Raw genomic sequence first — 72,089 nt, forward strand, 5'->3', positions numbered from 1 at the left:
GACGGGTTAGGTCGCAAGACCACCTTATCCAAATGAACCACCAAATACGGAGAACTGCAAGACAAAGCTGCCAGCTCCGACACTCTGCGAGCCGAAGTGATCGCCACCAAAAAAGCGACCTTCTTGGACAACATAGACAACGAGATCTCCCTGATCCTTTCAAAAGGAGCATGTTGCAACACGGACAGAACAAGGTTCAAGTCCCATGGAGGCAAAGGCTCCCTCCTAGGAGGGACCAGATGTCGCACCCCTTGAACAAAAGTGCTAACCAAGGAATTAGACGCCACAGGGCGTTGAAAGAGAACGGCCAGCGCAGAAATCTGACCCTTAATCGTGGCCAACGCCAAACGCTGGTCCACACCCGTTTGAAGGAAAGCCAACACTCTTGATACCGAATACGAGCGAGGGGAATACCCCCTGGACTCACACCAGGCAAAATAGGCCTTCCAAGTACGGTAGTAAACCTTCCCCGAAAGAGGTCTTTCTAGCCTTGATCAAAGTGTGAATGACCTCAGGGGAGAGACCCCTATCCTTCAGGACCTCGCTTTCAACAGCCAGGCCGTCAAAGCCAGCGACTGTAAAGCAGGATGGAATATCGGCCCTTGAGACAGGAGATCTTCTCGAAGAGGCAGACGCCACAGAGCGTCGATCGCCAGATTCACGAGATCTGCGTACCAAGACCGGCGAGGCCAGTCTGGCGCCACCAGAATCACCGTGTGCGGTTCCGAGGCTAACCTGCGAAGGAACCTGGACAGCAGCTGAATCGGCGGAAAGGCATACTTCAGACGATACTGATGCCAGGGAGCCACTAACGCGTCTGCTCGAGGATCGCGCGTCCTTGCCACGAACCTTTCCAACTTGTAGTTTAGACGAGACGCGAACAGGTCCACATCTGGTGAACCCCACTTCGCGCACAACATCTGGAAGACATCCGGGTGAAGGGACCATTCCCCCTGGTCCAGGGTCTGGCGACTCAGATAATCCGCCTGCCAGTTCTCCACCCCCGGAATGTGAACTGCCGTTATCGCCGGGACGTGTGTCTCGGCCCAAGACAGAATGTCGGCCACTTCCCGAGCCGCGCGGGCACTCCTGGTGCCCCCTTGGTGGTTGATGTAGGCCACCGCAGTGGCATTGTCTGTCTGCACCCAAACCGGACAGCCCTGCAGTCTGTCCGTCCAATGCCGAAGGCAGAGATTTATCGCTCGCAATTCCAGAATGTTGATCGGAAGGGAGGATTCCTCCTCCGACCAAGTTCCCTGGGCGGACAGAACGCCCAGAACACCACCCCAGCCCAGCCCGACAGGCTGGCATCCGTGGTGATCACCGTCCACGAGAAAGGGCGAAAAGACTTGCCCCCCGACACCGCCGGGGACTGCAGCCACCACAGAAGATCCCTTCTGGTGCGATGGCTCAATGAAACCTGGAGATCCAGAGATTGCGGTCGCCCGTCCCAGCTGGACAGAATCTCCGCTTGGAGACCCCGCGTGTGAAACTGGGCGAAGGGAATCGCCTCGAAAGCCGAGACCATCAACCCCAGACACCTCATACACGTCCGGAGGGACGAGCACTGACGGTCCCTGAGGGACCTGACTTCTTCCTGAAGCGTCCTGAGCTTGTCTTCCGGCAGGAAGACCTTCACCTGAACAGAGTCCAGGATCATTCCCAGGTAGGGAAGACGAACCGACGGACACAGCATCGACTTCGGAAAATTTATCGTCCAACCAAACTCCTGTAGAGTCTGCATCGTGACGGACAGGTCGTTCACCAGACCCTGACTGGTCGCAGACCGAACCAGAATGTCATCCAGATACCCCAGGACAGAGATGCCCTGAGCTCTCAACAAAGCCAGAACCGGCGCAAGCACCTTGGTAAACACCCGCGGAGCCGAAGCAAGACCAAAGGGTAACGCCACGAACTGGTAGTGATCCTCCGCAATGGCGAATCGAAGGTACCTCTGGTGACCCTCGAAAATGAGGATATGAAGATACACATCCTTCAGATCGATGGACGCCATGAATTCCCCCGGAACCAGGGCAGCCACCACCGAGCGCAGGGATTCCATGCGGAACTTGCGAACCCGCACAAAGCGGTTCAGAGCTTTCAAGTCCAGAATTGGACGTACCTTGCCCTCCTTTCTGGGCACAGTGAACAGATTTGAATAAAACCCCCGGAACCTGTCCCGAAGAGGCACCGGAACCACCACTCCCTGGGCCCGCAAGTCCCGCACCGCCAGGTGCAGATCCTGCAAGCGCTCCGGAGATAGCTGAAGATTCGAGGGAAAAAATCTGCTCGCCGGCCGAGAGAGAAACTCGATCTTGTATCCAGATCGAACGATTTCCTGAACCCACCTGTCCCGAACACGGGCCAGCCAGGGTTGAAGAAAACCGAGCAAACGTCCCCCCACCCCAGAACTGGGTGAGGGCGCCCCTTCAGGCCGCATTGTTATGGGCAGTGGACCCGGACTGGCCCGACTTCTGCTTACCTGCCCACGGCTTCTTCTGGGAGCCTTGGCCTTTGAAGGGCTTGCCCTTATAGTACGACCGAAAGGCACGAAAGGACCCCTGAGAGGGTCTAAATGAGGTAGTCTTCTTACCACGAACAACTTTAGACTTGCGAGTCTGGGGTAAGAGCGTGCTCTTACCCCCGGTAATTCCCTTTATCAGAGTATCCAAAGAATCGCCAAAAAGGCGAGATCCCGCATAGGGCAAATTAGCTAAAGTCTTGCGAGAAGCTTGGTCAACAGACCAACACTTTAGCCATATCAGACGGCGTGTCAACACCACCACACTTTAGACGCATGCAGCCAAAGCGACTAAATCCAAGTCCGCATCACACAAATACATGACACCCTGATGAATTTGATCCACCATAGCCAAAGTTGTCGGCGGGGCAGAGTCAGCCACCAGGATGCGCCTGAGCACCTGCATCCAATCCGCGACAGCCTGGGCTGCCATAAGGGAAGCAAAAATAGGTTTCAGCATGGAACCAGTAACCGTACAAGTATGACGGGCAAGAGATTCTAATCTCCTGTCCGTGGGGTCCCGGAACACCGGGGTATCCTCCGCCGGAATAGCAGTAGACTTATTCAAAATAGCCACCGCGTGATCCACCTGAGGTGGTACACACCAACGCTCATCAGTAGCGGGCGTAAAGGGGTAACGCAGCTTGAACCTACTCGGCACAGCAAAAGGCTTCTTTAAATTGCGCCATTGCTCATCAACAGCGCGCTGAAATTCCGCAGAGCAAGGAAAAAACCTGCAATGTTTTACGTTTCCTCTGCGTCCCATAAGAGGACAGCAAAGCAGGAGGACATGGTTCCTCCTCCAAATGCAGCGTGTGCTTGATAGAAGCAACCAACTCATCCATGAGTGCAAGCTCTTCAGACGAGCCAGGGGGGGAATTATCAACCCTTTCTACCTCAGCCTCCCCCTCAGACCCCACAAGGTCTAGAGATGAACGGGACCCTGAGAAGGGTCCACCAGCCATAGCAGCCCCATCGCCCTCTGAATCAGAGGAAATTGACACTCTGGGCCGTTTTGTGGATCGATCAGCCACAAGCATCTGCACCTGAGCAGCTAGGTTTGCCACAATAGCAGCCAAATCAGCCCCCTCGGGGGAAGCAGCAGCCCCTTGGCCCCCCACCAGGGTGGGAGGAAACTTGCTTTCCTGAGAATCCATGCCCCAGTGTTTTAGGAAAAAAAGGAGTACTGCCCCTTTAAGATCGCGGCGAGCGTAGCCCACCGCACCCACCGAACACACTGACCCCCACAGGGAGAAGAATACTAGGCAAGGAATACAGGAATATGGAAAGGTAAAACCTGGAGAGATCACACAGGCTGCAGCACCGATCGCTGTCCCAGAGCAAAAGGAAGTGATGCAAGACTGACCGCCCCTATAAAGCCTATGTAAGGCTACACAAACATGGCCGCCGGCAGGGGACTTCACAGGTAGATAGAGAACAGCGCTGACATGTGGCCTGAGCGATCGCCGCGCTTACCACACAGGACCGGCCACCTAAGCTTGCTGCAAAAAAATGGCGGACCGCAGCAGCGGTCGCCGCACAGTATGCCCAAAACATGTCTCACAAGCATGTCCCACACAGCATACCGCATGTCTCACAGATAACACAGCCTGTCACACAGAGCAGAGCAGGAGAGCCCCCCCTTGCAGCCCACAGAAAGGCAGCTATACCTGACAGGGAGCTCAACATATTACACAGACATGCAGGGTCCCACAGTCCCAGACTGACACCCAAAATAGACAGGTCCCCACACAGAATACACTTACCATCCGGATGACGTGGGGAGCACTAAGGACAGGGAGAGTAGCAGCCAGGACGCAGTGGAACTGCGGTGCGAAACCGCAAATGGCGTCCGGTGAGGTAGCCACCTCACCGCAGCATCCCTGCAGCAAACAGGGATGGGTCGTTCAATATGCCAGGGAAACCTGAGCTGAACGCTCGATGGCAGGCTGGGAAGCCACTGGCCCTGAGAACCCTGAGGATCCTGGAAAGCCAGCCCGAGACCCAGCACCGCACGATCATCTTCATCCGAAGAACTAACTAATGCTGAAAAATAACAGCTAAGTAAAAGAAAGAGAGAAATACTTGAAATAAAATCAAAAAAAAGGATAGAAGGCTGAGACTGAAAAGCCCCAGCACAGGAACCCAGCTAACTCCTAAGCTAGGCAAATTGAAACTGAGGTAGGAATGCAGGAAGCAGGAGGGTATTGACTGAGGGGACCACCCCCTAGGGGTGGGATATGCTAAAAGCTTTGATATTAACATATTCTGTTGCCTAGCTACTCCTACGGAGCAAAGGTCAATAACCCCAATAGTGACGAATATGAAGAGGCAGTGACTGTCGGAGGACGTAAGAGAAAATAGTTTTTTTTCCCCCAGAATTATCGCTCTTTTTTTGTTTATAGCGCAAAAAAAAAAAAAAAATCGCACAGGTGATCAAATACCACCAAAAGAAATCTCTATTTGTGGGAAAAATAGGACATTGATTTTATTAAGGTACGCGCAATTGTCCGGTAAAATAACGCAGTGGTGAATTACAGAAAATGGCCTGGTCATTAAGGGGGAAATCCTTTCCGATCCAAAAGTGGTTAAAGCCTTACCAATGCATAATAAAAGCCTGCTATACAGTCTGCTGTGCTGTCTGGCAGAGGTGTATGAACCCCAACTGTTAAAAATCATTTAGGAGAAGTAATGAGAACATTTGATACTTGATAGTTACTTTCTTTTTTTTTTCAAATTTCTTTTATTGATCAAATGTAATATAACCATCATACAAAGTATGCATTAGAACACAAGTCCAATATGTAGGTTACATGAAGGATCAGAGGTTAACATCAACAACCACATCATCAAAACACACATACATAAGTAGAGCTCCATAACAATGACTTGGTGTAAACTGGTATAACTATAAGTCCCATGATGGCCAACCACAAGGTAAGTGACACATAAAAAGAAAAAAGGAGTAATGCACACTTATGCAATAGGGCTAACCACTTCATAAGTACCAGACAGAGACGCTTAAGTAAAACCCAGGTCAGATAGGGGAGGCGGGTGGGACAAGGGGGGGGGGGGGAGACAGGAGGGAGGGGGCTCACGAAGGGGTGGGAGGAGACAGAGGAGCAGAGGAGAGAATGGAGTAGTAAACAGATGTAGTAGAGGGTGGTGGTAAAGGAGGAGGAGGAAGCGCGGCCTGTAGGAAACGGGTAGAGTCGTCCCGCGCAGGTGACCACCGCACCGGTCAGTCCGCGGGCGGACCTGCATCCCCGCCCAGGGCCATGCCCTCCGCAGACATGATAAAAGAATTCCAGCAAGCCCAGGTTTTGGAGTATTGCTCCTTCCTGCCCTGAGCCGTAAGGACCAGATCCTCTAATTCATTAAGCCATTTGACTCTACGCAGCCAGAGAGGGATCGTAGGAGGGGACGTGCTCTTCCAGCAGAGGGCTACACAGGATTTAGCCGCATCCGCCAGGTGTCTAAGTACTGAGCGCTTATAGCGCTTAGGGGCAATGCCAGTGCAGTGCAGCAGGAAAAAGGCCGGATCATCTGGGATGGTGCGTTCCGTCATCAGCTGGGAGATCCTACGGACCTCCGACCAGAAACCCCGTATCAGGGGGCAGTTCCAGAAAACGTGGTATAGGGTGCCCCTGTCCTGTAGACAACGCCAACACCTATCCGTCGCCTCCGGGAAGATGCGGTACAGTTTGTCTGGAGTATAGTACCAGTGCATGAGAACTTTGTAGTTGCATTCCTGGATGCGGGTGCAGATTGATGACTTGAGAGAAAACCTGATAATGTTGCGCCTCTCCGATTCAGTAAATGTCTTCTGAAGCTCTCTTTCCCATTTGGAAATGCCCGGGAGGACAAAGCCCTCCGGCGGCACGGAGAGAAGTTCATACATCTGGGAGAGGGCATGGGGCAGAGCTCCCGCAGTTACCAGTAGATGTTCCAACGAGGTAAGGTCCCCCCCCGAACCGCGTCGGGGGCCCCAGTTCCCGCAGAAAGTGCAGAAGTTGTAACGCCTGCCACCGAGTCAAGCGATAGCGTCCCGTCATCTACGTCAGCTGGGAGAGAGACATCCACTCGCCCTCCCTGAAGTGGGAGACCTGGAAGACTCCCTCCGCCAGTAGTGCAGCAAATCTATCCCCTGCGCAGCCCGGGGGGAACCGCGGGTTTCCCAACACCGGGAACAGCTGGGAGTGACTGTTCACCAGACCCCTGGAGGCCACCACCACGGCACACGACCGAAGAGTCGGGCCCAAGGTGGGATGTCGTCTAACTTCGGCCGGGAGGTCCTTCAGAATCAGGGGAGCCCTGGACAGACATAATGGAAACAAGGAGGCCTCCAGACTCACCCACTGTTTCAGGTCGGCGTGTCTTGCCCAGTCCAACCACCGTGCCAGATGTGCCGCCTGATAATAGCGGCGGACATCGGGGAGGGCAACACCGCCGTGCCTCTTGGGAAGGACCAGGAGTCTGCGGGCCAATCGGGGCCTCTTACCGGCCCAGACAAAACGCGTGAAGGCGGAGTCGACCTTGCCGAAGAAGGACGCCGGGATGTGAACCGGGAGTGTCTGAAATAAGTAGAGGAGTTTCGGTAGGACTGACATTTTCAAGACGTTGCACCGGCCAAACCACGAATGGAGACCCTTAGACCATGTGTCGAGCAGAGAGCGAATCATCGAAAGGAGAGGCGGGAAGTTCAATCTGAACAAATCCGCCGGATCCGGGGAGAGCCAGGTGCCCAAGTACCGGAGTCCCTCCGAGGCCCAGCGGAATGGAAAGTCTTTGGCTAACAAATCCCGTAGATCCGGTGGCAGGGCCACCCCCATGATCTCTGACTTGGAAAAATTGATTTTCAAGTTGGACAAGGCCCCGTACGTCTCAAATTCCTTCAGGAGACAGGGCAACGAAATCAAGGGTTGGGTGAGAGAGAAGAGGAGGTCATCCGCGTAGGCGGATACCTTGCAAGTGGAGGTTCCAACCCATATCCCGGAGATGTTCGGGTTTGCGCGCACCCGAGCCAGGAAGGGCTCAAGGGAGAGGGCAAATAGCAAGGGTGAAAGGGGACAACCCTGACGGGTACCGTTGAAGATGCGGATCGGATCCGAAAGGATCCCGTTCGCCTTTACCCTCGCCCCCGGATTGGTATAGACCCCCCGAATCCAGGCCATCATCTGCTGACCAATGCCGAAACGGCGCAGGACCTCGAACATGTAGGGCCAACTAACCCTATCGAACGCCTTCTCGGCGTCGGTACTTAGAAAAATAGAAGGCGTGTGGCTAACACGGGCTCGATGGATCAGGTCAATGACCTTGGTCGTGTTGTCCCTCGCCTCACGGGTGGGAACAAAGCCCACTTGGTCCCAGTGAATCAGGCTCGGCAAAAAGGACTGGAGGCGGAGGGCAAGAAGTTTTGTGAAAAACTTCAAGTCCGCATTGAGCAGCGAGATCGGGCGGTAGCTGCCGCACGCCGAGGGGTCCTTCCCTTCTTTGGGAATGACCGAGATGTGAGCACTCAACGTTTCCTCACGGAACGCACAGGTGCGTCCCACCGCGTTAAAAAGCCGTAACAGGTGGGGCGCCAACAAGGGATGAAGTGTCTGGTAGTAGGCGACTGTAAAGCCGTCCGGTCCAGGCGCCTTGCCCTTTTTCGCCGAGGATATGACCGCCACCAGTTCTTCTTGAGTGAAAGGGGAGTCCAGTGCCTCTCTGTCCGAAGAGGAGAGTTGCGGCAGGGAAATCTCATCCAAATAGGAGGAGAGCGGGATCAGGCGGGACGGCTGCTGAGGTAAGCCATAAAGAGTAGCGTAGAAAGTCCCGAAGCACTGTGCTATGTCTGCAGGCAGGTGCACCCTAGAGCCAGTAGCATCAATCAGATGGGGGACGTACGACACAGCCTGTCGCTCTCGGAGGGACCGAGCCAGCACCTTGCCGCACTTGTCCCCAGATTCATAGCTAATCTTTCCACCGCGCTGGATCGCCGCCTTGGCCCGATAGCGCAGAAGGTCAGCAATCTGATCCCTGAGGCGCGTCAGTTCCGTTCCCAGCACAGGGTCAAGATCCCTCTTGTGACGAGCCTCCAGACTCGCCACCTTCGCCAATAGGTCTGTCAGTGTGGCTTCCCTCTCCCTCTTGAGGCGCGCTCCATGGCGGATGAGGACCCCCCGGATCACCGCCTTATGCGCTTCCCACAGCACACTTGGGTCGCTGTCCGGTTCCACGTTCGTCTGAAAATACATTCGCAGAGTTTGAGTGACATCAGCAAGCACCTCCGGCACTTGCAGAAGGCTCTCGTTTAGTCTCCAGTGCCAGTCTGAAACCCTGTTCGTGCCACTGAGGTTGACCGTCAGGGTCACCGGGGCATGGTCCGACCAGGTAATAGTGCCCAGCTCCACCCCCACGACCGACTGAAGCAGTCTGTGCGGAAGGAGGAATAGGTCAATGCGTGAGTAAACCTGGTGTGGCGCGGAGAAATACGAGTAATCTCTCTCACCAGCGTGAAGAATCCGCCACACGTCGACTAGTTGAAGGTCGTGCAGTAGGGTATGGATCTGTCTGCGCGTACCCCTAGGGACCGACGAGAGGCCCGTTGAGGTGTCTAAGCGAGGATCCAGCGGGATATTGCAATCTCCGCCCAGGATGAGTTTGCCCTCCGCGAAATCCAACAAGGACTTCAGCGACCTGCGGAAGAAAACCTCCTGATGAACATTAGGGGCGTAAATCGTGGCAAGTGTGACCTTGACGATAGTTACTTTCTATATATCTCTATATTGAAACTACCAACATCCAGGCGCTAAGAGGATGTAATTGAGGGTGTGAAGCCGAAGAAAGGTCACTAACCCAGCTGCTCAGACTATTCCACATGAAGTTGTGGAATGACAATCCAAAAGAAACACACAACTCAGAGCGCTATATGAAAAATGACCACAAGATGGTGCTATAATGTATCGCTATGACAGTTCTCTGTGGTAAGAGCTCATAAATAAATCATATGTTCAAATAATTCAAAAATAAATAAAATGTTAATTTCAAATTCAAAGACGACATCATGAGCCTTGTAGGGTAAAATATTTTACAACGGTAAGCTTGTGTAAGCCTGTATGATGTGGGAAGAGCATAAGATGTTGCATACCAGCCCATGGAGGTGGAGGAAACCCAGGAGGACTGTTGTATGATTCAATCGATGATATGCCCAGGGGAACTTAAGGGGGGCTCCAGGGGGGGTTCCCACCAATGGATGGATAAGGGGAGCAGTGGCCTACAAAGCGCTGGAGATGTCACAGCGGGCTTGAAGCGACCAATTAGGAACTGCTGGAGAGTTGGGAGGATGCCACACCCACTGGACCAAAACAAGGCTTGGATGGCATGCTACCAGGTTACCCTCATAGGTGGGGTTTCCTCCACCTCCATGGGCTGGTATGCAATTTCTTATGCTCTTCCCGCATCATACAGGCTTACACAAGCTTACAGTTTTAAATGATTTTACCCTACAAGGCTTATGATGCCGTCTTAGAATTCTAATAAACATTTAATTTAATCTTGGATTATTTGAACATATGATTGATTTGTGAGATCTTACCACAGACAACTGTCATATCGATACATTACAGCACCATCTTGTGGTCATTTTCCATATAGCGCTCTGGTTTGTGTTTCTTTTAGATATCTCTATTTTGCCCAACTATAAGAGAGAATGATGAATGACTACAATGGGATCATTTGAGAAAAAATATCCATGTGTGGCTGTCTTCCAGCTTGCTATACACATACTGGCTGGGCAGAAATACAAATACTGTGGCAGGTGAACCCATTCATGTTTTTGTATTTTACAAGTGTATTTAGCTGGTTGAGAAAAAAATTAAACTAGTGCGCTCAGTAATTAAATGGAATAGAAATCAACACATCCAATAAAAATTGTTGAAAAAAAACAAAAAATATACAGGTGAAAAATAAATGTGCAACACCTCAAAAGTAAAGGGTGATGACATGCATTATACTAAAATATAATATAAGGTGAATAATTCCAAAAATAATTAAATGTGACACGTGAATCTTCACTGAAGTGTTCCATATATTATATATATCCTTTCTTAAAGGTCAGCAGGTTCAGATATCCCATGTAGCACAACGTGACCCAAACAATGCAGTGTGATGGCTCCTTACCGACTTTCCAGCGAAAATTAGCATATAAGTCTATATCAAATCACTGGAAAAAGGTCCACGAGCCACAGTGTCGTCCCAACACTCAATGTGACACCACGTGTTAACAAAATAAACGTGCCTCTTACCAAATAACCATAAAGGAAAGCTTGGAATAAAGGGACCACAGTGGGACCGCAGAGATGGATGAAGGTGGGTTAAGCTGTTACTATCCACACAGGCGGCCTCGCAGGGGCTCTCTCATATAAACAGATGCTGCTCCCATACAGTAAACCTCATAGGCGCTGGGTAATAGACTACAGCACTGTGCCATTAACAGCTAAACCCACCTTCATCCATCTCTGCGGTCCCACTGTGGTTCCTTTATGGGAATCATTATTCCAAGCTTTTGTTTATAAATAGATATATACATATATAAAACTCCAAAGTGACTGTGCACTGTGTGCAAAACTGCAAATTAACTATATCAGTCCTTCATGCATATATCGTGACTAATCACAAGTGAGTCAATAATGTTCAATTGACTTAAAAAGTGTTCTTATGCTTGATAGGTGACAATACTTGGTGTAAACTTCTGTGGGATAATCCAAAAAAGTGCTCTTTGTGCTTGAAGAGGTTGTAAACCCATACAACTTTTTTTTTTTGCAACCTGAAAGAGAAACACATAATGAGCTAGTATGCACAGCATACTAGCCTATTATGAAATACTTACCTTAGAATGAGCCCCGCCGTGCCGCCCGCTTACCTGTATGACGGGCGACATGTCCAGTATCTGATTGGCCAGATGCCGCGGTGACGTCACTCCCACGCACGTGCGTGGGAGCCGACAGTCACGGCACCAGCGGCCGTTCCTTCAGAGCGCATGCGCCAGTGATGTCACTGGCTGCATGTAAGGTAAATATCTCCTAAACGGTACATGTTTTGGAGATATTTACAGTACCTATAGGTATTCCTTAATATAGGCTTACCTATAGGTAAAAGTGTCAGAGGAGGGTTTACTTCCTCTTTAATAAAGTGACCATGAACAACACTTGATATAAGCTCCAGTGGGATTAGTGCATCTATGTTGCCTCCACCGCAATCACAGCCCACTTACCAGATGACCCCTTGAGTACCAGATGACATACTGAAGTATGTACTGTGACATACTGAAACAGAGCATGATCCCCTCCTATCGGAGACTGGGCCGCAGGGCAGTATTCCAACATGATAATGACCCCAAACACACCTCCAAGATGACCACTGCCTTGCTAAAGAAGCTGAGGGTAAAAGTGATGGACTGGCCAAGCATTTCTCTAGACCTAAACCCTATTGAGCATCTGTGGGACATCCTCAACTCGAAGGTGGAGGAGCACAAGGTCTCTAACATCCACCACCTCCGTGATGTCATCATACAGGAGTGGAAAAGGACTCCAGTGGCAACCTGTGAAGTTCTAGTGAACTCCCATGCCCAAAAGGGTTAAGGCAGTGCTTGAAAATATTGGTGGCTACACAAAATATTGACACTTTGGGCCCAAGTTGGATATTTTGACTTAGGGGTGTACTCCCTTTTGTTGCCAGCGGTTTAGACATTAATGGCTGTGTGTTGAGTTATTTTGAGGGGACAGCAAATTTACACTGTTATACAAGCTGTACACTCAATACTTTGCTACAATGTAAAGTGTTATTTCTTCAGTGTTGTCACATAAAAAGATATAATAAAATATTAAAAAAAATGTGAGGGGTGTACTCACTTTGTGAGATACTTAATATATTAATATACACACACACAGGGCAAAAACAAAAAAACAGAAAATTGAATTGGAATGACGTGTGATGACGAAACCAGGACATGTGTAGGTGTATACCTGATACGCATTGGGAAGGACAAAGGACAAAATTGTTCACCAGATCAAGTATGCTATAGATGACGGTTATGATTGGTGATTTATCCTTGACCACTTACGGACCGCCCACTGTGTATTTACGAAGCTACTTTGATGTTAATTACCGGGGTTATGGCAATGTACATGGTAATCTCTGTACATTGCAAGGATTTTAACAAACATTGTTGCAGATTTCTAACGTTTATTGTTCTGAAGAAATCATTGTTTGTTCTTCTGTGCCTCTGTGATGAGTGGATCAAATGGGAGTGGTTTCATAATTATCTGTCAGCTGTGGCAGCTGCAGGGCTCTAATGAGGAAATCCGCTGGACCTGCATCCCTTTAGACGTGTTCCTATTGGGAGTATCTCACCAAAAATGAAATTTTGTTGCAGGGGATGCCAGAAATCTGACTTGTATCTTATGCATACTTCTGGGAAAATTGGTGAGCCAATCATACAAGCAGGACATTTTTTTTGGGGGTGTGGTCAGTACACAATCTGTGTACAAAACAGCTTCAGGTAGCCATATTGCATTGCATTTTCAGAAGATTGCAGATTGAAAAGGAAAGGTCATTTTTAATAACATTCAATTACAATATGAATGTGTCACAGTTGTATACGCTATATTGTTTTTTCTTTATTTGCTATTTTATTCCCCCCACGAAAGTGCAGTTACCCTTTAAGGGAGGGCTCCTTTCTCGACCAGCCCTGCCAAAAGGGGGCTACAAGGGCAAGAAAGGAGTTTAAAAAAAAAAATACGTCAAGTTCTTCCACCTCCGATTCGCTCACCCTGGTCTTTATGGACCTTGCTTTGTGCACTGATGCTCAGTCATGTTGGAACAGGAAGGGGCCATCCCCAAACTGTTCCCACAAATTTGGAAGCATGAAATTGTCCAAAATGTCTTGGTATGCTGACGTCTTGAGTTCCATTCACTTGAACTAAAAGACCAAACTTACCCCTAAAAACAACCCCACACCATAATCCCCCCCCCCCCCCCTCCACCAAATTATTTAGACCAGTGCACAATCAAGGTCCATAAAGGCATGGATGAGAGAGTTTGGGGTGGAGGAACTTGACTGGTGTACACAGAGTCCTGGTCTCAACCCAAAGGGACACCTTTGGGATGAATTAGAGACTGTAAGGCAGGCCTTCTTGTCCAACATCAGTGCCTGACCTCACAAATGCGCTTCTGGAAGAATGGTCAAACATTCCCATAGACACACTGGGACTACTAAACCTTGTGGACAGTCTTCCCAGAAGAGTTGAAACTGTTATAGCTGCAAAGGGTGGGCCAACTCCATATTGAACCCTACTTACTAAGATTGGGATGACATTAAAGTTCATGTGCGTGTAAAGGATGTGCATGTAAAGGCAGGCGTCCCAATACTTTGGTGATATAGTGTATGTCAACAATGACTGTCTGACAGGACTGGACTCACCTTAGCAACACTGTTATTCATATAATCTCTACCCTGGTCTTCTATCATTTTCTTTGCAAGGTAGACATGAATACCCTAAGACAGAAGGTAGAGTGTTAGAGTTACAGTACTGTGCAAAAGTTATAGGCAAGTGTGACGAAATGCTGTATTAAGTAAGAACGCTTTAAAAAAATATACAGTATATTTTCAAATCTTTCTTTTTATCAATTTACAAAATTAAAACGTAAGAGAACAGAAGAAAAATCTAAATCAAATCAATATTTGATGTGACTACCTTTTGGTGTCAAACCAGCATTAACCACTTTACCACCGGAGGATTTTGCTGTCTTACGTCCTGGCCACTTTTTGCGATTCGGCTCCGTGCGACTTTAACGGACAATTGCGCGGTCGTGCGACGCCGTACCCAAACAAAATTTACGTCTTTTTTTCCCCACAAACAGAGCTTTCTTTTGGTGGAATTTGATCACCTCTGCGATTTTTACTTTTTGCGCTATAAACAAAAAAAGAGCGTAAATTTTGAAAAAAACAATACTTTTCACATTTTTTTCATATGAAATCCCCCCCCCCCCCCCCCCCAAAAAATGTAAAAATCAAAATTGTTTTAAATTTTTGGCCAATTTGTTTTCTGCTACCTATGTTTGGTAAAAAAATAAAAAATCACAATAAGTGTATTTTGATTGGTTTGCGCAAAAGTTATTGCGTTTACTAACTAAGGGAAAGATTTCTGTCATTTTTGGTGTTTTTTTTTTTTTTTTAACGAGTAATGGCGGCGATCTGCGATTTTTTTTGCGGGACTGCGATATTGCGGCGGACAGATCAGACCCTTGACTGACATTTTTGACACTTTTGGGGGTACCAGTGACATTACTACAGTAATCAGTGCTATACATATGCACTGTTACTGTAAAAATGACACTGGCAGGGAAGGGGTTGACACTGAGGGTGATCAAAGGAGTTAATGTATGCCTAAAAGTGATTGACTGGGGGGGGGGGGGGAAGGGAAGGGCTCTGTGATAGGCACAGAGAGATCGGGGTTTCAGCTTAGCTGAAACTCCTGATCTCTCCCTGCCTGTCTGACAGAAGACTCGCCTGCTTAGTTTACATAAGCAGGCGGGTCTTCTATCAGTTTCTCAGACGACTGTGGGAGGCCAGCGGTAATTGCCGCCGCTCCTCCCATGGCCCACCTTCCGCTGTGTCTAAACACCTCATGCCTCGGCCTCGTGCACAAAATCACATAGACCTATGTGATTTTGCGCAGCCGAGCCGCCCTGCCCCAGTAATACTGCCGCAGTAATACTGCAGTTGCTGGTCAGCAAGAGGTTAAAGACCCCCCAGCATTGGTGTCAGTGGATGAAATAAAGACCCCCAGCATTGGTGTCAGTGGACTCATTAAAACCCGCAGCACGGATGACATTGAACGCATTAAAACTCCCAGCATTGATGTCAGTGGACGCATTAAAACCCCCAGCATTGATGTCAGTGGACGCAATAAAAACCCCGAGCATTGATGTCAGTGGACGCAATAAAATCCCCCCCATCATTAATGTCAGTGGACGCAAACCCCCCCCCCCCATCATTGATGTTAGTGGACGCAATAAAACCCCCCAGCATTGATGTCAGTGGACGCATTAAAACCCCCAGCATTGATGTCAGTGGACGCAATAAAAACCCCGAGCATTGATGTCAGTGGACGCAATAAAAACCCCGAGCATTGATGTCAGTGGACGCAATAAAATCCCCCCCATCATTGATGTCAGTGGACGCAAACCCCCCCCCCCCCCCATCATTGATGTTAGTGGACGCAATAAAACCCCCCAGCATTGATGTCAGTGGACACATTAAAGATGCCCAGCATTAATGTCAGTGGATGCATTTATAGACCCCCAGCATTGATGTTAGTGGACGCATAACATCACCCCCCCATCATTGATGTCAGTGGACGTATTTATAGACCCCCCAGCATTGGTGTCAGTGGACGCAAAAAAGATCCCCACCATTGATCATCAGTGCACACATTAAAACTCCCCGGTATCGGTGCCGGCGGACGCATTAAAAACCTGGTCAAGAAGCCATATAAGGTCATATGTATAGCTTATACCTTTCTGATGTAAGGCTTGAGGAATGCAGGATGACCAAGCCCACCCTTCCCCTTAAAAGGTGAAATCACTGTCCAAACAATGGATAAGCGAGCCCTTTCTCCTCAGGAATGTGAATGTCATATTGTTGCTTACATGGGTGTTGGCCAGGGGTGTTTTTTTTCCATTTACAAGTCTAAATACCACTGCCCAAACTGGTAAGACTTTAGTCTCACCCAGAACAGCCATGAGGCAAGTGTCTGGTCCTGATTACCTGTGCCATGTTGCATAATAGCAAATGGGACTCCATGGAAGGAAACGTCTTTAGTTAAGTATTCTTGTTAGATTTTCTTTATCTTTATCTGTCATTACTTTTAATAAATGTTATACTTTTAAGTATGTGTGTGATCTCTCTTTGCACATTTTGAACACAACCCCAAAAACATGACAAAACAAACCCCCAGCATTGATGTCAGTGGACGCATTAAAGACCCCCAGGATTGATGTCAGTGGACATAATGACCCCCCAGCATTAATGTCAGTGGACGCATTAACCACTTAAGCCCCAGCCCTATTTCGGACACTTTTTGTTTAAAGTTAAAACCAGTATTTTTTCCTAGAAAACTACTTAGAACCCCCAAACATTATGTATATTTTTTTAGCAAAGACTCTGGAGAATAGAATGTCGGTCATTGCAAAACTTTTTGTCAAGCGGTATTTGCGCAGCGGTCTTTAAAACGCCATTTTTTTGGAAAAAAATTGAAAAATCACATTTCACTGCATTTAAAAAATACTAAACAGTAAAGTTAGCCCATTTTTTTTTGTATATTGTGAAAGATGATGTCACGCCGAGTAAATAGATACCCAACATGTTACGGTTTAAAATTGCGCCCCCCCCGTGGGATGGCGACAAACTACGGTCAATAGAGATCTCAATCTGCGACGCTTTAAATTTATTTAACGGTTACCAGTTTAGAGGTAGAGTGTAGCTCTTTTTTTTTAATTATTGCGAACGCTCCGGCGATCGCGGCAATACCTCACATGTGGGGTTTGAACAGCGATTAAATTGCGTATACGTTTCTTTTTGTGCGCGAGCTAACGGTGACGGGGGCGGCAAATTTATTATTTTTTTTTTTCCTATTTATTTTTTATTTTTTTTTTTAAACTTTATTACAGGTTTTTTTAAAAAAAAAAAATAAATAAATCTGATCACTTTTATTGCTGTCACAAGCAATGTAAACATCCCTTGTGACAGCAATATGTGCGACAGGTACACTTTATGGAGGGATCGAGGGTCTAAAAGACTCTAGACTCCTCCACTACACTTCCCTGTATGCAAAACGCCAAAAACGGCATTTTTGCATACAGCCGTTTTTTAAATTTGCCGCCTTTTGCAGCACAGTAACCCGGAAGTGACGTCATGGACGCCGCCTCCGGGTTACGTCATTGGAGCCCCGATCGATGCCGTTTCCGGCATTCATCGGGACTCCATCCAGCCGGCGGACATGCCGGCTGAGAACTCTGGGCTCCCGGTGGGACGGGAGCCCCAGACAAAGCCACGGAAGGCGGCGGGAGGGGGGGGGGGGGGCGTCCCCTCCCGCCCCCCCCGGGTAACGATCGAGCGGCTCCCGAGCCGCATCGGTCGTTACCGACGGAAAGCCGACCGTCGGCTTCAAACCACGGTACCGGGATGATGCCTCTAACTAGAGGCATCATCCCGGTATAAACCCGCAAAGTGTACCAACGTATCGGTATGTTACTATGCGGTAAGTGGTTAAAGAACCCCAGCAATGATGTCAGTGGACGCATTAAAGACCCCCAGGATTGATGTCAGTGGACATAATGACCCCCCAGCATTGATGTCAGTGGATGCATTAAAGACCCCCAGGATTGATGTCAGTGGACATAATAAAGACCCCCAGCATTGATGTCAGTGGACATAATAAAGACCCCCAGCATTGATGTCAGTGGACGCATTAAAGACCCCCAGGATTGATGTCAGTGGACACATTAAAGACCCCCAGGATTGAGGTCAGTGGACATAAAAAAGACCCCCATCATTGATGTCAGTGGACGCATTAAAGAACCCCAGCATTTATGTCAGTGGACATATTAAAACCCCCAGCATTGGATGCATTACAACTCTCCAGCATTGATGTCTATTGATGCATTAACCACTTCTGGACCCGAAGGATTTGCCCCCTTAATAACCAGGCCATATTTTGTGATTCGGCACTGCGTTAATTTAACGAAGAATTGCGCAGTCCTGCGACGCTGTACATGAATAAAAATGATGTCCTTTATTTCCCACAAAAAGAGCGACAATTCTGAAAAAAATAAAGAAAAAAAAAAACAATATTTTTCACATTCTGCTTTATAACATTAGCATTTTTTAACATTTTAGGCCAATTTGTTTTCTACTACATATTTTTGGTAAACAAAAATCACAATAAGCGTATTTTGATTGGTTTGCTCAAAAGTTATCGCGTCTACTAACTATAAGATTTATGTCATTTTTATTTATTTTTTTTACTAGTAATGGTCACGATCTGAGATTTTTAGCAGGACTATGACATTGTGGTGGACAGATCGGACCCCTGACTGACATTTTTGGGGGGACCAGTGACATTACCTCAGTAATCAGTGCCACAAATATGCACTGTTACTGTGCTAATGACACTGGCAGGGAAGAAGTTAACACTGTGGGTGATCAGGGGGTTAAATATGTACCTAGGAATGGGTTTCTAACTGTGGGGGGGGGGGGGGGGTGTGGCTTGTGAAATGATCACAGAGACCTGTGTTCCTATAAAGCAGGATCACAGGGGCTCTATGATCATTCCAGGGAGAAGGAAGGCCGGCTGTGTTTACAACAGCTGACCGTTCTTCTCTCTCAGCGGGGAACAATCGCGGGTGTCAAGACGGCAACCGGAGCCGCTTGCCCTGTGCATCGGCTTTCCCGCTGACGAGCGCTCGCCCTCTAGCTGCCTGCGCCTGAGCGACATATAGCTACGGCGGTTTGCCCAGGAGTGGCTGCCTGCCACAGTATAACTGCGGCAAGCGGACGTAAATTGGTTAAAGACCTCCAGCACTGAGATCAGTGAAGGCAATAAAGACCCCTCCCCCCAGCATTGATGTCAGTGGACGCATTAAAACCCCCCATTATTGATGTCAGTGAACGCAGTAAAGACCCCCAGGATTGATGTCAGTGGACATAATAAAGACCCCCCATCATTGATGTCAGTGGACGCATTAAAGACCCCCCAGCATTGATGTCAGTGGATGCAGTAAAGACCCCCATCATTGATGTCAGTGGATGCAGTAAAGACCCCCATCATTGATGTCAGTGGATGCATTAAGGACCCCCAGCATTAATGTCAGTGGACGCATTAAAACTCCCCAGCATTGAGGTCAGTGGACGCATTAAAACCCCCAGCAATGATGTCAGTGGACGCATTAAAACCCCCAGCATTGGTGCCGGTGGACACATTAAAATGCCCAGGATTGATGTCAATGGATGCATTAAAACCCCCAGCATTGGTGTCTATTGATGCATTAACCACTTCTGGACCGGAAGGATTTGCCCCCTTAATAACCAGGCCATATTTTGTGATTCGGCACTGCGTTGATTTAACGAAGAATTGCGCAGTCCTGCGACGCTGTACATAAGTAAAAATGATGTCCTTTATTTCCCACAAATAGAGCTTTCTTTTGGTGGTATTTGATCACCTGTGCGATTTTTATTTTTTGCGCTATAAGGCCCCGTTCACACTGGGGCGATCCGACTTCCAGGGGCGACCTCCGAGGTCGCGGTGCGAGCAGCGTGCCGCGACCTCGGAGCGGCCGGCACGGACTTTATAATATTGAAGTCTATGCAGGTCGCTCCGGGTCGCCCCAAAGAAGCTCCGGACCCTTTTTCTAAGTCGGAGCGACTATTAGAAGGGGTCCGCAGCTTCTCTATGGAAGGCGACCTACGGCGACCTGTGAGGCGACCAGGTCGCCTCACAGGTCGCCCCAGTGTGAAGGGGGACTAAAACAAAAAAAAAGAGCGACAATTCTGAAAAAAAAAAAAAACACAATATTTTTTACATTCTGCTATATAACATTCCCCAAAAAAAATTTAAATATCTATTTTTTTTTTTACATTTTTGGCCAATTTGTTTTCTGCTACATATTTCTGGTAAACAAAAATCACAATAAGCGTATTTTGATTGGTTTGCGCAAACGTTATCGCGTCTACTAACTATGGGAAAGATTTATGTCATTTTAATTTTTTTACTAGTAATGGTCGCGATCTGCGATTTTTAGCGGGACTACGACATGATAGAAAGGCAAGGGTGACCAGCGCTATGGAAGTGTATAGATAATATATAACAGACAGGTGTAAGCTGCCAGCAACAAAACCCCGAGGGGTTAAGATAATAGAAAGTGCAAAAGAAGTTGCCCCGGCGCTACCTCTAAGTGACACCTTGTCACTTAAAATATATGTGCCATAGTGTGAATGATTGGGAAAACAGTGAGTAAAAATAAATATAAATATAAATATAAATAAATAGTGCACAAATAGTGCATATATTTATTTTTACTCACTGTTTTCCCAATCATTCACACTATGGCACATATATTTTAAGTATATAGAAAAGAGGCTATCTCTACAAATTTATAACAGATATAAAGCACCACGTCCCTAGTAAATATTATAACGTGAAGGATTTATTGGGGGTGCCACAAGGGGGGACTTTTCAATTGGGGCCGGTGTCACTTAGAGGTAGCGCCGGGGCAACTTCTTTTGCACTTTCTACTCCTTTAGCGGGACTACGACATTGCGGCGGACAGATCGGACCCCTGACTGACATTTTTGACACTTCTGGGGGGGACCAGTGACATTACTACAGTAATCAGTGCTAAAATATGCACTGTTACTGTACTAATGACACTGGCAGGGAAGGGGTTAACACTGAGTGATCAGGGGTTAAATGTGTACCTAGAGGCGTTGCTTGTGAAATGATCACAGAGACCTGTGTTCCTATATAGCAGGATCACAGGGGCGCTATGATCATTCCAGGGAGAAGGAAGGCCGGCTCTCTCAGCGGGGAACGATCGCGGGTGTCAGGCGGCAATTGGAGCCGCTTGTCCTGTGCATCGGCTTTCCCACTGACAAGCGCTCGCCCCCTAGCTGCCTGCTCGTGAGGCGGGCGGTCATAAAGTGGTTAAAGACCTCCAGCATTGAGTTCAGTGAACGCAATATAGACCCCCCTAAGCATTGATGTCAGTGGATGCAATAAAGACCCCCAGCATTGATGTCAGTGGACGCATTAAATAACCCCAGCAATGTCAGTGAATACATTAATAGCCCCCACCATTGATGTCTGCGGATGCATTAAAGACCTCCAGCATTAATGTCAGTGGATGCATTAGAGACCCTCAAGCATTGGTGTCAGTGGACGCTTTAAAACCCCTCAGCATTGGTGTCAAGGGACTCAGTAAACACCCCCCTCCCCCAGCATTGGCGTTACTGGACGCATTAAAATCCCCCAGTATTGATGTCAGTGGATGCATTAAAGACCCCCCCAGCATTGATGTCAGTGAACGCATTAAAAAACCCCAGAATTAATGTCAGTGGATGCATTTAAGATCCCCTAGCATTGGTGGCAGAGGCTGCATTATTAACCCCTAGCACAGGTGCCAGTATTATTAAACCCCTCCCCCACATTAACCCCAGCAATGATGTCAGTGGATGCATTAAACCCCCCCCCCCAGCATTGATGTCAGGGAAGGCATTAAAATTTCCCAGCATTGATGTCTATTGATGCATTAAAGACCCCCCCCCCAGCACTCATGTGCAGGTGGATGCATTAAAACCCCCAGCATTGGTGTCAGTGGATGCAATAAAGACCCTCAGCACTGAATTTAGTGGGCACAATAAAACTCCCAGCATTGATGTCAGTGGATGCAATAAAGACCCCCAGCATTGAGGTCAGTGGATGCAATAAAGACCCCCAGCATTGATGTCAGTGGATGCAATATAGACCCCCCTAAGCATTGATGTCAGTGGATGCAATAAAGACCCCAGCATTGATGTCAGTGGATGCAATAAAGACCCCCAGCATTGATGTCAGTGGCTGCAATAAAGACCCCCAGCATTGATGTCAGTGAAGGCAATAAAGACCCCCCTAAGCATTGATGTCAGTGGATGCAATAAAGACCCCAGCATTGATGTCAGTGGATGCAATAAAGACCCCCAGCATTGATGTCAGTGGACGCATTGAAGACCCTCAGCATTGATGTCAGTGGACGCAATAAAGACCCCCTAGTATTAGTGTCAGTCTACGCAAAAAAGACTCCCAGCATTGATGTCAGTGAATGCAAAAAAGACCCCCAGCATTGAAGTCGGTGGATGCATTAAATAACCCCAGCATTGGTGTCAGTGGACGCATTAAAACCCCCAGCATTGAAGTGAGTGGACGCATTAAAACCCCCAGCAATGATGTCAGTGAATACATTAATAGCCCCCACCATTGATGTCTGCGGATGCATTAAAGACCTCCAGCATTAATGTCAGTGGATGCATTAGAGACCCCCAAGCATTGGTGTCAGTGGACGCTTTAAAACCCCTCAGCATTGGTGTCAAGGGACTCAGTAAACACCCCCCCCCCCTCCCCCAGCATTGGCGTCACTGGACGCATTAAAACCCCCCAGTATTGGCGTCAGCGGACGCATTAAAATTGACCAGAATTGGTTTCAGTGGACGCATTAAAAGCCCCCCCCCCCCCCCCAGCATTGGTGTCAGTGGATGCATTACCACTTAAGCCCCGGAAGATTTTACCCCCATTCCGACCAGGGGGTATTTTGCGATTCGGCACTGCATGACTTTAACGGACAATTGTGCGGTCGTGCGACGCTGTACCTAAACGAATTTGGCGTCCTTTTTTTCCCACAAACAGAGCTTTCTTTTGGTGGTATTTGATCACCTGTGCGATTTTTTGATCACGCGCTATAAACAAAAAAAAAAGAGCGTAAATTTTGCAAAAATAGCAATATTTTTCACATTTTTTTATATGAAATTCCCTCCCAAAGAAAAGTAAAAATCGAAATTTTCGGCCAATTTGTTTTATGCTACCTATGTTTGGTAAAAAATATCGCAAAAAGCGTATTTTGATTGGTTTGCACAAAAGTTATCGCGTTTACTAACAAAGGGAAAGATTTTTGTCATTTTTGTTGTTTTTTTTTTTTTAACGCGTAATGGCGGCGATCTGCGATTTTTTTGCGGTACTGCGACATTGCGGCGGACAGATCGGACCCTTGACTGACATTTTTGACACTTTTGGGGTTACCAGTGACATTACTACAGTAATCAGTGCTAAATATATGCACTGTTACTGTAAAAATACACTGGTAGTGAAGGGGTTAACTTTATTTGGGAGGGAGGGGCTGTGTGTGTCCCTAGGGGCGTGCTTTCTACTGTGATTGGCTGTGGCTTGAGCTGTAAGGACACTGATCAACGAATCTACATAGTAGATCCATGTGATCAGTGTCTTTACAGCGAGGAGAATGACAGGTCGCTTGTTTACACAAGCTGCCTGACATTCTCCCTCTCCCCCGCCGATCGCAGAGTGGCCGGCGGACACCGGGTCCGCTGGTCACACGCGCGCGGGGGGGTCCGGGAGCGCGCCTCCGGGGGCGCGCGCGCTCGCTCCCTAGACCCTCACAAGCAAGCAACGTAGCCCTACGTTAGTTTGCCTGTGAGGGGCTGACCGCCGACGTAGATAGTCGTGCGGCGGTCGGCAAGTGGTTAAAAAACCCCAGAATTAATGTCAGTGGACGCATTTAAGATCCCCTAGCATTGGTGTCAGAGGCTGCATTATTAACCCCTAGCACAGGTGCCAGTATTATTAAACCCCTCCCCCACATTAATTAACCCCAGCAATGATGTCAGTGGATGCATTAACCCCCCCCAGCATTGATGTCAGGGAAGGCATTCAAATTTCCCAGCATTGATGTCTATTGATGCATTAAAGACCCCCCCCCAGCATTGGTGCAGGTGGACGCATTAAAACCCCCAGCATTGATGTCAGTGAAGGCAATAAAGACCCCCCTCTGCATTGATGTCAGTGAAGGAAATAAAGACCCCCCCAGCATTGATGTCAGTGGATGCAATAAAGACCCCCAGCATTGATGTCAGTGGATGCAATAAAGACCCCCAGCATTGATGTCAGTGGATGCAATAAAGACCCCCCTCGGCATTGATGTCAGTGGACGCATTAAAAAACCCCCAGCATTGATATTAGTGGACATAATAAAGACCCCCCCCCCCCAGCATTGAGGTCAGTGAAGGCAATAAAACCCCCCCTCAGCATTAATATCAGTGGATGCAATAAAGACCCCCAGCATTGATGTCAGTGAAGGCAATAAAGACACCCTTCAGCATTGATGTCAGTGGATGCAATAAAGACCCCCCCAGCATTGATGTCAGTGGATGCAATAAAGACCCCCAGCATTGATGTCAGTGGATGCAATAAAGACCCCCCCAGCATTGATGTCAGTGGATGCAATAAAGACCCCCAGCATTGATGTCAGTGGATGCAATAAAGACCCCCAGCATTGATGTCAGTGAAGGCAATAAAGACCCCCAGCATTGATGTCAGTGGATGCAATAAAGACCCCCAGCATTGATGTCAGTGGATGCAATAAAGACCCCCAGCATTGATGTCAGTGGATGCAATAAAGACCCCCAGCATTGATGTCAGTGGATGCAATAAAGACCCCCAGCATTGATGTCAGTGAAGGCAATAAAGACCCCCAGCATTGATGTCAGTGGATGCAATAAAGACCCCCAGCACTGATGTCAGTGGATGCAATAAAGACCCCCAGCATTGATGTCAGTGAAGGCAATAAAGACCCCTAGCATTGATGTCAGTGAAGGCAAAAAAGACCCCCAGCATTGATGTCAAGGGATGCAATAAAGACCCCCAGCATTGATGTCAGTGGATGCAATAAAGACCCCCAGCATTGATGTCAGTGAAGGCAAAAAAGACCCCCAGCATTGATGTCAGTGGATGCAACAAAGACCCCCCTCAGCATTGATGTCAGTGAAGGCAAAAAAGACCCCCAGCATTGATGTCAGTGAAGACAATAAAGACCCCCAGCAGTGAAGGCAATAAAGACCCCCAGCATTGATGTCAGTGGATGCAATAAAGACCCCCAGCATTGTCAGTTTAGGCAAAAAAGACCCCCAGCATTGATGTCAGTGAAGGCAATAAAGACCCCTAGCATTGATGTCAGTGAAGGCAAAAAAGACCCCCAGCATTGATGTCAGTGGATGCAATAAAGACCCCCCCGTATTGATGTCAGTGGATGCAATAAAGACCCCCAGCATTGATGTCAGTGGATGCAATAAAGACCCCCAGCATTGATGTCAGTAAAGGCAATAAAGACCCCCAGCATTGATGTCAGTGAAGGCAATAAAGACCCCTAGCATTGATGTCAGTGAAGGCAAAAAAGACCCCCAGCATTGATGTCAGTGGATGCAATAAAGACCCCCCCTCAGCATTGATGTCAGTGAAGGCAATAAAGACCCCCAGCATTGATGTCAGTGGATGCAATAAAGACCCTCCAGAATTAATGAAAGTGGACGCAATAAAGACCCCCTAGTATTAGTGTCAGTCTATGCAAAAAAGACTCCCAGCATTGATGTCAGTGAATGCAAAAAAGACCCCCCCAGCATTGATGTCGGTGGATGCATTATTAACCCCTAGCACAGGTGTCAGTATTATTAAACCCCTCCCCCTACATTAATAACCCCCAGCATTGGTGCAGGTGGACGCATTAAAACCCCCAGCAATGATGTCAGTGGATGCAATAAAGACCCTCAGCACTGAATTCAGTGGGCACAACAAAACTGGCAGCAATGATGTCGGTGGACGCATTAAACCCCCCAGTATTGATGTCAGTGAACGCATTAAACCCCCCAGTATTGATGTCAGTGAACGCATTAAACCCCCCAGTATGGGTGTCAGTGAACGCATTAAACCCCCCAGTATGGGTGTCAGTGAACACATTAAACCCCCCAGTATGGGTGTCAGTGAACGCATTAAACCCCCCAGTATTGGTGTCAGTGAACGCATTAAACCCCCCAGTATTGATGTCAGTGAAGGCAATAAAGACCCCCAGCATTGATCTCAGTGGATGCAATAAAGACGCCTAGCATTGATGTCAGTGAAGGCAATAAAGACCCCCCTCAGCATTGATGTCAGTGAAGGAAATAAAGACCCCCCCAGCATTGATGTCAGTGAAGGCAAAAAAGACCCCCAGCATTGATGTCAGTGGATGCAATAAAGACCCCCCTCAGCATTGATGTCAGTGGATGCAATAAAGACCCCCCTCAGCATTGATGTCAGTGGATGCAATAAAGACCCCCCTCAGCATTGATGTCAGTGGATGCAATAAAGACCCCCAGCATTGATGTCAGTGGATGCAATAAAGACCCCCAGCATTGATGTCAGTGAAGGCAATAAAGACCCCCAGCATTGATGTCAGTGGATGCAATAAAGACGCCTAGCATTGATGTCAGTGAAGGCAATAAAGACCCCCCTCAGCATTGATGTCAGTGAAGGAAATAAAGACCCCCCCAGCATTGATGTCAGTGAAGGCAAAAAAGACCCCCAGCATTGATGTCAGTGGATGCAATAAAGACCCCCCTCAGCATTGATGTCGGTGGATGCAATAAAGACCCCCAGCATTGATGTCAGTGGATGCAATAAAGACCCCCAGCATTGATGTCAGTGGACGCATTAAAAAACCCCCAGCATTGATATTAGTGGACATAATAAAGACCCCCCCCCCCCCCAGCATTGATGTCAGTGAAGGCAATAAAGACCCCCCTTCAGCATTGAGGTCAGTGGATGCAATAAAGACCCCCCTCAGCATTAATATCAGTGGATGCAATAAAGACCCCCAGCATTGATGTCAGTGAAGGCAAAAAAGACCCCCTTCAGCATTGATATCAGTGGATGCAATAAAGACCCCCAGCATTGATGTCAGTAAGGGCAAAAAAGACCCCCTTCAGCATTGATGTCAGTGAAGGCAATAAAGACCCCCTTCAGCATTGATGTCAGTGGATGCAATAAAGACCCCCAGCATTGATGTCAGTGAAGGCAATAAACACCCCCCCACCATTGATGTCAGTGGATGCAATAAAGACCCCCAGCATTGATGTCAGTGGATGCAATAAAGACCCCCAGCATTGATGTCAGTAAAGGCAATAAAGACCCCCAGCATTGATGTCAGTGAAGGCAATAAAGACCCCCAGCATTGATGTCAGTGGATGCAATAAAGACCCTCAGCATTGATGTCAGTGAAGGCAATAAAGACCCCCAGCATTGATGTCAGTGGATGCAATAAAGACCCCCAGCATTGATGTCAGTGGATGCAATAAAGACCCTCAGCATTGATGTCAGTGAAGGCAATAAAGACCCTCAGCATTGATGTCAGTGAAGGCAATAAAGACCCCCAGCATTGATGTCAGTAAAGGCAATAAAGACCCCCAGCATTGATGTCAGTGAAGGCAATAAAGACCCCCAGCATTGATGTCAGTGGATGCAATAAAGACCCTCAGCATTGATGTCAGTGAAGGCAATAAAGACCCCCAGCATTGATGTCAGTGGATGCAATAAAGACCCCCAGCATTGATGTCAGTGAAGGCAATAAAGACCCCCAGCATTGAGGTCAGTGAAGGCAATAAAGACCCCCTTCAGCATGGATTACAGTGGATACATTAAAAAACCCTATAGCATTGACGTCAGTGGACGCATAGAAGACCCCCAGCATTGAAATTAGTGGACATAATAAAGACCCTCCAGCATTGATATCAGTGAAGGCAACAAAGACCCCCCTCAGCATTGATGTCAGTGGATGCAATAAAGACCCCCAGCATTGATGTCAGTGGATGCAATAAAGGCCCCCAGCATTGATGTCAGTGGAAGCATTAAAAAACCCCCAGCATTGATATTAGTGGACATAATAAAGACCCCCCCCCCCCCCCAGCATTGAGGTCAGTGAAGACAATAAAGACCCCCCTTCAGCATTGATGTCAGTGAAGGCAATAAAGACCCCCCAGCATTGATGTCAGTGGATGCAATAAAAACCCCCAGCATTGATGTCAGTGGATGCAATAAAGACCCCCCTCAGCATTGATGTCAGTGGACGCATTAAAAAACCCCCAGCATTGATATTAGTGGACATAATAAAGACCCCCCCCCCCCCCCAGCATTGAGGTAAGTGAAGGCAAAAAAGACCCCCTTCAGCATTGATGTCAGTGAAGGCAATAAAGACCCCCAGCATTGATGTCAGTGGATGCAATAAAGACCCCCAGCATTGATGTCAGTGGATGCAATAAAGACCCCCAGCATTGATGTCAATGAAGGCAATAAAGACCCCCCTCAGCATTGATGTCAGTGAAGGCAATAAAGACCCCCCTCAGCATTGATGTCAGTGAAGGCAAAAAAGACCCCCAGCATTGATGTCAGTGGATGCAATAAAGACCCCCAGCATTGATGTCAGTGGATGCAATAAAGACCCCCAGCATTGATGTCAAGGAATGCAATAAAGACCCCCAGCATTGATGTCAGTGAAGGCAAAAAAGACCCCCAGCATTGATGTCAGTGGATGCAATAAAGACCCCCAGCATTGATGTCAGTGAAGGCAATAAAGACCCCCAGCATTGATGTCAGTGAAGGCAATAAAGACCCCCAGCATTGATGTCAGTGGATGCAATAAAGACCCCCAGCATTGATGTCAGTGGATGCAATAAAGACCCCCAGCATTGATGTCAAGGGATGCAATAAAGACCCCCAGCATTGATGTCAGTGGATGCAATAAAGACCCCCCTCAGTATTGATGTCAGTGAAGGCAATAAAGACCCCAGCATTGATGTCAGCGAAGACAATAAAGACCCCCAGCATTGATGTCAGTGGATGCAATAAAGACCCCCAGCATTGAGGTCAGTGAAGGCAATAAAGACCCCCAGCATTGATGTCAGTGAAGGCAATAAAGACCCTCCAGCATTAATGTCAGTGGACGCAATAAAGACCCCCTAGTATTAGTGTCAGTCTATGCAAAAAAGACTCCCAGCATTGATGTCGGTGGATGCATTAAAGACCTCCAAGCATTGGTGTCAGAGGCTGCAATATTAACCCCTAGCACAGGTGTCAGTATTATTAAACCCCTCCCCCTACATTAATAACCCCCAGCATTGGTGCAGGTGGACGCATTAAAACCTCCAGCAATGATGTCAGTGGATGCAATAAAGACCCTCAGCACTGAATTCAGTGGGCACAACAAAACTCGCAGCAATGATGTCGGTGGACGCATTAAACCCCCCAGTATTGATGTCAGTGAACGCATTAAACCCCCCAGTATTGATGTCAGTGAACGCATTAAACCCCCCAGTATTGATGTCAGTGGACGCATTAAAGATCCCCCAGTATTGATGTCAGTGAACGCATTAAACCCCCCAGTATGGGTGTCAGTGAACGCATTAAACCCCCCAGTATTGGTGTTAGTGGACGCATTAAACCCCCCAGTATTGGTGTTAGTGGACGCATTAAACCCCCCAGTATTGGTGTCAGTGGACGCATTAAACCCCCCAGTATGTCAGTGGACGCATTAAAGATCCCCCAGTATTGATGTCAGTGGACGCAATAAAGACCCCCTAGTATTAGTGTCAGTCTATGCAAAAAAGACTCCCAGCATTGATGTCAGTGGATGCATTAAAGACCTCCAAGCATTGGTGTCAGAGGCTGCATTATTAACCCCTAGCACAGGTGTCAGTATTATTAAACTCCTCCCCCACATTAATAACCCCCAGCATTGGTGCAGGTGGACGCATTAAAGACCCCCCAGCATTGGTGTCAGTGGATGCAATAAAGACCCTCAGCACTGAATTCAGTGGGCACAATAAAACTCGCAGCAATGATGTCGGTGGACGCATTAAACCCCCCAGTATTGATGTCAGTGGACGCATTAAACCCCCCCAGTATTGATGTCAGTGAACGCATTAAACCCCCCAGTATTGATGTCAGTGAACGCATTAAAGATCCCCCAGTATTGATGTCAGTGAACGCATTAAACCCCCAGTATTGATGTCAGTGAACGCATTAAACCCCCCAGTATTGATGTCAGTGAACGCATTAAACCCCCCAGTATTGATGTCAGTGGACGCATTAAAGATCCCCCAGTATTGATGTCAGTGAACGCATTAAACCCCCAGTATTGATGTCAGTGAACGCATTAAACCCCCCAGTATTGGTGTCAGTGAACGCATTAAACCCCCCAGTATTGATGTCAGTGGACGCATTAAAGATCCCCCAGTATTGATGTCAGTGAACGCATTAAACCCCCCAGTATTGGTGTCAGTGAACGCATTAAACCCCCCAGTATTGATGTCAGTGGACGCATTAAAGATCCCCCAGTATTGATGTCAGTGAACGCATTAAACCCCCCAGTATTGATGTCAGTGGACGCATTAAAGATCCCCCAGTATTGATGTCAGTGAACGCATTAAACCCCCCAGTATTGATGTCAGTGAATGCATTAAAGATCCCCCAGTATTGGTGTCAGTGAACGCATTAAACCCCCCAGTATTGATGTCAGTGAACGCATTAAAGATCCCCCAGTATTGTGTCAGTGAACGCATTAAACCCCCCAGTATTGATGTCAGTGAACGCATTAAAGATCCCCCAGTATTGATGTCAGTGAACGCATTAAAGATCCCCCAGTATTGATGTCAGTGAACGCATTAAACCCCCAGTATTGATGTCAGTGAAAGCATTAAACCCCCCAGTATTGATGTCAGTGAACGCATTAAACCCCCCAGTATTGATGTCAGTGGACGCATTAAACCCCCCAGTATTGGTGTCAGTGAACGCATTAAACCCCCAGTATTGATGTCAGTGAACGCATTAAACCCCCCAGTATTGATGTCAGTGAACGCATTAAACCCCCAGTATTGATGTCAGTGAAAGCATTAAACCCCCCAGTATTGATGTCAGTGGACGCATTAAACCCCCAGTATTGATGTCAGTGAAAGCATTAAACCCCCCAGTATTGATGTCAGTGGACGCATTAAACCCCCCAGTATTGATGTCAGCGAACGCATTAAACCCCCCAGTATTGATGTCAGCGAACGCATTAAACCCCCCAGTATTGATGTCAGTGAACGCATTAAACCCCCCAGTATTGGTGTCAGTGAATGCATTAAACCCCCCAGTATTGATGTCAGAGGCTGCATTATTAACCCCTAGCACAGGTGTCAGTATAATTAACCCCCTTTCCCACATTGGTGGTCAATGGCATTGAAATGTAACCCATTCCATGACCACCAATGTGGGGGGAGGGGGTTATTAGTACTGACAGTACCACAAATGCAGAAGAGGGGAGGTGGGTTAAAATTAGTGGCGATCGACGGATATCGTTTTTTTAATGCCGATACTGATATTTTGGTGATCGGATATTGGTATTTTTTTATTCTTTTTTTTTTCTGCAGGTACTCCTTGTGGAGGGATATGGGTGTCTAAAAGACCCAACCCCCCCCCCCCCCCCCCCAGCACCGACAAGCATTCAAAACACCAAGTTTGGCTGTTTTGAATGCAGTCAGTTTTTTTTAATTCGGCGTCGACTACCCAGGGGGATGGAGAGCACAGGGGGAGAGGGGGGGGGGGGGGGGGGACTGGAGAGCACTGTCTGGGGGGGAACTGGAAATCACTGAGGGGGGAGCCAGGGAGCTGGAGAGCACTGGGGGAGCCAGAAAGCATGGGGGGGGGGGGGGGAAGAGATGAAAAGCACTGTGGAGAGCTGAAGAGCACCGGGGGGGGGGCTAAGAGCACGGGGGGGACTAAATGCACTGCGGGGGACTAAGAACACTTGGGGGGGGGGTGCGGCTAAAGAACACTGGGGGGGCTAAAAAGCACTGAGGGGGGGCATTATTACATTCAGAGTATAGCACTGGTACAGGTAGGTGTCCTTCCGGGTCCGCAGTTTGCCCTTACTGTCAGTCAGTGGCCAGCAGCAGCCGAGGAGATGACCCAATCAGGCAGCGGGGAGGGCCGGCCGCAGTTTGCCTGGAGACACTGTGACTGGCTAGCAGCAGCAGTAACAGCCGGGAGATTATCAACCAATGAGGCAGCGGAAGCGTCACTGGAGGGCGGGCCGGCCGCATGAACGTGATGAGGCGGGGGTGCGGTTACCGAAACGGTTACCGCCCCCTTCCGCGTCATCATCACTATGTTATGTGTGCTATGGGGTATAGGAGAGGGGTGGGTCTGAGGAAGAGGGAGGGTCTAAGGAAAGGGGGGGGGTCAAAAGAAGAGAGGGGGTGAGGAAGAGAGGGGGTGAGGAAGAGAGGGGGTTCTCTACTAAGACAGATAAATTATTTTTACTGCACAGCCTGCAAAGGGGAATTAGTGACAAAGGACAATAATGATCCTGAAGACCCCTATATATCTAACATCAGCTCTTTTTATTGGAAATATCACAATGGGGGTACAGGGTCAGAGCCAACAGCCCCCCCCCCCACCCAGGCACCATAGCAGCTGCATGGACTGTGGTGGCAATTGTTACTTCACTGCATACAAAATCCATGAGACCCCCTCTTTTCAATCAACGGGTGTCCTCATTTCTGAGCATACATCCCCTCCCCCACCACTATTATTGATGCATAAAATATATTTTTAAAGTCATTTTATTGTTGGCTATTTTTAATTACAATGTATTTTTACTCATGGATTTTCATAAATATACATTAAAAATTATTGTATAAGTGGCGGTTCACATTTCTGCGATGTAGGAACGCTGCGAATATACAGCGTGTTCCCGCATCGCATCCGCACCCCTGGCAGTTCACACTGCCATATGCCATACACTGGGGGTGTCATTTAAAAGTTAACGACACCCCCAGATCAGATGGCATATCGCAGTGCAATCTATAGGTTGGCACAGAATCGGATCACACTAGTGTGATCCACCATGCCATCCGATTCTGCTGCAGACCAAAAAAAGAGTCCTGTGCGAGATGGGTGCGATTGCGGTGGGAATTCAGTCATACAATCTGTATGGGTGAATTTGCAGCGCACAGAGATGGCATGTTATTTTAGGAGCGCTCAGAATTACATGCCATCTCTGTGATGGCAGAAATGTGAAGCGGCACTAAGCCAACATTTATGGTTTTGCTGTTGTTTTGGATAAAGTGGTGAAGAGTTCGTCCAGAGGGGGGCTTTAGCAGAGAAATGCTTTATAAATGCAAGAAAGTCATGGAAATAAAAAAATAAGATGAAAATGTAGAAAATAAATGTCTGCTTTCATGGTAAAATAAATCAATAAATAAAAAGAGAATAGACTGACAGGCTGATGGGAAAAGCACTGATAGATTTACTGGGAGACTTTAACAAGGATTACCAATGACATTTTCTGGGCTCCATATAATATAAGCCTGGGGGGGGGGGTAGGTGAGGAGATGGGGGGGGGGGTAGGTGAGAAGATGGGGGGGTAGGTGAGGAGATGGGGGGGGTAGGTGAGAAGATGGGGGGTAGGTGAGGAGATGGGGGGGGTAGGTGAGGAGATGGGGGGGGGGGGGGTAGGTGAGGAGATGGTGGGGGTAGGTGAGGAGATGGTGGGGGTAGGTGAGGAGATGGTGGGGGTAGGTGAGATGGGGGGGGAAGGTGGGGAGATGGGGGGGGGGGGGGGTAGGTGAGGAGATGGGGGGGGTAGGTGAGGAGATGGGGGGGGTAGGTGAGGAGATGGGGGGGGTAGGTGAGGTGAGGAGATGGGGGGGGGGGGGTAGGTGAGGAGATGGGGGGGGGGGAGGTGAGGAGATGGGGGGGGGGAGGTGAGGAGATGGGGGGGGGGAGGTGAGGAGATGGGGGGGGGGGGGGAGGTGAGGAGATGGGGGGGGGGGGGAGGTGAGGAGATGGGGGGGGGGGGAGGTGAGGAGATGGGGGGGGGGGGGGTAGATGAGGAGATGGGGGGGGTAGATGAGGAGATGGGGGGAGGGGTAGGTGAGGAGATGGGGGGAGGGGTAGGTGAGGAGATGGGGGGAGGGGTAGGTGAGGAGATGGGGGGGGGGTAGGTGAGGAGATGGGGGGATAGGTGAGGAGATGGGGGGGATAGGTGAGGAGATGGGGGGGTTAGGTGAGGAGATAGGGGGTAGGTGAGGAGATAGGGGGGGGGAAGGTAGATGGGGGGGGGGAGGTGAGGAGATGGGGAGGGTAGGTGAGGAGATGGGGGGGGGAGGTGAGGAGATGGGGTGAGGAGATGGGGGGGGTAGGTGAGGAGATGGGGGGGTAGGTGAGGAGTTGGGGGGGGGGGGGGTAGGTGAGGAGATGTGGGGGGGGTAGGTGAGGAGATGGGGGGGGGTAGGTGGAGGGCGATGGGGGGGGTATGAGGAGATGGAGGGGGGGGTAGGTGAGGAGATGGGGGGGGGTAGGTGGAGAGAGATTGGGGGGGGGTAGGTGAGGAGATGGGGGGGTAGGTGATGAGATGGGGGGGTAGGTGATGAGATCGGGGGGGGGTAGGTGAGGAGATCGGGGGGGGTAGGTGATGAGATGGGGTTCTAGGGAAGAGAGCAGAGGGGTAGGTGAGAGGGCTCTAAGGATGAGGAGGAGAGGAGAGGTGTGAGGAGGAGAGAGGGAAGGTCTTGGGCTGAGTTCTCCCCCCTTGTACTTACCACCACACCGGGAAGCATGTTTTGTTTTCCTCCCTCCAGCCATGTGACCAGGGTGATAGAGGGAGGACGGGCAGCCTTCCCTCACTATACAGCGGCGCTCTCTATTGCCACCTGCAGGCTGGAGGGAGGACAAAGTCTAATCCTCTCCCCAGCTCTCTCACTCCTGTCAGTAAGCATCGGGGATGAGCGGCCTCTCTGGCAGCGCGCGGAGGTGGGCTCGCGCTTCCTCTGATTGGTGCAGGGGGCAGGCGGATCATGTGACGTGTGGCACGCGCAGGCGCCATTTTTACTGTGGTTGCCAGGGAGAGGGAGTGTCTCCTGTCACTGCCGTCACAGCGCCCTACAGCGGATTTTTCTGACATTACAGCTTCTATATCTAATCATCTGTATCCAGGAGAGACGGTAAGTGTCATTAGCTGTCATGTCACCTTACCAGTGAGGTCGGGTCCAGTGTCTGGATATGTGTGTGTGGGGGGGGGGGGGGGGGGGGGACAATAGAGACCTGGACCCGATTTGTACTGTAAATGATCTGTCAATGTTTTCTCTCCTCCTTTCTAGTTGGGGGGAAGAGAAATCACTTTTTCACACTCAGGATCAGAGCTGCCATTAGAAATCACAGGGGCCCAGAACAGCCTCCTGACAGGGGCCCCAAACAGCTGACCTGACAGGCCCCCCCCCCCCCACAGTTCAAATCTTTTTGCCTACTCACTTCCCCCCCCCCCCCCCCCCCCCAATTCCCCCTCCTAGCAGAAATCTTGGCAGTGAAAGGTTTAGGACTCTTTCACACGGGCGATCCGATCAGATCCGCCTGTCAGTTTTTTAGGTGGATCTGATCGGATCCTCCATGCAGCTCTATGGGGCAGCGGATGTCAGCGGAGACACCTCCACTGACACCCGCTGCCACCCGCATCCGATCCTGTCCGTGAAATCCGGACGGATGGAAACCCTATTTTTCCATCCGTTCAGTAATCGGATCGGATCTGATGAGAGCGGACAGGCGGTCCTCTCTCATCCGATCCCCCATAGAGGGCAGCGGAGGCTGAGACACCTCCCTCTCCGCTCTGCAAGCGGAGACGGAGCTGTCATCCGCCGGCTCAGCGGGGATCGCGGATCGATCCCCACTGAGCAACACGGATCCGCCTACGGAGGCGGACCGTGTGAAAGAGCCCTTAATGGTTTTTCTTTAACTTTTTAGGTTTATTAACCACTTAAGCCCCGGAAGATTTTACCCCCTTCCTGACCAGGGGGTATTTTGCGATTCGGCACTGCGTGACTTTAACGGACAATTGCGCGGTCGTGCGATGCTGTACCTAAACAAATTTGATGTCCTTTTTTTCCCACAAACAGAGCTTTCTTTTGGTGGTATTTGATCACCTGTGCGGTTTTTTGATCATGCGCTATAAACAAAAAAATGCGTCAATTTTGCAAAAATAATATTTTTCCCATTTTTTTATATGAAATTCCCCCCAAAAAAATGTAAAAATCTAAATTTTTTAACATTTTCGGCCAATTTGTTTTAAGCTACATATGTTTGGTAAAAAAAATCGCAAAAAGCGTATTTTGATTGGTTTGCGCAAAAGTTATCGTGTTTACTAACAAAGGGAAAGATTTTTGTCATTTTTGGTGTTTTTTTTTTAACGAGTAATGGAGGCGATCTGCGATTTTTTTTGCGGGACTGCGACATTGCAGCGGACAGATCGGATCCTTGACTGACATTTTTGACACTTTTGGGGGTACCAGTGACATTACTACAGCAATCAGTGCTATACATATGCACTGTTACTGTAAAAATGACACTGGCAGTGAAGGGGTTAACTGTATTGGAGGGGTTAAGTGTGTCCTAGGGGCGTGCTTCTAACTGTGATGGGACATGGCTACTAGTGTAAAAACAGAGATCAATGGTCCTACATAGTAGAACCGTCTGATGTCCATTTTTACACAGGGAAGAATGACAGGCGGCTTGTTTACATTAGCCGCCTGCCTTTCTCCCTCTTTACCGACGATCGCAGAGTGACCGGCTGACATCGGGTCCGCCGGTCACACGCACGGACTCCTCAGTGAACGAGCCGGGGGGCGCGTGCCTTAGTGGGCGCGCGCTCGCCCGCGATTGGCTCACAAGCCGGTCACAGGCTAGTGACGTATATATACGTCGCTTTGCCTGGCCGGGGCTGACCGCCGCAGTATATTTACTTGCGGCGGTCGGCAAGCGGTTAAGCACAAACAATTTCTGTGATTTTTAATCTTGCACAGTATTATTTCTGAGGGGAGCGCAGCCCCTGGTGGAGTCTTTTTTCTTTAGTACATAACTGTTAGAGCCATAATTTGGGGAAACAATTGTGCTAGTAGCAGCTTCCAAGGTCAGCTATACCAGTAATAAGAGCCTAAACACAGGATTGTCATTGTATGGAAAAAGAAGAGCACAGGTAATACTGGTAAATGCTCCTTTCACCTCTGCCTGGCCGATTTTGGGAAGACCTTTCAGAGTTCAGTTCCTCCTTAACCACTTTACCACCGGAGGATTTTGCTGTCTTCCGTCCAGGCCACTTTTTGCGATTCGGCGCTGTGCGACTTCAACTGACAATTGCGCGGTCGTGCGACGCCGTACCCAAACGAAATTTACGTCCTTTTTTTCCCACAAACAGAGCTTTCTTTTGGTGGTATTTGATCACCTGTGCGATTTTTACTTTTTGCGCTATAAACAAAAAAAGAGCGTTTATTTTGAAAAAATAACAATATTTTTAACATTTTTTTATATGAAATTCCCCCCAAAAAAGATGTAAAAACCAATTTTTTAAAAAAATTTTGGCCAATTTGTTTTCTGCTACCGATGTTTGGTAAAAAAAATCGCAATAAGCGTATTTTGATTGGTTTGCGCAAAAGTTATTGCGTTTACTAACAAAGGGAAAGATTTCTGTCATTTTTGGTGTTTTTTTTTTTAACGCATAATGGCGGCGATCTGCGATTTTTTTTTGTGGGACTGCGACATTGCGGCGGACAGATCGGACCCTTGACTGACATTTTTGACACTTTTGGGGGTACCAGTGACATTACTGCAGTAATCAGTGCTATATATATGCACTGTTACTGTAAAAATGACACTGGCAGGGAAGGGGTTAATTTTATTGGAGAGGGAGGGGTTAATGTATGCCTGGTGCTTACTGACGTGTAGGGGGGGAGGTGACTGAGTGAGTCATGGACAGATCGGATGTCCAGCTATGCTGAACAGTCCGATCTGTCACTCCCTGTCACTATGGAGATCCGTCCGCTTGTGTTTACACAGGCGGGCGGATCTCCACACTAGATCTCCGGTGATCGGGGCAGAGCAGCGGCGATCGCCGCTGCTCCTCCCTTGGCCCGACTCCCGCTGTGAATGAAAACAGCGGGAGCGAGCCTCCGGCGGCGCGCAAGCGCCGCCCAGAAGGGGGAGTGTCTGACTACGTTAATACTACGTCGTCAGACGATAACGAACCACTCTGCCGCAGTAGTATTACTGTGAGCAGACGTAAAGTGGTTAAATGATGGCGTTACCGTTTCACTGTTCAGGGTTTGTATATAAAGTACGTTTCTGCTCTAGTATGAGGGGGAATCGCTCACATATATAAATAGGGAAAGGGGAGTTGTAGGTTTCAGGACAAGGTGTCACATGCTTGTGATGAATACAACCTACTCAGGAAAAGCCATTTCTCTTTTTGGTAACTGAGGACCAACTATGTAATTCATGACATAACTATCATATACTTAAAGGGATCAATCCACTAAAAAGTCACATTTACCTTCTAGGTGTATCCTGGTGGGTTGGGTCATTTTTGCCTTCTTATATGGCTACTCCAAGATCTTCTTATAATAAATTTCAAATGACATTGCACTAGAAAGGTGAGAATCAATGGGTGAGATGAGGAGCACTGATTTTCTAAGCCAAGCCTTACACAGAGCGAACTTCTTTCCTGCAACCATGGGTTGCAATAAAGAAAATCGATCTATTTCCCCATCAACACCGACTCCCACAGAGCCATTGTGTTCTCCTGGCGGGGGAAGATGCCGCACTGAGAGAACACAGTGATTTTTGCTATCAGCTATAACAGCCACTAGCAATAATCACCTATAAACTCGGACAGGCTGGTTGTACCCAGGTTGATCGATCAACTAGGGTACATTCAGCCTGCCCATACATGGTTCCGATCTCGGCCGGTTCCTGCTAGTTACTTAGCTGTCCAGTTGGTTCTCTGACTTCTATACAATGGGAGTCACAGCCTCAGAGCAACAAGTGACATCAGAAAATCTTTGCATGTGTTTCTAGGTCAGTGGCTCAGAAAGTGCTAAAGCCCAAAAAAATGATTTTCTGTAAACAGGCTCCAAACAACTCTGTTTTGAGGTGGGGGGGTGGGGGGGGGGTAAAAAAATGCATACTACCAGATCGGTGGTCTTTAGGCATTATGAATGCCATTATGTCAGTGGAAGGAATGGGGTCCTTGTGTTAATAGGAAAAGGTGGCCCAGCATTGGTGTTCTATGAGACTCAACTTGCAGAATTCATCCCCTGTGCTTTCCCTCATAGGGAGGTCACAACCAGGCCTATAAGCACCATTGGAAAGGAGTTCACACCACCTAAGGGTGTCTGAAATAATGCCAGGTGCTGGAACCATCTGCCTTCCACCCTCAGGCTTTCTGAATACAGTAGCTTGCAATGAGAAAGCTCTGCATGTAGGGCCTTCTCACAGGGGCTGGTCTATGGAAACCACCTTGCCATAGTTTGGGGACCTTTGGCTTAAGCCTTGTTCCCACAGGCATTAGCTTGAGTAAGATCAGTATGAGCTGCAAACTTCTTCCCAACTTCTAGCAGCTTTATTGATGCATTTAAAGCACTCCAGTTTAGAGAGGTGATACACACATCACAGAGAGCTGACTGTCACATTAACCTCCCTGGGGGTATTCCCGAGTGTGGCTCGGGGTTAACTTTCAGTACCAAAAGCAGTAACCCAGAGCCACACTTGGGATTACCACAGAATGTTATTCACCTTCCCTGCGATCCCCCGCCGTCCCCCCTGCCATCCTCCCGGTCGTCCTCATACTCTCTCCCCGCTCTGTGCTCGGCCGATTGCTGGCACTTGCCTTCCGGTTCTCTTCCCTGCGAGCGTTGCGACGCAGCGGGGGGGGGGGGGGGGGTGGAACCGGCGGCAAATTCAAGTGTAAATACACCAAATGACATGATACAAAGCTGTGATCCTAACGGATTACACTGTATCATCCCATTTAACCACAGAATTTCACCGGGTGACTTTTCCAGTGCCCTGCCTGTGCTTTTCCAGTTCTTTGTACCTGGAAAATAGAGAACGACCATGGCGTCCAAAAAGTGTTCTTTTTGCGCAAAAGCACTTTTAGACGAACTGGAAAACAGCGACAGCGAAACGGAGTTACTTGAAGAACTGAGCGATAGCGATTCATGGGAAAATTCGTCATCGGGTACGGAAAGTGACGACAGCGACGATTCTGATGTCTCTTCCTAGCACATAGCTTGTGGAATTTGGGAAGTATATCAAATGATTCTTCAGAATTTTCAACAGAGTTTTGCGCCAGAAAGAGACATCAGAATCGTCGCTGTCGTCACTTTCCGTACCTGATGACGAATTTTCCCATGAATCGCTATCGCTCTGTTCTTCAAGTAACTCAGTTTCGCTGTTGCTGTTTTCCAGTTCGTCTAAAAGTGCTTTTGCGCAAAAAGAAAACTTTTTGGACGCCATGGTCGTTCTCTATTTTCCAGGCACAAAGAACTGGAAAAGCACAGGCAGGGCACTGGAAAAGTCACCAGGTGAAATCCTGTGGTGAAATGGCATGATACAGTGTAATCCGTTAGGATCACAACTTTGTATCATTTCATTTAGTGTATTTACATTTTTGAATTTGCCGCCGGTTCCACCCCCCTGCGTCGCAACACTCACAGGGAAGGGAACGGAAAGACAGGTGTCAGCATCGGCCGAGCACACAGCGGGAGGACAGTGGGAGGACAGCGGGGGGAGGACGGCAGGGGAGGACAGCAGGGGATCGCAGGGGAAGGTGAGTTTTAAAATATAAAAGAACAGATTTGCATGCAAAACAATGTAGCGCTTTTAGCACAGTAATCTGTACATAATTAGACCGCCAGAGAGGTTAAACATGCTTCTAGTAGAATTGGGGGAGCTTCAGCACTTCTTGCTGTGTAGGAAAATGGTGGTTGCTTGCTGAAGCTTGCTAGCAACTTGTTTAAATGACATTTTCATTAGGATTTAGGTTTGCCCTGCCCAAAGCTTGCTTAACCACTTGCCGACCGCCCATCGCATATATACTGCGGCAGGCTGGCTCAGCTGCGCCAATCGCCGTACCTGTACAGCGGTTTGCGGGAGCACTCCTGGGGGGAGAGCCCATGCCGCCGCCGGCACGCACCCACCCCCACTAGGCAGCAGGGATGCCGATCAACAGGGCCGGCGGCCGCGATTGCTGCTGTGCACCCGCGATGGCTCCCCGCTGATAGAGAACACCAGTCAGCTGTTGTAAAGACAGTAGACCGTTCTTCTCTCTGAAATTTTCACAGAGTGCCTGTGATTCTCCCATATAGGATCAAAGGTCTCTGAGTTTATTTCACAAGCCCATCCCCCATACAGTTAGAAAACACTCCCCTAGGCTCACACTTAACCCTTTGATCGCCCCTGGGTTAACCCCTTCCCTGCCCTTGTCATTATTACAGTAACAGTGCATATATTTAGCACTGATTACTGTAGTAATGTCACTGGTCCCCCCAAAAGTGTCAAAAATGACAGTTAGGGGTCCAATCTGTCTGCCGCAATGTCGCAGTCCCGCTAAAAATCGCAGATCACCGCCATTACTAGTAGAAAAAAAAATGACATAAATCTTTCCCCTGGTTTGTAGACGCAATAACTTTTGCGCAAAGCAATCAAAATGCACTTATTGGGATTTTTTTTTTTACCAAGAATATGTAACAGAATACAAATTGGCCTAAAATGATGAAAAAATTGATGTTTTATTCTTTTTTTGGAAATGTTATATAGAAGAAAATGAAAAATATTGTTTTTTTTTTTTGTAAGTGCCGGTTCACATTTGTGCGATCACCGAGATCGCATGTAATTCGGAGCGCACTGCTCCTAAAATTACATGCCATCTCTGTGCGGTACAGTTTGTATGGCTGAATTTGCACCGCAATCGCACCTAACTCGCATAGGACCCTTTTTTGGTCCGCAGCAGAATCGGATCGCATGGTGGTTCACACTAGTGCGATCCGATTCTGTGCGAACTTTCAGATTGCACTGCGATATGCAATCTGATCTGGGGGTGTTGTTAACTGTTAATTGACACCCCCAGCCTGTCGCATATGGCAGTGTGAACTGCCAGGGGTGCGGATGCGATGCGGGAACACGCTGTATATTCCCAGCGTTCCCACATCGCAGAAATGTGAACCGGCACTTAAAGGCTTTTAAAGCATTGCCTATGGACAATTTTAGGTAGCGCAGTTTGTCACCATTTCACAAGCATGCACATGACAAGTTTGGTATCTATTTACCTGATGCAACATTATCTATTATATTTTAGCAAAAAAAAACAAAATGTGTATTAAAAAAAAAAAATCAGTCCTTTGTCTGATCAGCTGTCTTGTAGGGCAGGAGAGGGATCGACGATCTAACAGACCCTTGATTTCTCCACGAGGAGTGCCTGTCACCGGCCAAAGCTATCACAGGGGGTCTTGTTCACCCCTTGTAATAGCAATAAAGTTGAATGAAAAAATATATTTTAACCACTTCCATACCAGGCCATTTCTGGCACTCCGCTCCTACATGTAAAATTCATCATTTTTTTGCTAGAAAATTACTTGTAACCCGCAAACATTATATATTTTTTTTTTTAGCAGAGACCCTAGGGAATAAAATGGTGGTCATTGCAACTTTTTATGTCACACGACACGGTATTTGCACAGAAATTTTTCAGATGCGCTCTTATGGGAAAAAACAAACTTTCATAAATAAAAAAAAAAAAAAAACACTACAGTTAGCCCAATTTTGTTGTATAATGTGAAAGATTATGTTATGTCGAGTAAATAGATACCTAACATGTCAGGCTTTAAAATTGCGCACACTTGTGGAATGACGCCAAACCTTGGTACCTAAAAATCTCTATAGGCAATGCTTTAAAAAAGTTTACAGGTTACCAGTTTAGAGTTACTGGGGAGGTCTTGTGCTAGAATTGTTGCTCTCACTCTAACGTTTGCGGCAATACCTCACATGTATGGATTGAACGCCATTTACATATTACATATGTGGCCATGACGAACGCTTACGTTCTCTTATGCATGTGAGCAGGCGGGGATAAGGGCACTTTAATTTTTTTATTTTTTTTTTATATTTTATTTTTTTTATCACTTTTATTCCTATTACAAGGACTGTAAACATCCCTTGTAATAGGAATAGTGCATGACAGGTTCTCTTTATGGAGTGATCTGGGGTCAATAAGACCTCAGATTCCTCCTACAGGCTGGAAAGCCTGAAATAAAAAAAAACGATCTCGGCTATACAACCGAGGTCACAGCAGTATTAACAACTGACAGGCCAGGCGTGACGTCATCACCTCATGCCCTGGCCTTCAAAAGTCAAAGAGACTGCAGGGGACCATCTGGTCCTCAGCAGTCTCTATGGTGTACTTCCGCCGGCGGCCGATTCCTTCCCCGGCAAGCCGATGGCACGGGAGAGTCAGTAGAAGCACCGGAGGGTGGCGGAAGGGGGAGATGTCCTCTCCCGCCACCTATAAGAACAATCAAACGACTGAACAGCCACTATGATTGTTCTTATGGTGAAGGGAATCGCAGGCTGAAAAAAATATTATCTGAATGATGCCTGCATCTGCACCCATCATTCAGATATCCCCACCTAAACCCCTGGATGTCATATGACGCCCAGCGGTAAGGAAGTGGTTAAAAGAGTGTAACAAAAAAAAATGTGAATAAAAAAATTATTATTAAAAATGAACAATTTAAATGACTCCCGCCTGCCCCCATGATCATGCCAAATGCAATTGTGTGCTTAGGTCTGGCATGCATATGTAAAGAATGATTGCATCACACATGTAAGGTATCGCTATGAACCTCATAGTGAGAGAAAACATTCTAGTGCCAGAGCCCACGGATAACCTATAAAGGCTTTTAAAGTGTTGCCAATGGACAATCTCAGGTACCGTAGTTGTTGCCATTTCACAGGAGTGCGCAATTTTCAGTCTTGGTGTTGGTGACGTATTACCGGACACAGCGTCATCTTTTATATTTTACCAGAAAAACTGGGTCTAATTTTGTGCACTAAAATTAGTTTGAGTGTAGTTTTCAAGAAAATATACAGTATGATGTATTATAGCATAACCCAATGGTCAAGAATTATATGGAGCTGCGTCTGTCAATGGATGATAGAGAAATATATATAAAATGTTTGGGGGTTCTAGGTAATTTTCTAGCAAAAGATATTGGCTTTAACTTGTAAGCAACAAGTGTCAGAAAAAGGCTTAGGAATGAAGAGGTTAAGATGCCCAGAGGTGGGGCATAGCTTAAGATCACATGACCACCGTAGTTGGCTGTCATGTCATCCAAACATCCGTTGTCTACAAAGCGATATTGACTGCAATTCACGCAAATATGCGGCCTCTCTGCGCTAAGGCCCAGGGGCCGAGAGGCCGCTAAATTTTACACAAGAAAAAAAAACAACCAATAGAGAAACTGCATATCACAAAGAATGCACTTTTCACCACAGGTACATTACAGGAGATACAAAGAGAATGCTGGTGCATTTAGTAAAAAAAGAAAAAGGACATAAGCACTCTTTAGACCGTAGCAACTTGGTTTCCAGGCCTCTGGCCTGATGTGGGTCTGCCATTAGTAGCGGAATCCTCTCCAGCCCATGTGAGCTGAGTCCCTGGGTGTGACAACTGAAGCAGCGACAACTCCAGCATCTTTGTTTTTGGGTTTTTATTATAAATTAAAGGGGATGAGAGAAGGGAATGAGTGGGATACTCCTTTAGGCTCAAACTAATTACAATTGGGACTTTGATCCTGAAAATGCCCGTTGGCGCCTCCTTGACGCCAGCCGGCGCCAGCCAACGCTCACTGACTCTGAGAACACTCTGTATAGCAGAAGAAGTGTTGAATCCCTGACTTATAGTCCAGTAGATCCAAGACTGAGAACCATAGAACTCCTGATACTGTTGTGCAGTAAAAGTCACTGAATACTTTCCCCCGCCTGGCACAGCTTGAGGTAGTATATTGTAGAACTCTGTATAACTGTCACTGTAACTGGCACGCACTGTACAATTCAGGGCCCAAACTGCAGGTGCCCCCTTTGACCTTGAACTCTTCAGGGTCCACTGACTATGTACTGCCTTTGCAAATTCAGGGTCCTCTACCTAGGTACCCCCTTTACAACTAGCTGACACTGGATCCCAGAACCTCTCCCGGAGTGGTCCCCTCTCACTCTAGGCAGACCCCCAGGGACAATCCGCAGTACTCACAACCTGTGTAGGCTTTCCTGGGACTGGACCCCCCCCCCCTCTCTCTCCGTAGGTTCTCGGCACACCGGATCCCCTCAGCTCAACTCAGCACTCTCTGGATACTCGGGCGACAACCCGCGACATCCTCCTTCCTCAGACAGGAGGAGAGACAGCCGCACTCTCCTTCCTGGGACTCTGCTCCCCCCAAAGACACCCTGTCATGCACTTCCCCCAAACTTATACCCACTCCCAGAATCATTCACAGCCTAATCTGCCTTCTGGGGTAGTTACAAGCTGGGATGTGTCCCCTGATTGGGCTTCCCACACTGCCCTATGAGAAGCCTCTAACAGAAGCCAGTGGGGATACTTCCCCTTCAGCAGGCACATCTGGAAGCCCTGACACCCTACCTAACAAATCACAGCCCTGCTGTTAGGCAGACAAGGCCCACTATATACTTACTTAGCACCTACCTGTAGGGTGCTACAAGACAAATAGAGGGTGTGTACCAAGTTAATGTAATCACCTGTAAAGGCGGGCACATAGGCGTAAACACAATACTTTAATTGCTCTAAAAAATACAATATAGAAACATAATCAAGTATATAAAGAGCCTCTGCCAATATCTTGAATGGCACGAGTATCAATTCTGCCATCTATGTAGTCATAACTATGTAGTAAGTTATAAATTGGCAGATGCAAATATGTAAAATCAGCATTTTTTGCTAGAAAATTACTTAGAACCCCAAAACATTTTTTTTAAAGCAGGGGCATGAGAGGATTAAATTGTGGGTGTTGCAGTTTTTTTATATCACACGGTATTTGCGCAGCTGTTTTTCAATTGCTAATCTATTTGGAGGGCAATAATGCATTTTAATGCACAAAAACACCGTAGAATACCTAATGGTTTGGTCAAATATAAATGATGTTAAGCCACGTAAATAGACACCTAACATGTCAAGCTTTAAAATTGAGCAAACAAATGGAACGACACAATAAATTATCCATAGACGATGCTTTAAAAGCCTTTACAGTTTACCAGTTTAGTGTTACACAGGACACTTAGCGCTATAATCATTGCATATAATATTCTTGCTACAACGTTTGAGGCAATAACTCATGTGTGATGTGCGGTGGGAACGCCATTGATATATGTGTGTGTGTGACCTACATATGCATTTGCCTTTGCGCATGACCAGGGGGGGACAGGGGGGATTTCCATTTTTTTTTTTTATTTTAATAATTTTTTTTACAATTTTTTTGTTTACTTTTATGGCTACTCAGAAGGGATGAACAATATCCCTTGTGATAGCTGGAGCAGTGCCAGGTCCTCTTTATAGAGATCTGGGGATGTTCCGATCTTCAATCATCCCTATGGTTAGCTGGCGGAACTGCTGGATTCAGTCCAGGGCTCCCCAGTGGAACAGGAGAATCCACATTGCCCCTTCCGCTGCCAGTAAACGCGATCCAGCGGCTAATTAGCTATCACTAAATTAGCCACTAGGATCACTTTTACATTAAAGAGCATTGCTGGTTAAAAAAATAGATACTGGAATGTTGCCTGTAGCTGCAGGTCCTATCCCGGTATAACCACTTCAATCTGGCTACGTACGGGTACATCACGGTGGCTGAAGTAGTTAAATTATCTCCTATTTTCAGGTTTACCTATGAGACAGCCACCTATCACACTTGAAATCTGTTAAAAATTAGACATTTGCACTAGTCATTTAAGGTTTATAATTCTGATAGAAAAGGTTATATGACAGAAATGCTGAAATCTATCCATTATTATTACAGGCATGGATTCACCAATTGCCCATCGCACACGGTCAAGAACTGCTCTACGACAGCAACGGGAGAACGCCAGGTCCAACAGGAGTCGATCTCCAAGGGAGCGCATCATTGCTGAGGACCAGCCAGCACCAGCCAGACCACCGGCCAGGGAGTATCAAGAGCTGCCCACATGTACAATCTGCTTGAGTGAAATGGAAGCAGGAGAGGACACTACAACCCTACCCTGCTCCCATGTATTTCATTCAAGCTGCATTGGAACATGGAGGGAGCAAAGAAATTCATGTCCCCTTTGCAGAGCAGTGATTAATGTTGTTCTTCCACAGGATGGACCCAGAAGGGTGTACCGGAGGGTCGATTTCTGGGACATGCCCCGTGGAGAAGACGTCGACAACTTTCTTTTTCACTTTGAATATGATGAATTTGGAAATCCAGGTTTTATTTTTTACTTTGACCGTCGAAATCCAAATGTGGTCTTCTATCTTTAACATCTTTTCTGTTTATTTAGATCCCTGAAATCAGAGGACATCTGGTGAGTTATTAAGAAACAGGAAGACAGGACCACCTACTTCCCTGCCCTTACAGGTCTGTGCTGTGGTATTGTTACAATCCTACAGGCTCACCTGAGTCAGAGGACTGCTGGCCGGAGGTAGGAGTGGAGCCCAGTGGCAAGGACCGCAGCCTGGTAGTAGGTGCAGGAAATCTGGCAGAGGCGTGGTCAGACAATCCGGGTTGGCTACGGTGGTAGCTGTACTGGATACAGGATGGACACCAGGTAGTACTTTAATTAGATAAATATAGTGTTGCGCAAATAAAAAATTATTAAATTAATTAATTTTGTGCTTAACCACTTTACCACCGGAGGATTTTGCTTTCTTACATACAGGCCACTTTTTGCGATTCGGCGCTGTGCGACTTTAACTGACAATTGCGCGGTCGTGCGACACCGTACCCAAACGAAATTTACGTCCTTTTTTTCCCCACAAACAGAGCTTTCTTTTGGTGGTATTTGATTTTTACTTTTTGCACTATAAACAAAAAAAGAACGTTTATTTTGAAAAAATAACAATATTTTTAACATTTTTTTATATGAAATTCCCCCCCAAAAAAATGTAAAAATCAAATTTTTTTTTAAATTTTTGGCCAATTTGTTTTCTGCTACCTATGTTTGGTAAAAAAATCACAATAAGCGTATTTTGATTGGTTTGCGCAAAAGTTGTTGCGTTTACTAACTAAGGGAAAGATTTCTGTCATTTTTGGTGTTTTTTTTTAACGAGTAATGGCGGCGATCTGCGATTTTTTTTGCGGGACTGCGACATTGCGGTGGACAGATCGGACCCTTGACTGACATTTTTGACACTTTTTGGGTTACCAGTGACATTACTGCAGTAATCAGTGCTATACATATACACTGTTACTGTAAAAATGACACTGGCAGGGAAGGGGTTAATTTTATTGGAGAGGGAGGGGTTAATGTATGCCTGGTGCTTACTGACGTGTGTGGGGGGAGGTGACTGAGTGAGTCAGGGACAGATCGGATATTCAGCTATGCTGAACACTGCGATCTGTCACTCCCTGTCACTGAGGAGATCCGCCCGCTCTGTTTACACAGGCGGGCGGATCTCCAAACTAGATTCCCCGACGATCGGGGAAGAGCAGCGGCGATTGCCGCCGCTCCTCCCCTGGCCCAACTCCCGCTGTGAATGAAAACAGCGGGAGCGCGCCCACAGGGGGAGGAGTCCAGCGACGTAGTACTACGTCGCTGGACGATAACGAACCACTTTGCCGCAGTACGGTCAACGTGACTGGTCGGCAAGTGGTTAAATAATTAAAAATCCAAAATATTCATAATGATGAAGTGACATAATATTAAAGTGCCAGTAGTGCTAATAAAGAAGTAAAATATAATATATAATATAATATTCATAGAAAAGAGAAAATATATAGATATAAAAGTCCAGTGTGCAAAGTGCAAAAAAGCCAATAAATAAAGTCCAAATATGGACACATATGAATATTTTAGATTTTTAATTATTTAAGCACAAAATTAATTAATTTAATACACAAATATATAGGAGAATAAACCTATGTGCTACCACTAGAAAAAAGAGCGGGGATAAGGAGGGGGCTGATAGCAAAATGGAGCACCCGGACTCCGCAGCTAATTCCTTAGTGTCACCACATACAAAGTAAGTCAAAGAGAAAAGGAAGAATCAGCGCAATATGTCCCTACTGGATGAACCATAAATATAAGAGTAAAACTAATAGAAAGATAAATACTTCTTAAAATCTTCTATAATCCTAAAAATGTAAATGATGTGCAGCCGTAAAAAATCAAGTGCTTATTTGTGAAATAAAAGTTGATGATAAAACTACTTTTAAAATGATATACAAAAGTGCTCCTATAGATAAATAATTAAGATAAAAAAGAAAACGTCTTAATGAGATAATAGATGAAGTGATGTGAAAAACGCAAGTGAGTGCCCTCTGAAGAGTGAACCCCTACAACCAAGCAGACATTATCAACTTTATTTCATATACCCGTTGTACAGCCTGCTTGGTTGTTGGGATTCACGCTTCAGAGGGCACTTACTCGATTTTCATTTATCATCTATTATCTAATTAAGATTTTTCACTTTCACATACCCATTGTGCAACCTTTTGGTTGTAGGGGTTCACTCTCCTTTACTTTGTTTTAATTAATTTAATAATTTTTTATTTGCGCAACACTATATATTTATATATTTTATTATGAGAAGTGGAGCGTCTGCGGCAAATAACTGATTGATTTAGAGCCTCAGGGTCGCTCGCAGGATTTATTCCTAGTACTTTGATGAGGACACAGGTTCACCTGAAGTGCGGAAACTAAGTGCTAGCTGGTTTTCACTAGAGCCCCTGATGGTGGGGATAGACTGCGCTGCAAGCTAACACCAGGTCGCGGTCCCCAGGATCACCCAGCCAGGCAGAGTGCAGGTTCGGTCCGGAGGTGGAGGAGCAGACAAGGGATAACCAGAGAGAAGTCAGACGGGCCAAAGGTCGGGGGGGGGGGGGCAGCAGTAAGCGTGGTCAGACAATAGGGATCGGAAGGGTTCAGTAGGTAGGGACAAAGCAGAAGAGTAGTCAGTAGTCAATTCCTGGTCAGCAGTGGATTTCTGGTAATAGGCAAGAGCAGCAGGTGAGGAGAAGCTTGATCAAGGCTCAGGAGCTCAATAATCAGCAAGCTGGAGTGCAAGGGGCTGGACTTATATAGGGAAGTACCAGGTGTGGGGAATCAAGGGTGATGAGCAAGGCTTGGCAAGACTAGGCTGGAATAATAGGCTTCAGGGAGGAATGTGCAGAGAGGACTGTAGCCTAGTAAGCAGGGCTACTGCATGGGATGTGGCTGGTCACGGGTTCGAATCCCGACAGGTATACTGAAGTTTACAATAAATATCTACATTCCTGCAAATATCAGGGCCGATGAGAGAGAACTGCGAGCCTGGTACGGCCACAGAGAGAGAGAGAGCTGTAAGCCCGGCGGGGCTGCAGACAGAAAGAGAGCTGTGAGCCGAAGAGGCAAAAGAGACAGAGAGAGAGCTGTGAGCCCGGCGAGGCGACAGAGAGAGAGCTGTGAGCCCAGTGAGGCCAAAGAGACAGAGAGAGAGCCGTGAGCCCGGTGAGGCCAAAGAGACAGAGAGAGAGAGAGCTATGAGCCTGGTGAGGCCAAAGAGACAGAGTGAACCGTGAGCCCGGTGAGGCCAAAGAGACAGAGAGAGAGAGAGCCGTGAGCCCGGTGAGGCCAAAGAGACAGAGAGAGAGCCGTGAGCCCGGTGAGGCCAAAGAGACAGAGAGAGCCGTGAGCCCGGTGAGGCCAAAGAGACAGAGAGAGAGCCATGAGCCCGGTGAGGCCAAAGAGACAGAGAGCCGTGAGCCCGGTGAGGCCAAAGAGACAGAGAGAGAGCTGTGAGGCTAAAGAGACAGAGAGAGAGCCGTGGGCCCGGTGAGGCCAAAGAGACAGAGAGACAGAGAGAGAGAGCCGTGAGCCTGGTGAGGCCAAAGAGACAGAGAGAGAGCTGTAAGCCCGGCTGGGCTGCAGACAGAAAGAGAGAGCTGTGAGCCTGGCGAGGCAAAAGAGACAGAGAGAGAGCTATGAGCCTGGTGAGGCCAAAGAAACAGAGAGAGAGTTGCAAGCCCGTCAGGGCCGCACAGAGAGAGGGATTATGGCAGGGTGGAGGGGATTAGCTTATTGCAAAGTAGTGTAGTGTAGAGTAGTATAGTGTAGTGTAGGTCTGGCCAGAGAGGGATTACTTTGACGCAGTTGGCCAGCTTAAACATGTATTGCAATGCATTACAATTCATGTGAACTAAAAATCCCTGTTTTTATGTAAAGTTTTCTAGAAGGGTGTATAGCAGTGTGGAGAGGGTTCATTCAGTATTTTAAGCACCTTTAGCGAGAACTTGCTTTCACCTTAGAAAAGTAAAAAAAGGGAGACCTTTACCAATGCCGCATCCTAGTAGAGTGTATACTAACAAAATTAACAAGACATAGTCCTGCTATGATGGACTTTATTGGCACTAACATGAGACAGACAATGTATAAAGAATTGTCTTTATTTAAACATGTCAAAAATCACAATACACACCCAAAAGGGGCAAGTATTAAAATAAATGTCAGACTTGATTTATTTAGGAAATATCACCATGAACACCTATACACCTATAATTGCTGGTCAACCAGCTAGTGACCAGCAATTAGGATAATATCTGCGTCAATTGCTACAAATGTCATAGTGATATTTCCTATAATATCACTCATGTGTGACATGTATTTTAATAGTTGCCCCTTTTGGGCGTGTATTGCGATTTTTTACATGTTTAACCACTTGCCTACAATGCACTTTCACCCCCTTCCTGCCCAGACCGATTTTCAGCTTTCAGCGCTCTCACACTTTGAATGACAATTACTCAGTCATGCAACACTGTACCCATAAAAAATTAGTGTCCTTTTCTTCACACAAATAGAGCTTTCTTTTGATGGTATTTAATCACTACTGGATTTTTTTTTTGTGCTATAAATAAAAAAAGACTGAAAATATTGTGAAAAAACGCATTTTTCTTTGTTTCTGTCATAAAATTTAGCAAATTAGTAATTTTTCTTCACAAATTTTGGCCAAAATTTATACTGCTACTTATCTTTGGTAAAAATAACCCAAATGAGTGTATATTATTTGGTCTTTGTAAAGTTATAGAGTCCACAAGCTATGGTGCTATTCATTGAAAATTGATCACACTTGATCACACCTGATGTACTGAAGGCCTATCTCATTTCTTGAGACACTAAAAAGTCAGGAAAGTATAAATACCCCCCAAATGACCCCTTTTTGGAAAGTAGACATTCCAAGGTATTTAATAAGGGGCATGGTGAGTTTTTTGAAGTTGTAATTTTTTCCCACAATTCTTTGCAAAATTAAGATTTTTTTTTTTTTACAAATTGACGTATTAACAGGTTATTTCTCTCACACAGCATATGTATACTAGGAACTACACCCCAAAACACATTCTACTACTCCTCCTGAGTATGGCGATTCCACATGTGTGAGACTTTTTCACAGCCTGCCCACATACAGAGGCCTAACATCCAAGTAGAACCGTCCGGCATTCTAGGAGCATAAATTACACATATAATTTCCTGACAACCTATCGAACTTTTGAAGGCCCTGGAGCACCAGGGCAATGGAAACCCCCATAAAATGACCCCATTTTGGAAAGCAAACACCCCAACGTATAATTTTTGAGGCATAATGAGTCTTTTGAAAGTGTCATTTTTTCCACAAGTTTTTGGAAACTGTGGAAAGAAAATGAAAATGCATTTTTTTTTTACACAAAGTTGTTCATTTATGAAATATTTCCAACACATAGCATGTGCATATCAAAAATTGCACCACAAAATACATTCTGCTATTCCTCCTGAGCATGGTGATACCACATGTGTAACGCTTTGGCATAGCCTAACCACATACAGAGGCCTAACATCAAGTAGCAATTTACACAAAGTTGTCCATTTATCCACTTTTAAGACTGGGCCTATTTTTGACACTTGGTGTTTACAAGCTAAAATCATTTTTTTTGCTAGAAAACTACTTAGAACCCCCAAACGTTCTATATTTTTTTTTAGCAGAGACCCTAGAGAATAAAATGGAGATTGTTGCAATATTTTTTATCACACCATATTTGCGCAGCAGTCTTCCAAATGCAATTTTTTTGAAAAATATTCACTTTTTTTATTTAAAATATAAGAAAACAGTAAATTTGGCCCAATTTTTTTCCAAAATGTGAAAGATAATGTTACGCCGAGTAATTAGATACCCAACATGTCATGCTTCAAAATTGCGCACGCTCACGGAATGGCGCCAAACATTGGTACTTAAAAATCCCCATAGGCAACACTTTAAAAATTTGTTCAGGTTACTAGCTTAGAGTTACAGAGGAGGTCTAGAGCTCAAATTATTGCTCTCGCTCTAACGATCGCGGCGATACTTCACATGTGTGGTTTGAACACCGTTTACATATGTGGGCGGGGCTTGCGTATGCATTCGCTTCTGCGCGCGAGCTAACGGGGACAGGGTGCTTTCATTTTTTTTTTTTCCTATTTATTTTATTTATTATTTTTTTATTTTACACAGATTTAAAAAAAAAAATGTTTGGATCATTTTTATTCCTATTACATGGAATGTAAACATCCCTTGTAATAGAAATAGGCATGACAGGTCCTCTTTATTGAGAGATCTGAGGTCAAAAAGACCTCACAACTACACTAAAAAAAAAAAAAAAATTGTTGAAAAAAAAAAAGCGGCCCTTTAAACCGGTTTCTAGGCAACGACTTTTGACGTAGCTCCGGTCCTCCAAGACCATAGAGTCGAGTGAGGGCCATCTTGCCTTCACTCGAATTCCTGTCTCTGAGGATCCGGGACCGGATAGTTTTCCCCGCTGCCGACGGGTTCGGTAAGCTGGGAAAACGTCTCAGATGCGGCGGGAGGGGGGGGGGGCGGGGGACCTCTTCCCCTGCACCGTAAGGATAATTCCGCGGCGAATCCGCCACTGGGACCACCCTTATCTGAAAGCCAACCGCCCGCTGTTTAAAAAAATACCGGGGTTATGGCAGCTATCTGCTGCCATAACCCCAGTATTTAGCTTTTAATGACCAACGTATATAGTCGTTAGGCGGTCAGTAAGTGGTTGCATGTATATAGCATAAATTGCACCCCAAAATAAATTGTATAAAGGAAAGTGTACAGGAATAGTCCGAGTCCATCTCCGGTCCGCTACTATTAGCGATTTCAAATTCCGAATCGGGGATCGGAATTGGATTTGGATACTGATGAGAGCTCCCCGATGCTCTCATCAGTAATGGAGAGGACCTGAAGGGCCTCCTCGCTGCTGTACATCCTTTTTGACATGCTGGTTGTGATGGGCTGTGCGGCGGGTGACGGTTGACTGCGGATGATCACTGATGGGTGGCAGGTGACTGATGGGTTGACAGGTGACGGTCACTGATGGGTTGACAGATGACGATGACTGTTGGGTTGACAGGTGACGATGACTGATGGGGTGACAGGTGACGATGACTAATGGGGTGACAGATGACGATGACTGATGGGGTGACAGGTGATGATGACTGATGGGGTGACAGATGATGATGACTGATGGGGTGACAGGCGACGATGATTGATGGGTTGACAGATGACGATCACTGATGTGGTGACAGGTGATGATTATTGATGGGGTGAGAGATGACGATGACTGATGGGGTGACAGGTGACGATGACTGATGGGGTGACAGGTGACGATGACTGATGGGCCGACAGATGACGATGACTGATGGGGTTACAGGTGATGATGACTGATGGGGTGACAGATGATGATGACTGATGGGGTGACAGGCGACGATGATTGATGGGTTGACAGATGACGATCACTGATGTGGTGACAGGTGATGATTATTGATGGGGTGAGAGATGACGATCACTGATGGGGTGACAGGTGACGATGATTGATGGGGTGACAGACGACGATCACTGATGGGATGACAAGTGACGATGATTACATAGTTACATAGTTAGTGAGGTTGAAAAAAGACATCAGTCCATCCAGTTCAACCTATGATGTGTGTGTGTGTCCGCTTTTAACCGTACATTGTATACCCCTGTATGTTGTGGTCTTTCAGGTGTCCATCTAATAGTTTTTTGAAACGATCAATGCTCCCTGCTGATACGACTGCTTGTGGAAGAGAATTCCACATCCTTACCGCTCTTATAGTGAAGAACCCCTTACGCACTTTAAGGTTAAACCGCATTTCCTCTAGTTTTAGTGAGTGGCCACGTGTCTTATTGTATCCCCTTTCTCTGAATAGTTTGTTCCTTATGCTAGGGTCGCCAGTACAGTATTTGTACATTGATATCATATCCCCCCTCAATCGTCTCTTCTCCAGAGAGAATAAGTTCAGTGCTTGTAGTCTTTCCTCATAGCTGATGTCCTCCATTCCCCTAATTATTTTTGTTGCCCTTCTCTGGACTTTCTCCAGTTCCAGCACATCCTTCCTTAGGACCGGTGCCCAGAACTGGACAGCATACTCCAGATGTGGCCGGACCAGAGTCTTGTAGAGTGGGAGAATAATCTCTTTATTTCTGGAGTGAATCCCCTTTTTTATACATGCCAGTATTCTGTTGGCTTTGCTTGCAGCGGCTTGGCATTGCATGCCACTACCAAGCTTGTTGTCTACCAGTACCCCCAAGTCCTTTTCCATCCTAGACTCACCCAGAGGTTCCCCCCCTAGTGAGTAGCTTGCTTTCTGGTTTCTGGCCCCCAAGTGCATTACTTTACATTTTTCAACATTAAATCTCATCTGCCATGTAGTTGCCCACCCCGTTATTTTGTTCAGGTCCGCTTGTAAGGTTTCCACATCCTGCATAGAAGATATTGGCATGCTTAGTTTAGTATTGTCCGCAAATACTGAGATTGTACTAGATATCCCCTCCTCTAGATCATTTATGAATAAATTAAACAGGATTGGTCCCAGGACAGAACCCTGGGGGACCCCACTTTCCACCCCCGCCCAATCCGAGTACTCCCCATTAATCGCCACCCTCTGTACTCTCCCCTGGAGCCAGTTCTCTATCCAGGTACTCACCTTATAGTCCATACCTACCTTCCTTAGTTTGTACAGTAAGCGTTTGTGGGGAACGGTGTCAAAGGCCTTTGCAAAGTCCAGATACACCACATCCACAGGCTTTCCTTTATCTAGATGGCAGCTCACTTCATCGTAGAAGGTTAATAGATTGGTTTGGCACGAACGATTTTTCATGAATCCATGCTGATTACTACTAATAATATCATTTTCATTACTAAAGTCTTGTATGTGGTCCCTTAACATCCCCTCCAAAATTTTGCATACTACTGAAGTTAGGCTGACCGGCCTATAGTTACCCGGGATATATCTCGGCCCCTTTTTAAATATTGGTACCACGTTGGCTTTTTTCCAATCAGCTGGCACCATACCCGTCTGTAAACTATCCTTAAAGATCAAGAATAATGGTCTGGCAATCACCTGGCTGAGCTCATTAAGAACCCTCGGGTGCAAGCCATCCGGTCCCGGGGATTTATTTATGTTAAGTTTCTCTAGTTTAGCTCTAAGTCTATCTTCTGTTAGCCATGGCGGCACTTCCTGGGGTGTATTATTTAGTTCGGCCTTACAAGCTGGGTTAGTGTAGCCCCCCCGATTCCTTTGTGAAGACTGAAGAGAAGAAATTATTTAACACTTCCGCCTTTTCTCTGTCCTCAGTGGCCATATTTCCTTTATCATCTTTTATGGGGCCAATGTGTTCTGGCCTTGCTTTCCTACTGTTTATATACTTAAAGAACTTCTTGGGGTTCTTTTTACTCTCCTCCGCTATATGTCTCTCGTGTTCTATTTTAGCCGCCCTGATTTCGTTTTTACATTTCTTATTACACTCTTTGTAATGCTTAAATGCTGCCAATGACCCCTCAGTCTTGTATTTTTAGAAGGCCTTTTCTTTAGCACTAATATACATTTTTATGTTGGAGTTTAGCCACCCAGGGTTTAGTTTTGCTCTTTTAAATTTATTTCCCTTTGAAATGCATTGGCCAAACCCCCTGTTAAGTATGCTCTTGAAGCACTCCCATTTTTCCTCCGTGTTCTTTGTTCCCAGGGTTCTATCCCATTTGATATTTTCTAGCAGAGAGCGCAGTTTAGGGAAATTGGCTCTTTTGAAATTAAGTGTCCTTATATTACCCTTGTGTTTCCTATAACTGTAATTAATACTGAAACCAATTGACCTATGGTCACTGTTTCCTAAGTTGTCCCGTATTTCTATATCCGTGAGCAGGTCTGTATTGTTGGTAATCAGTAGGTCAAGTACCGCATTGTTTCTTGTCAATGCATTCACCATCTGACCCATGAAATTGTCCTGCAAAACATTTAGGAACTGCCTAGCCTTGGCTGAGTGCGCGGTTCCTTCTGCCCAGTCTATATCTGGATAATTAAAGTCCCCCATTATAATGACATTTCCCATCCTTGCTGCCAATCCTATCTGCAACATGAGGTCCGCCTCACCCTCCTCCCTCTGGTTGGGGGGCCTATAGCATACGCCCAATATTACCTTCCCCACCGTGCCTTCCCTCTGAAGCTCTACCCATAGGGATTCTGCCTCGTCCTTAGCTCCATTATTAATATAATCCCTCATATTTACCTGTATAATGTTCTTAATATACAGACATACCCCTCCCCCTTTTTTACCTTCTCTATCTCTGCGATAAAGGGAATACCCCTGAATGGTCGCCATCCAGTCATGAGAGCTGTCAAACCAAGTCTCAGTTATCCCCACAAAATCTAAGTCCTCCTCAAACATCAGCAGCTCCAGCTCTCCCATCTTGTTGGCCAGGCTTCTGGCATTGGTATACAAACCTCTTAATTTTGATCGGTTACATATATCCTCATTTGTTGTTATTAGGCTGCTCTCTTGATTTTTCCCCATACCCACCCTGGCTATAGGAGCTCCGAACACCCTACCGCTAATGCCCCCATTTCTGCCCTCTGAAACTTGCTTTCCACTGGCTAATTCTACATCTGTACCCTCCCCCCGTCACCTAGTTTAAAAGCCCCTCTAACTTTTTGGCCATCCTCGCACCCAGTACGGCTGCACCCTCCCCATTTAGGTGCAATCCGTCCCTACCAAAGAGCCGGTGGCCGACTGAGAAGTCGGCCCAGTTCTCCAGGAACCCGAAACCCTCCTTACTACACCAGCTCCTCAGCCACTCGTTAACTTCCCTAATCTCCCGCTGCCTCTCCGGTGTGGCTCGAGGTACAGGTAGTATCTCGGAAAATACTACATTGGAGGTCCTAGTCCTCAACTTAGCGCCTAAGTCCCTGAAATCGTTTAGGACTCTCCATCTTCCTCTGCCTATGTCATTGGTACCCACGTGTACCATGACAGCTGGGTCTTCCCCAGCCCCACCCAATAATCTGTTATTGATGGGGTGACAGATGACAATCACTGATGGGGTGACAAGTGACGATGACTGATGGGGTGACAGGTGACGATGACTGATGGGGTGACAGGTGACGGTGATTGATGGGGTGACAGGCGATGGTCACCGATGGGTGACAGATGACGGGCGATGGTGCACGGCGGTACTGATGGCAGTCTCTGGTGACAGGTGAACTTTAGGCTACGTTCACATGTGAGCCGTAAATCATTGCAAATCGCGGGGCGCCTGTGCGTTGCCCGTGATTTGCAATAGCACCCCAAACGCTGTGCGATGTTGCCGCGATTTCCGCCTGCCGAATCGCGGTAACATCGTGCAAACAACGCATGACGCCCCAAAGAAGCTCTTGTACCTTTTTTGGGCGTCATGCGATGTTTGCGGATGTTACCGAGATTCCGCAGGCGGAAATCACGGCAACATCACACAGCGTTTGGGGTACTATTGCAAATCACGGGCAACGCACAGGCGTCCCGCGATTTGCAATGATTTCCGAATTGCGGGGAAAATCGCAGTGATTCTGCCCGCAATCGCTACGCTCACATGTGAACATAGCCTTGTGGGTGGCAATTTCTGGGCACTGATGAGGTGACTGTTGGCTGACAGGTGTAATTGGGGGGGGGGGGGGTGCTGAGGACTGTGTGGGGACCTTTATTAGTGTGCTTTTACTTTTACAGGTGTACAGAGCAGTAACTCACTGTTTCTGGCTCTGCTCTCCTCACACTGGAAACTGTGTGAGGGGAGAAGAGCTAGTAACAGTGAGTTACTGCTCTGTGTTTACATTTTGTGATCGGCTGTGAATGGATTCACAGCCGATCACATAGTAAACAGCCACTGTCAGTGACTAGCTGTGTTCCTAGGGAACACAGAGCCACCGACATGACCGCGCTCCCGATCGCGCATGCGCTGTCATCTTCTGGGCTTTACTATTGTGATCGGCTGTGTGATTAGATCACAGCCGATCACGTGGGAAACAGCCATGCCCATTGGCTGTTTCCCCCATGACGGTGACGCGCTGTGTCCCGGGGACACGCCGCCACCGACAGTGCAGGGCGGCGCGCACACGATCGCGCGCCTGCCCTGCCTGAATGGGCCGCCGCCATATAACGGCGGCCCAGAACAATGGTCACACCGCTCATTTGATGGCGGGCAGCAAGTGGTTAAAGACAGCCCTGATTCTAACAGTCTATTCAGTAGGACTATCAGCTGTGTATCCACCTGACTTCTGCACAACACAACTGATGGTCCCAACCCCATTTATAAGGCAAGAAATCACACTTATTAAATCTGACAGGGCACACCTGTGAAGTGAAAACCATTTCAGGTGATTACCTCTTGAAGTGTGACTCTACAATTTCCATAGTCATGAAAATAAAGAAAACTCTTTGAATGAGAACGTGGGTCCAAACTTTTGATCTGTTCTCTATGTATATATATAAATATATATATATGTGTGTGTATATATATATATATATATATATATACACACACACACATATATATATATATATATATATATATATATATATATATATATATATATATATACAAAGTAAAACCTTGGTTTGAGAGTAACTTGGTTTAAGAGCGCTTTGCAATACAAGCAAGATTTTCAAATAAATTTTGACTTGATATACAAGCGATGTCTTGATATGCAAGTAGCCTCAAGTCACAGCTGAGTATAAAAGAGAAGAGAGGCGCCTCTAAGTGTAGCAATATGGTTACATTTAATGAAGTTACAACATTTAGCAACTCACATGGTTGATGATTGGAACAGGCACATCTAAGTATGCAGGCATCAGGGGTAAAGCTGTCCACATAGGACCATCCTATGACCGCACCGTCATCTACGTCATCCTTTCCATGCTGCCCCTCGCTTTCAGATCGCTTTACTGCAGGGTGGTCTTCCCGGTCAGGATTACAGACTAGCAGGCGGCGGTTCAGAAGATGGTCTATGTGGACAGCTTTACCCCGGATGCCTGCATACTTAGATGTGCCTGTTTTATTCATCAATCATGTGACTTGTTAAATGTTGTACCTTCATTAAATGGAACCATATTGCTACACTTAGAGGCGCCTCTCTTCTCTTTGATACCCTGTAGCTCCTGCTGGATTTTGCTTCCAATCCCCTTGTGGAAGCGGCTATTTGTGGATGGACATTTTATGGTTACACAACCTATCGCAATGCTATAATGGAGTATAAATTGAAGGATTTATGAATAAATGGTTGTGGAACGAATCATCTGAGTTTCCATTATTTCTTATGGGAAAATTTGCTTTGATATAAGAGTGCTTTGGATTACAAGCATGCTTCCGGAACGAATTATGCTCGCAATCCAAGGTTCTACTGTATATATATAATATGTATATATATATATTTATTTATATATATATATATATATATATATATATATATATATATATATATATATATATATATATATATATAACGTGTGTATATATGCACAGTTTATATACTTTAACTTATTTAGAGTCATTTATTATATTATTTTTTTGATTTTGTGTTTCAAACTTTATCATACCCTAGATGTCATAAAGAAGAACGCACAGTAAAAAAAAATCATATGTAAATAGTTGGTTTGTGCTGCTCGTCATTAAGAATTACTAGCAAAATAATTGTACCGCTTTCAGCACCTAAAATCGGAGAGAATCATACCACCAGGGAGATTAAAGAAGAACTACACTCACTGGCCACTTTATTAGGTACACCTTGCTAGTACCGGGTTGGAACCCCTTTTGCCTTCAGAACTGCCTTAATTCTGGCATAGATTCAACAAGGTGTTGGAAGGATTCCTCAAAGATTATGCTCCATAGTGACACGATAGCATCACACAGTTGCTGCAGATTTGTCGGCTGCTCATCCATGATGCCAATCTCCCGTTCTACCACATCCCAAAGGTGCTCTATTGGATTGAGATCTGGTGAGTGTGGAGAACATTGGAGTACAGTGACCTCATTGTCATGTTCAAGAAACCAGTAATGAGATGATTTGAGATTTGTGACATGGTACTTTACCCTGCTGGAAGGAGCCATCAGAAGATGAGTACACTGAGCCATCAGAAGATGGGTACAATGTAGTCATAAAGGGATGGACATGGTCAGCAACAATACTCAGGTAGACCGTGGTGTTTAAACAAAGTTTTTTGGTACTAAGGGGCCCAAAGTGTGCCAGGAAAATATCCCCCACACCATTACACCACCACCAGTTTGTATAGCTGAAATTGCATTGCATTGGAACTGAAATGGTGGAGGACCCTTTATTTGGTCCGCACTGCAATTTGATTGCATGGAGTTCAGACCCATGCAATCCGATCCCTGGCCAATTTCACAGTTCGCACTGCATTCTACAAACTGATTTGGAGTGTCATTAAGATTACGTTGACACCCGCAGTGGTTAGCAGAGAGCAGTGTGAAGTGCCTGCGAGCCAGATGCGATGCAGGAACCCACACAGAAATTGTGGTGGTTCCTGCATCACATCAGTGTGAACCCAGCCTGAATGTACTCACAAGGATTACATATAGAGGTGTCAAACACAAGACCCGTGGCCGGAATCCACCCCTCCAGGCTATTTTATGTGGCCCTCGCACCTCTCCTGCAGCTACAGGAGAGTTCTAGCCCTCCTTTGGTCCTCCTCTAGACCCTGCACTTTCTTCTTCCCAGCAACGCCCCAGCTTCTTCCCAGCAGCAGCACAAGGTAATGGAGGGTGGGAAACTCTTAAATTCTGATGGTGGGGGGGGGAGGGGGCTCTTGACATCTGATGTAAGAGGGGTGGGGTGCTCTGGACATCTAATCTTACAGATTCAACCAGCCCTTTGGGGCAATCATAATGCTGATGTGGCCCGAGAAGAAACCGAGTTTGACACCCCTGCACTAGAGAAAAAAAATAAATGTGATGGTAGCCATTAAACATTCAGTCTCTTTCTTTGTGTACCAGAGACTTCAAAGAAGATCTCAACGTGTCTCCTATTCTTTGGCGCAATAGCACATACTTCTTATCCTTGAAACAAACTCGAGATCAACTGGAACCGTTCTTGCAAGAATTTTCTAACCAGTGTGGACACTATTATTTTCAATGTCTGGTGTGCTCATAAAGTGTACAGTAGAGGCGTGTTGCTACAGTTAGCGGCAGGAGAGAGGAGGAGGATGCAAGGTGTCGACTTATTGCTGTCAAAAATTAAATCCTTAGAGGTACAGTACAATCTAAAACTTAACCCACTTCTACCCTTACTGAAAATCTTTTGTGGTGTAGGCAACAACTCCTGCTACTTCTGTTGAATGAACAGGAGAAAGCATTAAAGACTGCAAAAGCGACATGCTATGCCCAAGGTAACAGAGCAAGCAAACTCTTGGCCAGCATGCTGAGGACCAGGCAACTAAAGTCCTGGCTTCCCTTTGTAATGGATTTGGTAAGGAATTCACAAGTCTCCCATCCAACTGATATCGCTAATGCTTTCCAGAAGTACTACTCCACATTGTACAAATTAAAGGATTAACCTACCACTGCCCAGCCTACGGATGCTGCTATCTCTGCATTTCTAGATACATACAACTTCCCATAGTAGACCCCACCGTGTAAGCCAAACTGAATGCACCTATTACCTCTTCTGAAATCCTTTAATTTTTTATGGTCTACTTGAGCCCAAATCTATGTTTGATTCAAACAGACAGTTCATGAATACTGTATGGTGTTGTGGTGTACATGGCATGCTTTCCTTGTTGTTTCTCCTTTCTTTTCCTTCTCTTTTGTTTCAGGCTTTGTTTTCCCTAGAAATTAGGAATGTCTGGGGAATGTCTGTTCTTGGATATTTTTCTCTTTTGAAAGCCCCTCTGTCCAATTGAGATTATGAGTGGGCTTGGTTCTTAATACACTATATTGTCAAAAGTATTGTGACACCTGCCTATACACGCACATGAACTTTCATGACATCCCAGCCTTAGTCCGTAGGAGTCAATATTGAGTTGGCCCATCCTTTGCAGCTATAACAGCTTCAACACTTCTGGGAAGGCTGTCCATAAGGTTTAGGAGTGTCTATGGGAATGTTTGACCATTCTTTCAGAAGCACATTTGTGAGGTCAGGCACTGATGGTGGAAAGAAGGCCTGGCTCGCTGTCTGCGCTCTTATTCATCCCAAAGGTGTTCTATCGAGTTGAGGTGCACAAAGCAAGGTCCATAAAGACAAGGATGAGCGAGTTTGGGGTGGAGGAACTTAATTGGCCTGCACAGAGTCCTAACCTCAAACTGATAGCACACCTTTGGGATGAATTAGTCCAGAGACTGCGAGCCAGGCCTTCTCGTCCATCATAAGTGCCTGACCACACAAATGCGCTTCTGGAAGAATGGTCAAACGTTCCCATAGACACACTCCTAAACCTTGTGGACAGCCTTCCCAGAAGAGTTGAAGCTGTTATAGCTGCAAAGGGTGGGCTAACTCAATATCCAACCCTATGGACTAAGACTGGGATGCTAATAAAGTTCATCTGCATGTAAATACTTTTTTACAATATAGTATATATTGTATTATGTATGCCTTATTTTCCTTACCTGAGAGCGGTGTGCTCATTATGTAATCCAATGGTGTGACACATTGTCAAATGCGATGTCCAGTTGTGTCTGGTGTATTTTATTTTCTTTCTTTGTAAAAATTCAATAACAATGATTGGATCATAAAGATGAGTGCCTATGAATCCCTGGCCATAGAGATGAAGCACCCATTTTCTTTTTGAAGCCTTTGCAATATGATGGACTTTATTTGCCTTCATGTTGCTGCACTTTGTTCTTAAAAATGGACAATACAGTTGACTGTTGTTACTGCACTTGTATTCATTCTCAGGCCTTTGGGCCCATGTATCCGCACTTTTTTTTTAATTCAAATAAAGTACTTGTGGAATATATAAAGAAATGAGTGACCAGCAACTGTTCAGTATGAAGAAGTGAGTCAAAGGTTTTATGAAGAAAAGTTTTGCAATGGTTTTTCCTGAATGTTAGAGTAAAGTAATGTATGTAGGAGATTGTGGACCCGGATCCATAATCCGTTTACCTTTGGACACCAGATATATGGCATAGTGCCCTCCTGGAGGCATGCTCGGTAACACGTAGAGGGATGATTTGGTATAAAGTAGGCCAGATAGGCTGGTATAAAATAAGGCATAAGATTTTGTGTTCGGATTCCAAGCAGAAACAAGGTGCAGTCATTGAGTTCTTGATGAAGGAGGGATGCAGGCTGTCTGACATCCACAGAAGGCTACAGACAGGGCCGGACTGGGAATAAAATTCAGCCCTGGAAATATTTTCATACCAGCCCCATAGCATTATTATACCAGCTCAACAGCATGTCATTGTATTCTTGTTCATAAAAAGGAAAACCATGCATTTTTAAGCACATCTGAAGAGTGTATTATAGATAAGACAGATATGTAAGCATATAGGGCTTTATACATATTAACTCCGGTTCAAAGTGGAAAAAGTGCAGACATGGTACAGGAGGTGGTCATAGGCTGTGTGGACATGGCACAGGAGATGTCAGAGGCTGCGAGCATTGTACAGGAGGATATGTCAGAGGCTGGGGGCATAGTACAGGAGATGCAGGGGCTGCGGGCATGATACAGAGATGTCAGAGGTTGCGAGCATTGGTACAGGAGATGCAGGGGCTGTGGGCATGCCACACGTCACTGGTTGCTAGATGCCAATCGGGCTGGCCTTCCCTAGCAACCAGTGCAGCGGAGAGCCGGAGACAGTCGAGGGCGGCACACCAAAGCAGCGGGGGTCAAGTCAGGGCAAGTCATAGGGCGCAAGTCAAAGTCAAGTCGCAAGTCATAGGTCGCAAGTCAAAGTCAAGTCGAGTAATTTATAGAATTCTGTCAAGCAAGTTGCAAGTCCTCAAACAGGTGACTCGAGTCTGACTCGAGTCAAGTCATGTAACTCGAATCACCCACCTCTGCTACCTGGCTGGTTCATACCACCACATTGCAGTGGTGTGCACTTAAGAAAAGTATAGCAAGCCATACTTTTTTCCAGATCATCAAGACAAACCACCTCCTCGCACTGCATGGCGGCCAATAGAACTTTGTGAAATGGCACCTTGTGAGTGACATTTCCATGGATTTTATATACAAAGAAAAAGTGAACAGTGCGCTGTACTGTGATTGGCACTTTGGCACCTTGGTGTCTTTCCACCACACACCAGCCGGTGCTTTGTAACACAATGGCCAGTGTGAATGTACCCCTAAATAAACTGTAACCCTATTCTAAAATGCTGGACATTATCATAGTTTGCACTGAAAGCAATGACATTGACCCCTTTCCCCCAGCCAATACCAACTAATTCACTCCAGTCGTGTTATCTGGTATGAAAGAGATATTGTGTCATTATTAGCATTGTGACTCATAAGCATTTATTAAGCATTGTGTTAAAACAGGCTTGATTACTTTTTCCTGTGTGATCTTTCATTGTATTCAATTCTATCGTATTCTGTCTTTGTGGCTTCTTCTTCTTCCCTTATTGGGCAGTATAAGGGGGAGGCTGATTAGTGGGGACTTCAGAAGTTGGGTATGATAGCAGTGCTGAGGCCATGGCATTTTTCTGAATTAGGAACACCTGGAAGAATGACACAAATACAGAAGCTAGAATACAGACATCAAACTGTTTTAAACATCATTATACCTTAGCTATAGCGTATTTGAAAATTGACACATTAAAAAGACCAATAGGCTTATGATAATTACAACATACAGTATCTGTGTCTCATTTACTTAACGTCTCACTAAACCCACATCATAAACTATAATTATAATAATAAATGGTGTATCACATGCTCTTCATACTCACTCAGTCACTATGAGATTCGTTTTCTGTATTCTGCAAAAAAGCTGGTTGATCCTGCTGCTCTATATCTCCCCCTTCTGTCCAAGTCCCCAGTTCAGCTAGGGATTTTGCCAGAGGCGTAACTAGAACCTTCAGGGCCCCAGTGCAAAAAACATTAAGGCCCCCCCCCCCCCCGGGCCCCTGACCATCAAGCCTGGGGCTCTTCCCACTGATCCTTGGGCCCTACGGTGGTGAAATGTCAATGCCAGGGCCGAGCCGCAAGTGTGACCTCTATGATCCTGGAAGTTCACCCACTGGTGTCAGTCGTTTTTATTTTTTGGTATTTTAATTGTATTATTTTTTATCATTTTATTTAATTTTTTTACAATGTCACTGGCTATGACTCTGTCCGTTCAGAAAAGGAAGGAGCTGGTAAATTACATATTTACTGACTCCTTCCTGGTTCTCTATTGTGACACATCCCCTGCAGCAGCTGGCAGGAGAGGGGAGGGAGTACAGTGGGGTGGGGGGGGGGGGGGGACCAGTGGAGCCCACAGGGGTTAAATTTTCAGCTTTTAGCGCTGTTGCATTTTGAATGACAATTGCGCGGTCATGCAACATTGTACCTAAACCAAATTTGTGTCATTTTTTCCCCACAAATAGAGCTTTCTTTTGGTGGTATTTGATCACTGCCAGGTTTTTTCTTTTTTGGTGCACAAATAAAAAAGGACAGAAAAGTTTGAAAAAAAAAAAAAGTTTTTTTGTTTAGGTTATAAAATTTTGTGAATAGATACGTTTTTTCCTGCACTGATAAGCACTGATGACGCCGCACTGACAGGCACTGATGAGGAGACACTGATTGGTTGGCACTGATGGGGTGGCACTGATATGCAGCACTGATATGTGGCACTGATAGATAGCACTGATATGTAGCATTGGTGGGCACTGATAGGCAGCACTGATGGGCACTTATCGGCGGCACTGATCGGCACTGATGGGCGGCACTGGTGGGCAATAATGGGCACTGGTGGGCGGCACTGGTGGATGGCAATAACGGGCACTGGTGGGCAGCACTGATATATGGCATTGGTGGGCAGCACTGATAGGAGGGCACCACTGGCAGGCTGTTTGCCATCCCTGGTGGCCATGGTGGGCATCCCTGGTGGTCATGGGTGGGCATCCCTGGTGGCTCTAGTGGCACCCCCCCCCAGGGCTGCACTGGTAATCAATCATCTGATTACCAGCACAGACCCCCCTGTGATCAGTGAGTACTTAGAAATACTCACTGATCACCGCAGCTCCAGTATTGATCCTCTTCTTCTCCTCCCTGACAGGATCTGTCAGGGAGGAGAAGAGATCGAAGCCGTTACAACGGCTGTATTTACATTGCATGACGGCTGTGATTGGACACAGCCGTCATGTGATCAGAAGGGCCAATCACAGGGCCCTCCTGATGCATCTCGTTGCGCTGTGTCCGAGGGACACAGGCACATCGAGATCGCGCCGCTGCGCGTGCACGCGGTGGCGCGATCTCGCTCCTTCTGAAGCACGTTCCGGAACGTCCATTCAGAAGGACGAGACTCCCACCCGGCGTATATGTACAATGGCCGGGTGGGAGGTGGTTAAAGACCAACTCTAGGAAACCTGAAAATTCTTGTTAAAATTAGGGGACAGTGAAAGCAATTTAACTTACCTGTTATTTTGTTCCCCTGACAGATGGTGCTCTGACAGTAGAATGCTCTTTAATGTCCTCATGGCCAACGCAGAGCTATGGACCCTGCATCAGTCTTTAGTATGTCGGAGGACATAGGCTACATTCACACCTAAAGGGCCATACACACTATAAGATTTTCTGAAGACTTTTTCCTTCAGATTTACCTTTTCTATGTAGTGCAAGGCCCTGCCAGATTGCATACAAATTGAAAGTGTTTAGGTTTGACCTCATATTATCTGGTTTTGGTAAATCTAAAGGAAAAAGTCTTCAGAAAATCTTATAGTGTGTATGGCCCATAAGACTGGCCATATGTTATGCAATTTTCTTTCCTTCAACAACGGGCTATAGCCAGCAGCAGTGATCGCACTAAAATAAAACTGACAGGCTGGTACTGAAGTCAATCAATAACCAGCCTGCCCATGGATGAATCAAAATTTGACTGGTGCCTGCTGAACTGGCTGAATTTCATAGTTAAATACTTAATCTGATTGAAAAAGACACTTGTCCATCCAGTTCAACTAACATAAATAAAAAAAAATAAAAATAAAAATGATTTTGATCCGTCTATGGCCGGCTTAAGTGTCTCAGGTGTGAATGGGGAGCAGGTGTGTTAAATTTGGTGTTATCGCTCTCACTCTCTCATACTGGTCACTGGAAGTTCATCACGGCAAAGAACGGAGGATCTGAAAAAAAGAATTGATGCTCTACATAAAGATGGCCTAGGCTATAAGAAGAGTGCCAAGACCCTAAAAGTGAGCTGTAGCGCAATGGCCAAGACCATACAGCGGTTTAACAGAACAGGTTCCACTTAGAACAGGCCTAGCCATTGTCGACCACAGAAGTTGACTGCACATGCTCAGCATCATATCCAGAGGTTGTCTTTGGGAAATAGACGTCGGAGTGCCGTGCTGCCAGCATTGCTGCAGAGGTTGAAGGAGTGGGGGTCAGCGTCAGCCTGTCAGTGCTCAGACCATACATTTTACACTTCATCGAATTGGTCTTCATGGCTGTTGTCCCAGAAGGAAGCCTCTTCTAAAGATGATGTACAAGCAGTTTTCTGAAGACAAGCAGGCTAAGGACATGGATTACTGGAACCGTGTCCTGTGGTCTGATGACACCAAGATAAACATATTTGGTTCAGATGTGTCAAGCGTGTGCGGCAGGAAAAAGAAGAGGAGTACAAAGACAAGTGTGCCTTGCCTATAGTCAAGCATGGTGGTGGGAGTGTCATGGTCTGGGGCTGCATGAGTGCTGCTGGCACTGGGGAGCTACAGCTACAGTTCATTGAGGGAACCATGAATGCCAACATGTACTGTGACATACTGAAACAGAGCATGATCCCCTCCTATCGGACACTGGGCCGCAGGGCAGTATTCCAACATAATAATGACCCCAAACACACCTCCAAGATGACCACTGCCTTGCTAAAGAAGCTGAGGGTAAAAGTGATGGACTGGCCAAGCATTTCTCTAGACCTAAACCCTATTGAGAATCTGTGGGACATCCTCAACTCGAAGGTGGAGGAGCACAAGGTCTCTAACATCCACAACCTCCGTGATGTCGTCATAGAGGAGTGGAAAAGGACTCCAGTGGCAACCTGTGAAGTTCTAGTGAACTCCATGCCCAAAAGGGTTAAGGCAGTGCTTGAAAATATTGGTGGCTACACAAAATATTGACACTTTGGGCCCAATTTGGATATTTTGACTTAGGGGTGTACTCCCTTTTGTTGCCAGCGGTTTAGACATTAATGGCTGTGTGTTGAGTTATTTTGAGGGGACAGCAAATTTACACTGTTATACAAGCTGTACACTCAATACTTTACATTGTAGCAAAGTGTCATTTCTTCAGTGTTGTCACATGAAAAGATATAATAAAATATAAAAAAAATGTGAGGGGTGTACTCACTTTTGTGAGATACTTAATACACACACACACACACACACACACACACACACACACACACACACACACACAGGGCAAAAACAAAAAAACAGAAAATTGAATTGGAATGACGTGTGATGACGAAACCAGGACATGTGTAGGTGTATACCTGATACGCATTGGGAAGGACAAAGGACAAAATTGTTCACCAGATCAAGTATGCTATAGATGACGGTTATGATTGGTGATTCATCCTTGACCACTTGCCCACTGTGTATTTACGACGCTACTTTGATGTTAATTACCGGGGTTATGGCAATGTACATGGTAATTTCTGTACATTGCAAGGATTTTAACAAACATTGTTGCAGATTTCTAACGTTTATTGTTCTGAAGAAATCATTGGTGAAAAGAAAAATAGGTGCGCGAACCTTTAATGAGAAAAAGAGTGGAAAAAAAGCAGCACTGAAAAAATATAAATATGTGAGGGGTTGTAACAAATGAAAAACATCAATTACAGAGTGCGCTAAAAAGTTATGGAACACAAATATTCACAAAAATGGTGATTGCTGATGTTCAGCTAAACACAAAGTCTATATTCTAAATGATGAGACTGTGCAAAAGTCTTGAAAATCCAAAGAATATAGTGAGGTTGGGGAGTGATGAAGGATAAGGGTAACCTCTTCCCAAACGGTGATCCAGACAGTGCTCAAATGTACACGTGATGCACCCAGTGTTAAGAAGGGACTCTTACCAGATGATGGAGAGATGCAAACATATAGTGTATAACCCTGGAGTCCGTTAGGTCAGCTTGTAGGAGAGAATTCACAAGAGGAATAAAGCGACCATCTGCTTCCAAAGTGTGGGGATCTAGAGGCTTCCACTCAAGGGGATATCGCCACCAAGAACATGCCCAAGGAAGAGAAGGGGACTATAGTGCATTACCTCACTTTATTGAACCAATAAGAAAGAGTAACACTTACATTTTCAGGAGAAAAAACAGCATATGTAAATTTTGGATCGAGGACCTCTGCAGTAGTCCGGGATCATAGGCAACACGGCTAGCTCCCCCCGACGCGTTTCCACTAACAAGTCGGCTTCTGGGACTGGAGCTGTAGCCGTGCTGCTCGCATCTCTCATGTAAATAGTGTGGCTGATGGACACTTCCGGTGCGGCCGTGGCGAGGACCCGGAAGTGTTGTGACGCACTTCCGGTTCAAATGTTAGCCAATCACGGTATGTTGAGATGAAGACCCGGAAGTTCTAAAAAGCGCTTCCGGAGGCTTCTGCGGCCAATCACATCGGATGTCAACAAAGCTAATCATCCATAACACCGGAGTATAAAAAACATAACTGTTCTTATCGGTGCCAAAAATATTGGAATTATATATAAAGGCAAGCGATTTCATCTGTCTATATAAGTATCAAAAAGGAATCCATTATAAATAAAAGGCAGACAGAATTCTCTTATTAGAAATATATGACAGATGTAAAATCTATTCAGTTTTATTAAAAAGGGTTTAAAATTAACACATAAATTCCCTAAAAATACCACAAACTTGGTCTAAGGACCCGGAAGTGGCTTTAATAATTATGGCTAAAGCATTTACTATATAAAAATATGTAAAAAATGTATAAAAAATATATAAGAAATATATAAAAAAAATTTTTTTAAAAATTTTTTTTTTTTTATTTTTTTAAATAACATCTAGGGTCATCAAACGTTGTGTAATTTTTGGGGTGTATGGCACCAAAAGTCTCCATCCGCCAATTTCACATTTATATAAACGTATATGGCCTAAATGCTAATAAAAACATATAATGACATTATAAAAACTTAATGTAGTCTTTGGATTTTCAAGACTTTTGCACAGTCTCATCATTTAGAATATAGACTTTGTGTTTAGCTGAACACTGAAGAAATCATTGTTTGTTCTTCTGTACCTCTGTGATGAGTGGGTCAAATGGGAGTGGTTTCATAATTATCTGTCAGCTGTGGCAGCTGCAGGGCTCCAATGAGGAAATCCGCTGGACCTGCATCCCTTTAGACGTGTTCCTATTGG

Source organism: Pelophylax lessonae (assembly GCF_965119305.1).
Source record: "Pelophylax lessonae genome assembly, chromosome: 9".
Lineage (NCBI taxonomy): Eukaryota > Metazoa > Chordata > Amphibia > Anura > Ranidae > Pelophylax > Pelophylax lessonae.